This window comes from Chanodichthys erythropterus, chromosome 20 (assembly GCF_024489055.1).
Source record: "Chanodichthys erythropterus isolate Z2021 chromosome 20, ASM2448905v1, whole genome shotgun sequence".
In the NCBI taxonomy this organism is placed as follows: Eukaryota; Metazoa; Chordata; class Actinopteri; order Cypriniformes; family Xenocyprididae; genus Chanodichthys; species Chanodichthys erythropterus.
In genome coordinates, this window is record NC_090240.1 from 35,778,133 (window position 1) to 35,850,221 (window position 72,089).

The 72,089-nt window shown below is 36.4% G+C and overlaps 2 protein-coding genes across 2 annotated transcripts in view; one reads left to right on the plus strand and one right to left on the minus strand.

Moving 5' to 3' along the window:
* LOC137009776 (CD48 antigen-like) overlaps positions 1 to 23 on the minus strand; it is a 5,595-nt gene extending 5,572 nt beyond the window's left edge. The window contains exon 1 of the mRNA XM_067372277.1: positions 1 to 23. This exon is cut by the window's left edge and continues 96 nt beyond it. The gene's annotated coding sequence lies outside the window, so the exon portion shown is untranslated.
* Positions 24 to 15,261: 15,238 nt separating this feature from the next.
* Positions 15,262 to 33,357, plus strand: LOC137008812 (zinc finger MYM-type protein 1-like). The gene is made up of 3 exons (XM_067370527.1): positions 15,262 to 15,805; positions 16,325 to 17,055; positions 33,271 to 33,357. The coding sequence occupies exons 1-3, from the start codon at positions 15,547 to 15,549 to the stop codon at positions 33,355 to 33,357; spliced, it is 1,077 nt and encodes a 358-aa protein (XP_067226628.1). The 5' UTR covers positions 15,262 to 15,546.
* The last annotated feature ends 38,732 nt before the right edge of the window (positions 33,358 to 72,089 follow it).

The window sequence follows — 72,089 nt, forward strand, 5'->3', positions numbered from 1 at the left end:
GCAGTATGAACATGTGACTTCTTCTCAGTGAAGATATTGAGTTTCATCAGGAAGTGATCAAGAAATCACTTACACCAACTTGCAGTAAAAGACCATTTATTTGAAATGATGACACTTGCTATTTAAAAAAAGTCATGTAAAAGTAAAACACAGAGTCTACAGGGTTCCCTAAATTAATTTTCACTTTTGGTTATTCCTTAGTATGCAACTAATACTTTGGAACCAAAACTATAAAACTGGATTTTCTCTAGAAATTATGACTTCATAAAGTTTTTACTAATTTCCATGACTTTTCCAGGCCTATATCATAAGCCAAGGAAGCAACATCAGTGCAGGTTAATAAAAAAATCAGGAATTTAGACTTTAAATTTAAACTCTATTCTCAAAGAAGTAATGCTCATATCTCACTTGATACTTCCCACTCATAAATCACATGACGCTTCGAAAATTTAGCAGTTGTGCATGTTTATTCATCATGGGAAGTCCTCTCAAATCCTCTCTTCACAGGTGTTGGGTCAGCTGAAGTCTTCGTAAGAGGCTGGATCCAAACTGGAGCTGACATGAATTCGCTCACGAGGAAAAATCTAAGATAACGTAAATAAATTATGGAGTGCCTCAAGGATCTGTATTAGGCCCTCTGTTATTTTCAATATATATATGCTGCCACTTTTATTAAATATTATTAGAAAACATGGAGTTAGTTTCCACTGTTATGCTGATGATACTGATGTTATATAAATTATCCAAGCTGGCAGAGTGTGTTAAAGATATAAAACAATGGCTGACCATTAATTTTCTTCTATTAAATTCAGATAAGACTGAGATTACCTATTGGACCAAAAACCTGTAAACAGAATCTCTTAGAATACAATTTGCATTTAGAAGGATGTGTTACTCCATCCAGTCAAAGATGTAAACAGGGTAAAAATGTTACTGTAAATGTTATGACTTTCACCAAAATGACTGCATTTTTTTTGAAGACCTCTTGTGGCGACATTAAGTAATTAGTGGATCATTTGCCTTGCCTGTGAAATAACGCCCCCAACCCCCAGCAGAGAAGTTTATCCGATGCTGAGAGGTGGTAGGTAAAATGTGCTCCGGCGAAATTAGTTTTCTTTGTAACTTAATACTTGTTAATTTCCCAAATAATATTAAGATTAGGCTAATGTTCAGTGATGCTGTGTTACAATATGTTAAGTGACAGTGATTGTATTTGATGAGCTTTGTGCAATTTGCTCACCATGTGCGTTGCATGGCTGACACCATCTTTTTTAATCAAACACATGCGAATTTCTTATTTCTGTTTGCACTTTTAGATGCATATGTGTGTAGGCCCACTGTTGCCAGAGGATATATGTTTCTCCTTGTGTTACAATAAACAACGCACGAAACGCAGTTGCTGTCGGCTGAGAAGCGTTTCAAAGACATGTGTGTCATATATTAGGGTGCTTTCACACCTGCCTCGGTTGAATTGCACTAGAGTTCGTTATCCCCTTTGGTGCGGTTCGTTTGGGCAGGTGTGAAAGCAGAAATCGCACTCGGGTGCGCTCCTTGAAGAGGTGATCTCGGTACTCTTTCAAACGAACTCTGGTGGGGTTCGCTTGAGATGTAACCGACCAAACGAAATCATAATTCATAACGGGAAATGTGCTAGCTTATATCCTCCTGAGACCCAGAAAAAAAAGTTTTTTGAATTTGTTATTTTTTCACGTCATTACATTGTTTAGAGCATAAGAAACAAATGATTTTTTATTTTATTTTTTTAATTACATTTTATTCATGTTATGATATGTCCTCTGTGGTGGACACCAAGACTAAATTGTTTAAAAAAATAAAATGACATGAAATTACATGTATAGGCTAGGCAAACACAATTTATTTATTTTTTTTTTAAATCACCAATCAATTTTTAGGCTTAAGATTTTTTTTTTAACCAATCTTTGTATAAAGATGATTCTCAACTATGTTATGAAAGATATAATTGAATTAATTGATATACCATCTTACTTTAGGCAATATGTCGGTAAAATAGTAATACATTTTCCCATACAATGCATCTATACACTGTATCTAATTTGCATATTAATGTGTTCTTGGAGCAACATGCAATGAAAAAGAAGTGTAATAATGGGAGTAATAATTGGCAACATTTTCATAATATCTAATAATTAATAGGAATATTTATATATAATTTATTTTGCTATTCTCTTGTATCTCCTAAAATGCCTGATAAACAAAATTTAAGTCCTGGGGCCCGTTTCAGAAAGGAGGTTAAGTGAAAACTCTTTGTATGTTAACCCTGAAATGAGGGAAACTCTGGGTTTTCTGTTTCAGAATGGGAGGTATGTCAAACCTGAGAAAGCAGGGTAAGTCAAGCCCGTTTCTGAAAGAGAGGTAACTTCTACTCAGAGTCAGTTACCATGGTAACTTACTCTGTGAACCTAACCTGGGTTGAGTTTCCCGAAAGCATCGTTGGTGAACCATGGTCGTAAGTCCCATTGAACTCTATTGGTAGCGACGGAACTTGCGACCATAGTTCGCTTTGGGAAACGCACCCCTGGTCGGGAGCAGGTTTTCTTCGGTAAACCCAGAGTTTCCTTCGATCTCCTCCCCCTTTTTAAAGTGCAAGTGATATTTAAATAGTTAACTCATTCATTCACACTGCAAAAATGCTTTTCGTACTGAGTATTTTTCATCCTATTTCAAGTACAAATATCTAAAAATTCTTAAATCAAGATGGATTTTTTATATAAGAAAATAATATAAGATATTTAGTCTATCAATATCTGCCAATGTGGTAATAAAAATAAATGCAAATGGAAAGTGTCGGAGTCTCTACCCAGGTGAAAATACACTTTATTTTAGTACTCTTCCATAATGTACTTAAAGTGCTCTTTTCCATGCACTTATTATTTTAATATACTAAAAGCTCTTCTTTGGTACTTCTTAAGATCATCTTATGAACATCTAAGTGTACTCAACTTTGCTATTCTGAGATACCATGAATTTGATCTAAAGTGTGCTTTTAATATACTAATATCTCTGTATTTAAAAAAAAAAAATTGTATTTAGTTACCACTTGTGGTACACTTGAACCCATCTTTCAAACACTTTTAAAATAGACTTATGATGTATTTCAAATATAAGACTAATATATAATGAATATATATACAAAATGTATCTATAATTTATTGCCTACAACATTATGAATACGTTTTGTATATATTTATCATATATTATTCTTATATTTTAAGTACTTCATAAGTGTATTTCCTATGTCTGATGAGTATATTTAAAGGTGTATGAAAGGTGGGTTCAAGTGTACTACAAGTGGCAACTAAATACATTTTTTTTTTAATACAGAGATAGTATATTAAAAGCACATTTTAGTTCAAATTCATGGTGTCTCAGAATAGCACAGTTGAGTACACTTAGATGTTCTTAAGATTATATTAAGAAGTACTAAAGATGAGCTTTTAGTATATTAAAAAATAAGTGCATGGAAATAGAGCACTTTAAGTATAGAAGTGTACTGTGTACTAAAATAAAGTGTATTCTCCTGCACTTTTTTCACCTGGGGGAAAATGTACTTATAACTAGTATATTAGTTATATATTTGTAAGAAAATCAATGTCATTTCAATTTAGGATTACTATATAAAAGTCTATTAAGATTGAACTAATTTTAAAGCAATGAAAGCATATTTTTAACTAATACACTAATAAAACACAAAAACTGCAGTGAAGTATTTAGTATACTTTTTCAAGTGCAGTGAAGTACTACTGAAGTACAAATATACATTGAATTAGTGTATATTAGTATATTAGTGTATAACTTTGACACTTTTATTTAGCACCAAAATAAATAATGTACTACAAATGTACTTGCTTGTATTTAAATATTTTTTTTAATGCACTCAAGTATACTTTGTTTTCACCTGGGTATTACTAAGTGCAAATTTACAGTAGCTCCACCCACCAGTGTCACACCAGGTTAAAATTGCCACATGTTCTAGTGGCTGCAGTGGTGTAGACAATAGTGTATTGAGTGCGGAAAATTAACTTGTGATGTGATTGACTGGGTTCAAATCTGCCTTTTGCCGAGCTCACTATTCTTCACTATTCTCTCTATTCTAAAAGTGGAAGTAAATTGCCTAACGAGTGTTTAATAATGATACAATCATTTACACTCTTATTATTGCATCCTGCATTATTTTTTTCTTCTTCTTTTTTTGCATGTGGGATACCATGAACATTAATATTATTTCAATAACTTACAGTTCTTCCAGTTTTCACCTTTGCTATTATAACAGTGATAAGAACTAAACTTGCATTGACTCAGAAGTATGCGGACGTCCTTTTGTCACGTGCTGTTGCCATGGTGAATCGTAATATCGGAGCTCCATTGATGATGGCTTTTCATAGTCGTGGTGCACGCGCTTAACTCTGAGTCAACCTACTCAGAGTCGACTGAACTAACTCAATTCAGCTGTTCTGAAACAGAAAACCCAGAGTTTCCCATCTCAGAGTAAGTCAACTCAGAGTTCAAGTTTAAATTCAGAGTTGGTTGAACCTCCTTATTGAAACAGGCCCCTGGTGTCCTCTAAAGTGGTCATGAATGAAATCAATGTCTTGTTTCATAACAGAAAGTCATATTTTGATTAGAAACCCCATAACATTTTCCTGAGATGTTGATTTATAACAAACAATTTGAAAATGTATCCGATTTAAATAATTACAAAATATTATAATTTTCCATTAGAGCTAATTTTGATTTTCAATCATATTTAAAGACCAAAGAGGAGTTGTCATTGGGAAACCTCTAAAAACTGCAAAGCCCAGAATGCTCTTTACAGGACATCCAGACTTAAAACTGTCAGAGAAAATCACTAAAATGTCCACTACAGAGGACAAGATTCTATTGCTGGGGGTCCCAGGAGGATATAAAAGGCAATAGACAGTTTACATGTGACTTACATAAACGCATTTTGGTAGGCTACGCATTGAAATGTTGATGTGAAAACGAACCAAGAACAAAATGCAACATTGTAACAAATTTAGTCCCTGTTTCGGAACAAAACAAACGATCCATAGGTGTGAAAACACCCTTAGACAGAAAATTGTCCTTTGAAAATCATATTTCATATGTTACAAAAACAGCCTCCTCCGAACGAAACATTGCTACGCTACGGAGTACGCTATCTGTTTCTGATGCAGACTGTTAATGCATTATTTGCTGGTTGTCCTACTTTCTCAATAAACAAGCTACGTAATGCAGCGTTAAGAAAATATGATCATACAACACCAATGTTATCATCTCTACACTGGTTACCTATTAAGTTCTGTATCGCTTATAAAGTATTGCTAGAGTTTATTTAACTCCTGTGTATTTAAATGATCTTCAATCGCCCTACAACATTATTTATTTTCATATTAAGCAACCCTGATTGTCAGCAACAGCGCATGAGTGTGAATCCTGCGATATTCGCCTTTAATTCGGTATGTGTCTGCATTTTTTCCCATTCCTTTTTTTCTTCACTCCTCCCCTCACTACAGCCGCATATGCTGTTTGACAACTCCGGAAACCATGCATGTCAATGAAAACGATCGAGCCAATCCATAGAGCCAGAGTAAGCAGACACGCCGATCCAGCCAACCAGCAAGGTTCTTCTCATTTGGTCTAAAGCTACGGATCTCTCTGGTTTGAAGTCCGCCATTTCGCAAGAATTAACATGTTTTTCGCCTTCATGTCTTCGCCGTCACAAGTAAGTAAAAGATATTTACATCCGAAAGTATGAATCTGTTGTTTAAATATAACCTAAATATGTCAGTATATGGTGAACTAACGTACATTTAACAAATATTAAACACATTGCTTTGTATAACAAAAAGTATCAAATATATCATATCGTTGTAAAGTAATATAAGAAAGCACTTTTTTACAAGTTGGAATAGACTTTATTATAATAATAAATATGTCGGCAGAATTAGTTATATTTGGTTTTTGTTTCTCTTTTTTTTTTTTTTTTTTTTTTTTAAACTGAAACGTATTGTGGGTGTGGTTTATGCTTCAGCTAGTCCTTTTTTATTGGCCGCCACGTCCTGTTTGTCAAACGGCAAAAGAGTCTACATCATGTTGACTGACGTCGTTTAAAAAACAAAAACAAACCGTGATTGGTTCGCTTCTTCCTCCCTACACGACGACATGGCCAATCGGTGTCTGACTTATGGGTAGATCCAAAGCCACTGGAAGGCAAGCCTGCAACCTTTAGCCAAAAAAACATAACAGCTAAAGCTAACGCTCCGCCCCCGGCCGTACGCAGGGAAGGACACCAGAGGCTGTTTTTGAATGAAAGTCAATGGATGAGAAGTTTCACAATGCTGATTAAACAGCTTTTGTGGTGAAATAGCTAATCATTTAAATAATCGACAGCCTGTTTACCAATCTTCAGCATGTTTTACACTAAACAATACTTTCGTTGGGAGCTATATGTAGGTTTTAGCTGGATAGAAATTTATTTTTTTAAGAGAAGGCAGACTAGGAAATGTTGCGACTGACGTCACTGCCATTACACGACACGATAGGCTGAGAGGTGCCGCACGTGATTAAGATAGCTGTTACGCTTTCTCCAATGGTAAGAGATGCAGACCCTCTAAGGTCCACCCATTAACGTCATGCCCTGTTAAAATATTTTGATTTTGCAGACCGGAAGAGGCCTGCACTCATACGCGTCGCTAGCCGTTGCGCTAACACTGTATATACTGGTCTTTGAAGCTTTTTTTTTTTCTTTTACGAATGATGATCACCGTAGTCTGGCCCTTTATCGCTATCGTTACAGGTAGGTGGACAGACCGTAGTATCTATAATGTCACTCACCCCTTCACTGTTAAATGCTCGTGTGATGTTATGTTTCATGCTTCAGAATCTTCGTTATGGGAACATGGTGAGCATTGATGCTCCCTAGTTTTCACGGTGCACGGTTTTTGTTTGCTAAAGTGACAGAAAACTACTAAACTGACCCGCGTGAGAGCATTAACACAGATGGAGTAAACACGGAGTTCTGAAGTGTACGCGTTAAACCTTTATAAACTTAATGATAATTTGGTGACAGAAAATGCTGTACAACAAGATGCTGTTACTTTACTGCATTTTGTATAGATTTTGTATGATTCTGCTACTCCATTACACACTGCTCTGTAAACTGTGCTAATATAAACATACAAAATTAGGGTAAGTATTCTATTTTCTTAGATATTGACATGGTTTATTAGAAAAATAATTTGTTAAAATGCAAGATTTGTCTCTTATTTGAAAATGTATTAATTACTTGTACATTTTAGTCAGAAGTTTGGCATGGGCTTAATTGGTGCTTTTGGCACCATTTAAGCCTGCATATGTTCCAAATAAGCCCACATCCTGATTGATTTACAAAATATAAAAATCTATTGATTTTGAAGTAGTAAAACATCAATATATTTCTTCAGTGAGAGGGAAGTAGGGGAGAGCTGGGCACAACCTAACGCTTTTTTTATTTTCTCAGTTTGTGTAAATGTACTTGGGGCTCAGAGAATTTCTTTTGTTCCAATTAATGTCTGGTACAAATATGTGGCTTTGTTTCATTAATACAATGTATACGTTTTTCTTTATTTACCCCGTAAGAAGGGAAGGGAAATGTGACAACATGCCTCATAGGTGGGGCACATTGTAACATGAACATATGACAACTAAAAATGTTATCTGATTTAATTTAAAAAATATACATGACAAACAAAGATATTTTGTCAAAGACAATTATTATTTTGTTCATATAAAATAATTTTTTTTTTTTAATTAATTTTGTGGTTTGACAGTGAATACTCTCACAGAACACGAGATAAATAGACGAGACCGTACAAATGCTGTAAATTTCTTGACATAATATTTTCTGAATGTTTAAGTTCTTCCTCTCAGTCTTTTCACCTTTTGTCCATGGTTTCTCAACAGACATTCATAAAAGTTGATTGTTCCAGTATCGTATCATATAGAATATTACACACATTGTAACGCAGTGTTACAACGGACCCTCTCTGTGCAACTGGAATTTAAACCTGATTAGTGTCTTCTGATAGTTAGTGAAGCATTAAAGAACAATCTAAACTGATAAACAACAGATTGGAGATTGAAATGATATCAGAGTTGTCTAATTTTAAATAAACACAAAAAATATAGATGAAAAATTAGCTTAAGTATGACATTTACTTTTGCTATTATTGAATAAATGTTCATTGATATGTTCCAAATATTTCTGAATTTTGGCGCATTTTTTTCTCTATATATTGTTGATATGGCAACTAGTAAATATGCTAAGTTTATTCATGCTAGCTTGTGTGGAAGTATTCAAACCATGCGTGTTACAACTAACCCCGCGTTAGTTTGTGCCCCGCGCTCCCCAATTGTAAAAAATCCTTTTAAGTTTGATTAGAAGCCTGGGTGGGATGGTTAGGTGTTTGTGTCTGGGGGTCCAGGCCAGTGGTCTGGAGCCTTAAGTCGGCTTGACTCTGGAGTTGTAGCTGCAGTCGAGCTGAAAGTTTGACCAGGTGTATTCCAGGAGCCAAGCTAAGTTGGGGCTAGGGGTGGGCACAATACTGGTTGAAAGTAACTATTATGTTGTGCCATGATACAGACTTTGCTATACCGTGGATACCGATAATAATAAATTGATACGTTTAATTAAAAATACAGTAAAAAACAGTAATATTGTGAAATATTATTACAATTTAAAATAACTGTGTACTATTTGAATATATTTGACAAAGTAATTTATTCCTGTGATGCAAAGCTGAATTTTCAGCATCATTACTCCAGTCTTCAGTGTCACATGATCCTTCAGAAATCATTCTAATATGCTGATCTGCTGCTCAAGAAACATTTAATGTGTACAATTGTACAAAATATTTGTGTACAATATTTTTTTTTCAGGATTATTTGATGAATAGAAAGTTCAAAAGAACAGTGTTTATCTGAAATCTAATCTTTTGTAACATTATAAATTCTTTACTGCCACTTTTGATTGATTTAATGCATCCTTGCTGAATAAAAGTATTCATTTCTTTAATTTCTTTTCAAAAAAATAAAAATTCTTACTGACCCCAAACTTTTGAACGGTAGTGTATAATGCTACAGAAGCTTTGTATTTCAGATAAACACTGTTCTTTTGAACTTTCTATTCATCAAGGAATCCTGGAAAAAAAAAAGTACACAACTGTTTTCAACATTGAAAATAATCATAAATGTTTCAGCAGCAGATCAGCATATTAGAATGATTTCTGATGGATCATGTGACACTGAAGACTGTAGTAATGATGCTGAAAATTCAGCTTTGCATCACAGGAATAAATTACTTTGTGAAATATATTCAAATAGAAAACAGTTATTTTAAATTGTAATAATTTTTCACAATTTTACTGTTTTTTACTGTATTTTTAATTAAATAAATGTAGCCTTGGTGAGCAGACGAAACTTCTTTTAAAAACATTAAAAATCTTAGTGGTTCCAAACTTTTGGACTGTACTGTATGTTAAAATATCAAATTTGAACCCTTTAATACATTCAGTTCCTTGGGGGAGTACAATCAGGTTTGGAAAGCATTATGGGATTTCTACCTGACTGATGGAGCTGTTGGAATACACAAAACTTGGGAATCTGTTCTAAAGTGAAGTAAATTCTTTCTTTCTTTCCAAACAGTCTCTGTGCAAGTGGTTGGGTCGAAGTATGAGGCATTGGATGGAGAAAATATTACCATGCCCTTTGAAAGCAAACTGGAGAGGGTCGATGAAGTGAAAGTCGTCTTTGAAAGAGAAAACAAGGGAAAAATTTTGTTTGCGCATTACTGTTTACGTGAAACTGATCCCGTCTGTGACATCAAATCGGATCATCTGCAAGTTAAAGGCAGAAATGTGTCGTTGATCCTTCTGAAAGTTAACAGCTCCAGCACAGGCCTGTATAGCGTACGAGCCTTTTTTGGAAAGGAAGTGGATGATGAGGTGACTGCCACTCTAGTCGTCAAAAGTGAGTGTGTTACTATTATATATCTGTTTGCCTGTAATGTACCAGAATCAAGATTATGAGAGAGATTATATTAATCTTATAGCTGTGCTCATTAATTCTCACTAAAATTCTGGAATGACATGACATTGCAAAGCATTTTATCATATATAATGCTTTATAAATCATATTGTATTTAACGAAATTAAGGTTCACAGTAACATTATCTTAAACTCAGAGACTGAATCCAAACAGGCAAATGCTTCTCACGAAATCCTCAGCTGAAAATGATTGTAATAACAATTTTAGGCAGTCTTAATGATGCATAGAAGACTCAGGTGTGGAAAAGGAGAATAATATTGCTTGCCTCTCGCTATTTCTTACATAGTTTGCATTTGAATCTGTTCAAACAGATCCTCATTTGACTTTGATTAGAAAAAAGCAAAAGCTTGCCTGATAATTTTGCATATGGGGACATTTGGTGACATCTAAGGTGATAGTTAAGGCTAATTTGATTTGCAGTTTATAATCCTCTATTTGTTTCTGTTCCTGTTTTATCTTACAGAAAGACCGTTTTCATCCAGTCCAGCGCCACCACAAACCTCCAGCCCAAAATCTCCCAACTCCTCTGAGTATCAAGGACTATTAATAACTGGAGTCATCATCAGCTGCGGCATCATTATCATCATCTTGGCATCTCGGTACTTCTGGAAACACAGGAGGGCAAGTATTACTTTAATTTATTCTTTTATAGATGGATATGAGCAGCACTGCAGTTATCTGAGCTGTGCTAAGAGCGATTCAGGCATTTTAACACTAAGGTCCTGTTAACACCTGGTATTAAAGGGTTAGTTCACCTAAAAATTAAAATAATGTAATTATTTACTCACCCTCATGTCGTTCCACACCCGTAAGACCTTCATTCATCTTCAGAACACAAATTAAGATATTTTTGATAAAATCCAATGGCTCACTGAGGCCTCTATAGACAGCAATGCCATTGAAAATCTCAAGATCCATAAAGGTACTAAAACATTTTAATTCAGGTCATGTGACTACAGTGGTTCTACCTTAATGTTATGAAGCGACGAGAATGCTTTTTGTGTGGCAAAAAAACAAAATAACTTTTCAACAATATCTAGTGATGGCCGAATTCAAAACACTGCTTCATGAAGCTTCTGAGCTTTATGAATCTTTTGTTTCGAATCAGTGATTTGGATCTCATATCAAACGGCTAAACTGCTGAAATTACTTGATTTTGGTGCTCTGATTCACTGATTCAATTCAAAAATATCTTAATTTGTGTTCAGAAGATTAATGAAGGTCTTAAAGGTGTAGAACAACATGAGGGTGAGTAATAAATGACATTATTTTCATTTTTGGGTGAACTAACCCTTCAAGATGCGTTTTGGCTGATCACTAAAGACCTAATGCGTAAACATTATGAGAAGTGCGCTAGCCAGATAAGATTTTTAAAGGGGGATATCATTAGGGCTGGGCGATATGGCAAAAAAAATAAAAACCCTTGCTAACATTTTTATTCAAAATAGCAATTTCTCGATTTAAAAACAATAAAATCGAATTAATAAAAAAAAATCAGGAACATCGCCCAGCCCTAGGAATCACACACAGTTTCTGTCAATCTCATGTGAATCTTGACCACCTATAGACTAGTAGTGCATCCTTCATATCTCCAAAAAGTCTTTAGTTTTATCATATTTATAAAAGACACATACGCTGTACCGAGTCTTTCCGAAAACAGCCGAGTGCCTGGAGGCGTGCCGTGTGAGCGGAGCTAAAGAGTCACCGGCACGCGCAGCTTTTGCGTAGCGATCGTCTGCAAGATATCAATGGTCAGCTAAACATGTATTTAAACACGCAATACACCATCGCATTATTCCTGGATAACTTCTGAATCACTAATGAATATAGCGTATGAATAATGAATTATGAATTCACTACGTTCACTAGTATTTTTGGTAGAGAAATACTCCCTCATACGTCCAACTCGTGTTTTGAAACTTTGGCCATGTTTAGCATGATAATCCAACTCTTTAACAGTGTAAATAAGTCTTCATGGAATAGCATTAATACCCCCCATTTAAACTTTGTGCTTGGTATGTTTTTCATCTTCAAACCAAACTTGCGTCTCCATCCGACATTCTTCTCTCACCATTCCTGATTTCTAACACACACTCACAGCGTTCGGGCCGGTCTTGCAGTTTTAGAGCAGAAATGAAAGCTAATGCTCCCTGTATGTTTTTCCATCTTTTCGAGTCATGTTCATATGTAAATTGTGCGAGCTTAATTCATCCATTAGATTGAAAGATCTGAAAAAGTCCATATATTTACCCACCCATAGACCCTCCCCTTGATGAAATCAGGACAGAAGTGGTTGAAAGTGGACAAGAGACGGATTAAAACACCAGGTGTAAACTGGAACGTGTTTCCCTTGACTACTTGTGATCCGATTGACCAAAACTCATCTTAATACCAGGTGGAAACAGGGTCTAAAATTAGCTGCTAATACCAGGACAGTTTAAAGGGGTAGTTCACCCAAAAATTAAAATAATGTCATTAATTACTCACCCTCATGTTGTTCCACACCCGTAAGACCTCCGTTCATCTTCAGAACACAAATTAAGATATTTTAGTTGAAATCCGATGGCTCAGTGAGGCCTGCATAGCCAGCAATGACACTTCCTCTCTCAAGATCCATTAATGTACTAAAAAAACGATGTATATAGTGATGGCCGATTTCAAAACACTGCTTCAAGAAGCTTTGGAGGGTTATGAGAGAGGAAATGTCATTGCTGGCTATGCAGGCCTCACTGAGCCATCGGATTTCAACTAAAATATCTTAATTTGTGTTCTGAAGATGAACGGAGGTCTTACGGGTGTGGAACGACATGAGGGTGAGTAATTAATGACATTATTTTCATTTTTGGGTGAACTAACCCTTTAAGTGTCCTCCTGAGCACTTGTAGATCACTAAGAGTGACTCAAATACAATCTGAAGCATGGCTGCTGTTGTCAATCTGTCAAATAAATATATAGGAACTTTACAGTGACACTGATTTTTTAATAAGGTATCATCTGAATCACTAATGTGTTTTCTTGTAAAGTGAGCTATGAGTTTGCATCTCCCACAAATAAAAAACAAAACAAAAAACATTTACTGAACTCTATGTAATTAATGAGATCTACAAGTGATATTAAGTGAGGCATTTATATTTCTCAGGGGGGCCGGGGTATAGAGGGTATGCATTGATTAAGAAAACAGATCCTAGACCAGCAGTTATGGATAGCTTTTCCCTCTAAATCAGAAGCAGCAGCAGGCTGTGGTTAATTTGAGTGAGAAAATTACACGATACTATCAAGTCTATAGGGGGACACACGGCCTTATAAATTAAGCTTCAACTTAAGCACTTTTTACTTGATTTGGTTTTCATGACGTCTTTTAATTGTGTTCTTCACTAATCTCAGTTTTTTCTTTTTTTTTTTCTTTACAGATCCTGTCTTTTCATATAAAAAAAAGGATTGGAAACCCCTCCCCACAGTGAAAGTGTAACAGTCTCCCTGAACGATTGTGGAGAAAATCTCAAAGCTCTTCTCCCAGATACCGAGTGTCTTAAAACATTAGATAACGTTACAAACACGTGTTCAAACTGTCAGTCTGAATCCGTAGTAAGTGTCAATGGCAAAAAATCCATTTCAAGCAACTTTATTGTGGTTTAAAATCCTATTCCAGTTCTCATCTCTAGAAAACCATTTGTCTGACTGCTCTATTTCATGAAGCTTTTTTGCCCAAATATCACTTTCTCACAGCATGTAAATCTTAAACATCTAATGTCTTTGTCAGGACATCACCTGTATTTGAAAACTACTCCATGAAGCTGGTGTTGTCTTTGAGCCCCTTACACCAATGCAGGTATTCCAGAAAATGAAAGGCAATCATTAGATCAATGACTACTCAATCACGTAAATTGAATGAAATGTAAGCTTTAATCTATGCAAACCAAACGGTCACTTTACTTTTTGCATTCACTAATAAAGATTTAACTCTAGCATTAGCTGCAACTGTCACACACTCACCTCTGACCTGTTTCCATCGCCTCTCATACCAGCATCTTTCCTCTTTAATGATCCAAAGTGCCTGTTGTGTTCTTATCAAACACCAGCTCCATCTTCTGTTTGTATTCGGCTGTTTGTAGTGTTGCGATCTGCAAATTGCTCACATCTTGAACTGGGCAGAGTACTATCCATTAACGGATTGTGTTTGAAATGACTGTTTCTTATTATTGTCAAGCGTCCTTGAACTTTCTCAGTATTTTTTGTTTCTAATTCTGTTATGTTTTCCACTACTTGTTCAGCTTCACTTGCAGTTTATTAATAGCTTCTGCTTAATAACTGCCAAAATATGTCTCAGGTATAAATAAAGTTTGTTATATTGTTATCCTGTGCCATTCTTTGATTGTTTTGCTCAGTTTAAGGCAGCTTGTAATCACAAAATTAAATGTTTTGTTGAAACTATATATGTGAAAAGAAATCTTTGATCATGTGATACTGTGTGAAACAGATGAAAATCATTTTCATACACTGATGACGCATTACAATCAAATGTTGTGAAATCAGTAACCCTGCAGTACTTTCACAATGTTTTAGTTCTATTCTATAAATGTGTACCAGATATAAATAAAAGAAACATGTTTACATTTTAATATAAAGTGGTTAAAAAACACCGTAATTTTAAAGGTCGAATATAAGTTACTTATGGCGGCATGATTTGCTGAATTAAGTGAGAAACTGATTCTGTTTTTAAGATTAATTCACAAATGTGAAGGAATGACGTTTACAACCAAGGGCGGTTCTAGGGGGGGGCCAGGGGGGGCCAGTGCCCCTGTGACAACAAGCTTGGACCCCCTTGTGGCCCCCCTAAATCTGGAGTGTGAAATAATTTTTACAAAACTGCTTTTTTTTTTGTTTTTTTGTTTTTGTTTTTTTGCGATCGTTGTTTTTTACATCCGTTATTAGACACAGTCTATGATTAGACAGTAGCAACGCGGAACAGAAATGTAACCCACACATTTTCTAGAGGGAGGGACTGATTAAAGCGGAACACAACAGTATCGTAGAACATGCATCTGCAAGTTTTTTTCTACTCAGAAGTTGGTGGAAGATTTGCGCGAATATTATAGTTGAATACTTCAAGCAAAGAAGGAAATATAGAGGTGAGTAAAGTTGTTTATATTTTTTATTTGTATTAAATGCAATACAGAAGTAATGCATATGTAAATGCATAAAGTTAGATCAGCTAATTTTTTGCCGTTTGTTAGCTTGTGGCAGTTTGAAAAGGGATAAAATATATGATCAACAAACTCATGGTTCTGAGTGTTTTTACTCGGTAAACGAGTTGTAACATTAAATGTTTAGACATAGTTACCTGGCAAGTCAGTTATTTTCAGTAAATTAATTCATAAGTTTCTTGGTCCCCATTGCTTTTGCTCTATAGTTCTCACCAAAATGAAGAGAAAGAAAGACATCATGTCGTTCTTCCAAAGAAAAGATAAGGTAGGCAGTGAGACAGAGCCAGATGGTTCAGGTGTGGAGAGAGCAAGAGAGAGCAGAGAGTCTGCAGAGAGAGAGCAGGAGGAGTTGTCCATTGGAGAGACTGAGAGTGAAGGAATAGTAGAGGAGGAAAGTGAGACAGATGGAGAGACTGAGGCTGAGAGTGATACACCAACAGAGGAGCCTTGTGTGTCCACTAGCAGTGGACCATCAGGTTTGTGCTGTTAAATACATCTGTAAAGCAGTGCAATAAGTCAGTTTATATGGTGTATAGAAATTAATCGGTTTGTGATTGAAATTAAATCTTATTTAACATGCTATGAGCTTGTGATATCAGATGGATTTCAGAAGTTGCCTGATGGTAATTATATATCTAAAACTAACCAAATACATACTTTTTATGATTTATGATTTTATCATACATTCAAGGTAAAAAAAAAAAAGAAAAAAGAAAAGAGAAGAAAAAACAGTAAACAAACAAATAAACAGGCATAAGTAATCACAACAGTAGTAAAAACAACAAAAAGACATGACAAAGAGTAAAAATGAAGGTGGTAAAATATATAAATACATTCTCATCAGCAAATAATGGAAAACTAAAAAATACCAAGATAGACAGATGAAGTAGTAAGTGCACTTAAAACTGAATTTTCAACATTTATGAATATAAAAACTATTTGCTGTAACGAAACGGGTATACTTTTATTATTTATATATATATTTTCTTTGGCAGATATCAGCAAATCCCGGGAAGAACCACCTGTGCAGCCAATGATGAATATATACCCAAGAACTCTGATGGGGGACCGGAGGAGGAGCTTCAAGGCAGCCTGGTACCATATCCACCCCTGGCTTGAATATTCCAAACAATCAGACTCTGTGTTTTGTTATGCCTGCAGGCATTTTAGCCCTCCCAAAGTCTCAGAGACAGTATTTGATTCAAAATTGGGTTTTAACAATTGGAAGAAGGCAACTTACAAACAGGGGGGATTTGCAATTCATGCAAGGTCTGAGCGGCACAAACAAGCAATGATTACATGGAGAGACTATCAGAAAGCTGTAAAAAGTAATGCAACACTGGTAAATGCCCTAAACAAGGAACACAACAAACAGGTTCAAGAAAATCGGGACTATATTAAAACAATAGGAGAAATACTACTACTTACAGCCACACAAAACATTGCACAAAGAGGACACGGTGAGTCTACAGAGTCAGATAATAAAGGGAACTTCATGGCAATCTTAGAAACAATAGCTAAGCATGACAAAACTGTGCAAAAAAGGCTGACTTCCATTCATAATGCAAAATATACCAGCAAAGGGATTCAGAATGAGGTTCTGAGTTGTTTGGCAGACATGGTTCGAACAAAAATTATAGAAGAAGTGAAAGACAGTGAGGTCTATAGCATAATGGCAGATGAAACAAAAGATGTAAAAAAAGGAGCAGATATCTCTAGTACTCAGGTACTATTTCAGTGGAGCTGTCCATGAGAGCTTTCTCCACTTTGAATCGGCTGATCGACTAGATGCAGCGGGGCTTACTGACAGAATCATACACATATTAGAAAGTCATGGTCTTGAATACAAAAACAACCTAGTAGGTCAAGCATATGACGGTGCTTCAGTTATGAGTGGGAAGCATTCAGGTGTCCAGGCACGCATTAAAGAACAAGCAAAGCATGCCTTTTACATCCACTGCAATGCACACTGTCTGAATTTAGTTTTAGTGGACACAGTCAAAGCTATCCCTGAGGTAGGAGAGTTCTTCTCCTTACTAGAAAGACTGTATGTCTTCACATCTGGGTCATATGTGCATCAAAAATGGCTGAGCATACAGAAAGAGATGTACCCAGGTGCACCAGCTAGAGAGCTTCAGAGACTAAGTGACACTCGCTGGGCATGTCGATATATGGCTCTACATACTATTATGGATAGATTGCCTGCCATTAAGCGAGTCCTGCAAGATATAGTCCAAGAACACAGTGGTGACAGATCTGTTGAGGCTAGAGGTCTGCTTGCACAGATAGATTTACAGTTCATTGTGTGCCTTGTTACCCTCCATAAAGTGTTTGGAGAAGCAAAATTTCTGTCAGATATGCTACAGTCTTCATCACTTGATCTGTCAAAGGCTGTTGATTTAGTTGAAGCCTTAGTTCAGACTTTGAATGACTACAGGGATGAGTCATTTTTTGATGACCTATGGAGTGAAGTGTTGAACACAGCTGAGCAATGTGATACTGCAGTACAGCCCCCTGCAAAACGACCAAAAAAGCTAAGCTCTCAATTTAATGCAGACTGTGTACTCAGTACAGTGGGTCAGAGGTCAGATTCAGAACGAGAAAAAGATAGTTTTCGTACAACCCTTTTCTACCCTGTTTTAGATCAGATGCTTAATGAGCTTAACAGAAGGTTTTCTAGCAAAAACTGTGAAATAATGACTGGCATCCAAACTCTAAACCCCACAAGTGATGTGTTTCTCAAAGAAAAGTCCCTGTTTCCATTTGCTAGAATGTATGAATCAAATATTGAGGACTTGGGGTATGAACTACATCAGTTCAGAAGAATTTTAGAAAGGAAAATACAGAGTGGCATGCAGAAACCCTCCAGTGTAGTAGAGCTGGCATTATTCATTGAACCTTATAAAGAAGTTTTCTTTGAGCTTTTTAAACTATGCAAGATAGCTGTTTCAATCCCTGTTAGTACCGCTTCTTGTGAACGGAGTTTTTCTGCACTAAAGCTGGTGAAAACCTATCTCAGGTCCACAATGTCAGATGACAGATTAAGCAATTTAGGTGTTCTAAGTATTGAGTCAAGGAGGGCAAAGGCCTTAAATCTAGATGAATTTGCTGATCTTTTTGCAAAAAAACACAAAAATCGTAGAATACAGTTACTGTGAATGATACTGAATCTGTAATGCAAATGTAAAAATATAATAGAAATGCAATTACAGTTAATGTGAATGATACTGAATATGTAATGCAAATGTAAAAATATAATTAAATCAAATAGTTACTGTGACTAATACTGAATATGTAATGCAAATGTAAAAATATAATTAAAATCAAATCGTTACTGTGACTAATACTGAATCTGTAATGCAAATGTAAAAATATAATAGAAATGCAATTACAGTTAATGTGAATGATACTGAATCTGTAATGCAAATGTAAAAATATAATAGAAATGCAATTACAGTTAATGTGAATGATACTGAATATGTAATGCAAATGTAAAAATATAATTAAAATCAAATCGTTACTGTGACTAATACTGAATATGTAATGCAAATGTAAAAAATAAAATTGAAATGCAAATACATTTTTGAATGATTATAAACATTGTATTTTGCCTGTTAATGCCTGCAGTGCAGTGAAGAAAATGATATGACAACAATAAGGTTTAAATATAACTGGCCCCTCTAACAGTACAACTGGCCCCAGCTTGGCCCCCCCAGTTGAAATGGTCTAGAACCGCCACTGTTTACAACACATGAATATAAACTTGCAAATTTAAAATAGTCATGTAAAAAAAAAAAAACTCATGCTTTATGTATATGCTTGATGGTATAGTTCACCTAATAATGAAAATTCTGTCATAATTTACTCTTATGACGTTCCAAATATGATTTTCTTCTGTTGAACATAAAAATATATTTTAAGAAAAAAATGTTCATCCATGCTATGGAAGTCAATGGACACCTGAAAGAGTTTGGTTATTAACATTCTTCAAAACATCTAGTTTTATGTTCAGAAAAAAGGAAATTTGTACAGGTTTGGAACAACATGGCAGAATTTTAACCTTAACCCTTTAATATTTTCAGGATTTTTGAAATCATTTTACTGGGTCATGTATCTATGGAGGAACAAATTACTCAAAATGAAATAATTCAATAAAACAAAAATTTAATTAAGTAAAACAGCAAAAAAAAAAAAAAAGCACCGCACACTGCCTGTTGATTGGCATTTGTGAAATGTATTTATTTTTTTTTATTTATTTTTTTTATAATTATGAAAAGAATCTGTTGGAAAACCATGCTTTGGAAATACATGATTCGTCAAAATGGTGTCATTTGTAAATTGAGCATATTATTATGAAAAACGGCTTTTTGAAAAGGCACATTTAATTATGAAAAGAAGAAGAAAAGATATGTAAACAATATGTTAAACACAAGATGGCGATATAAATAACTTTTTGAAATCTCTTCCTGAACTGGGGACTAAAATTACATGCTTTTGAGTAGTGATACGTTCTGCTGACTGGTTCAGGATGTGGTTCGAATTTTGACAGATATATAAGCGACCCATGATGGGATCCCCTCAAAATGTGTGGTTTTAGAATAATGATATCGTCCCTCCTGTCTTTTATGTCCAAATAATTTATTTAAAGACATTTAATATTAATTTACACAATGTTAATTTCATTTGAGGCCAATACGTTTATTACAGTTATGTTATGAGTCATTCGGGTGCCATTTCCATTTTTCAAAATTTTCATTATGAACAAACTTTTTTAAACCTTCAAATCGAAGTATATGTTAACCCCCAAAAAAACATATTTTCCCACCTCAGGCACAAAATCTGTATTCATATTATCCTTTTTATTCAGGCAAAGAAGCCATTCTTGTACCACCCCGTCACGGACAATATGTATGCCACTGGAGTAAAACAAGAAATACATTTTTAAAATCTAATGTTTTCCTAATAGTAAAGTGTCCCTTTTTTGGAAACCATCAATAGAAAGTCTGTAATTTTATTTTTTTTTTTAATTCTTAGATTTTTAATCTTGAAATATGAATTTAACATTTCAATGGCCTCATTGTGTAACGAAGCGGGACTGAGACAGTGATCCATTTGCAGCTTTTATTTACAGTGAGCGTAGTCGTACAGGCTGGGTCGATCAGGAGTAAACAGGAACAGCAAGGAACAGGCAGAGTCGTAATCAGAGTACAGGCAGTAAATCGAGGACAGGCGGATATCATTCACAGAACAGTATAACAGGCAAGGGACAGGAATATAAATGCTCGGAAATGATACAGGAGTAAACAAGACTTCGCGATTGGATGGTGTGAGTGAGAGTCCTTTTATAGTCCAGGTAACAAGCTGCAGCTGGGTGTAGTGATTAGTGAGGAGTGTGTGCATGGCTGTATGTGGCGACAGGTGATTGGTGTAGAGTGAACATGTGACTGGCAGGGAGGATTGTGGGAAGTGTAGTCCGGGAACTGACAGGAACAGATGGTGATCGTGACACATTGTTTGTACTGAAAAAATTAATTCACTTAAAAATACAAATAAAGTTATTTAAAGTCATTTATCTGATCAGTCCACACAACAATCATTCAACGTTAATTTGTAATATTTCATTTTCTTTCCATAAACATTTAACAAAATTACCTTGTGACGGGGCGGTAAATGTGACGGGGTGGTACCGGGTGTGTCTCATACGTTCTGAAAAGTGAAGCCACGGGCTCTTTGATCGCCCCCTGGAGGCTGGATGCAGTACAGGTCATAAACCCCGCCCTCTCAATGCAGTCGAATGAGACTTCAGTGAAAACTTAAAAATAAATTCTGCTTCAAATAAAACTTTCTGAAAGATGGTTTTGGTCATTTAAGGTAGTTGTTATCACACTGATATATATTCAATTGTTCGTTTTTGTGATGATTTAGATTTTAGCTAGCAATTTGATTCTATAAAAAGGAGAGCAGGGCGTGTTGTATGGTGTTGATATTGCCTAAAAAAGTAAAATAAAGAGAGAGAGATTTGTATTTAACAACACTTTCACACAGTACTTATCTAATGCATCCATGCATCAGGAATTACAGCTGCACTGATCTGAGGTGAATCTCACAAAATGAAAACATTCTGAAAGTGTTACTTACTTTTTTTATTGTTACTTAATCTTTAATATTAAATTTAATAGATTTATTAATAGACCCATTCAATTGTTTACAAGAAAATAATTAAAAAAGTGTATGCTTACCTTCATTGCTAGTTTTCATAGGAACACCCACCTGGAGGGTAAAACAAGGCCAAAATCAATATACAACTTATTGATGATGAATATTATACAGGCGGGCGAGCAGATGAGCCTAGAACAAACAGAACGCACAGTTTGTCATTAGGCATTGCATTTATGTTCTAGGCTCATCTGCTCACCTGTATCTAGTATGCAACATCAATAAGCTGTATAAATAATTTGATCTCTTAATCTCACTGTTTTATTTACTTTAAGGTAGCCTACTTATAGTGAATACTCTACAGTTCAGTGATTGAAATACTGCTGCAGATGCTGTACATGGATAACAAGTGCCCAAAACGTGCATTTTACACTCATATTTTGTTTACCTTTTTTTGGGACGCAATGTAATATTTGTTGTTTGAAACAGATGGAAAATTAACAGGCCTGTCCTGCAGTTCTGTGGGTGTTTTACCCTCCAGGTCTCTGCTCCAGTCACCTGACTGAAAGATATGAGTTAAGAACATAGCCTGTTGAGTAAAGAAATAAAAGAAAATCAATATAAGAATATTTGTTTTTTCAACCTTAGCAAAGATTTACATGCATAACATACACTACCATTCAGAAGTTTGGGTCTGTAAGATTCAAAGACATTTGACTCACTTACTTTCCAAGAGTACATTCATTGTATTTTATCAAAAATACAATATAAACAGTAATATTTCAATTATTATAATTTAAAATCTAGTATTACAATTTGTAATTTATTCCTGTGATCACAGCTGAATTTTCAGCATCATTACTCCAGTCTTCAGTGTCACATGATCCTTCAGAAATCATTCTAATATGCTGATTTGCTGCTCAAGAAACATTTATGATTATTATCAATGTTGAAAACAGTTGTGCTGCTTCATATTTACGTGGATTACATATCTTAACTGTCACATTTGATCAATTTAATGTGTCCCTCCTTGGATTCGTGTATTTATTAATACACATTACGTATAAATTCATGCATTGATTTATTAAAAAAAATAATCTTACTGACCCCAAGCTTTTGATGGGTAATGTGACATGCTACACTACAGAACAGCTTCTGTAGTAATAAACAAGGTAAACAATACCGTGTTTCTAGCCTAACTTTAAACTAGCCTAACTAGCCTAGCGTTAAACATATAAAGTGTCTGTTCATAATGTGTTAAAATGTCAACCATCACTCAAGTAATTTTCTCTTCACTATGGCTAATAACTTTTGGCGTTATGTTGAAATATTTTTCATTTACCTGACCAGAAGAGGTTTTAACGTTCTGATCTGCGTAAGACAACGTCAGCAATTACACTGGTAAATTTTGCATTAGATCGCAAACACTTTAGTCCAGTTTTTAGACAACAAATAAATGTAACATTTAGGCTGTTTTTGAATATTTGCATATCTTATTTATAGAGATAAAATAAAAGCAATACTCACGTATCCTGGCTCGATGAAGAGACGGTTCAACGGTCATTTGTAATTTAAAATGCGCGCTCCAGAGGAACAGGAGCAGTCAGCAGTGACGAGTAGACGTCGTCCAGTGGTAGTCCAGACCATAGACATATAATAAACACTAGACGCCCTATTGGCCTCTTTGGAACGTTGCTGCGATACGTCAACGAGTCCGCCATATTGTGCGGGGCAAGACTGCGCTGTAAACAAAGGCAAGTAAACTGGCGAGCTGCGGTTTTTCTGGATTAAAAAAAAAAAACCTTTACATTTATCAACCGATTTCACTGGTTTATAATGTACGTTTATAATGTCTTGTATTTGGCTGCTTTAAGACGCCCATTCTGAGGTATAATTTAATTTTCACATTTAAAAAAATAAAGTTTTTTGTTTATTGAGAAAAAGGCATTTCTGTCTTTAACCCAATTTTAGATTTTATTGAGCTTAGAATTGACCACCATTGAGAAAATGAAACAAATCGTCCAACTGAAATCAAACAGGCTGCTTTCTGTATTTTTATAGCACTAAAATCATACAGATATTTACAGATACTCCACAACATACAACAACAATGATCCTTTATATTACATATAATATGTGGCTGAAAACACTGCATAGCTGTGATATATGACAAGAGCGCGCGCGTCTGTCCAACGCTATCTCACGACCAATTCGTACTTATTCTATGAGGTGGCTATTTCGTATAAATTCATACGGCATCACTCGTGCGAATTCGTACGATTTGTCTAAACCCCAGTGACGGTTAGGTTTAGGGGCGGGGTTTGGGGTAGGTAATTCGTATGAATTCATACGAATTTGTCAACTCGTAAAATAGGCCTACATACGATTTAGCAAAAAACGTATGAATTAGTACGAGTGAGGTCGTATGAATTCATACGATTTAGCCACGTCGTAAAATACGTACGAATTGCCGTGAGATCAGGTTGGTCTGTCTCACAGCCAGGGCGCGAAAGCACAGTTTGAATCTGGCAGTTATGTGACGTCGCTGAACGTTCGAAATCCCATGTGTGGTACCGTACGCCCAGGGGCACTGAAATAAAAATCCCATATGTGGGACCGTACCGCTCAAATGGTTAAAGGGAGAGTTTACCCAAAAAAAATGAAAATTTGTTGTTTATCTGCTTACCTCCAGGGCATCCAAGATGTAGATGACTTTGTTTCTTCAGTAGAACACAAATTATGATTTTTAACTGCAACCGTTGCCATCTGTCAGTCTTATAATGCATTTCAATGGGAACTCCATCTATAAGAGTAAAAAAAAAGACACGAAGTGATCAGTTTGTGCTAGAAACCGAACAGTATTTATATAATTTTTTTTTACCTCTAATACACCACTATGTCCAGCTGCCTTGAGCATTCGGTGTGTGAGGTCTGATCGTGCTCTGATGACGGAAGTGATCACTCACTGAGAGTGAGTAAATGATGACAGAATTTTCATTTTTGGGTGAACTATCCTTTTAATCTTAACCCTGTGATTCTGTGTTAAATGTTATTTTGAGATTACAAAATTGTCTAATAAACCTTCAAATTTCACAAGCAGATACTGCACTACTGGAAAATGAAAATCACATCTAATGGAATAATAGAACATTACAGTAAATAGGAAAACTTTAACAAGAGTGTATGAGAAAAAGTTTTATATGTTGTTGATTTGATAGATGTATTCACTATAATTCATGATAAAATGTTTCTTTAGTTAATTTAATTGAGTGTGTAGAGCAATCCCTCTTTCATTAAAACAACTATTACTAAACTAATACTAAACTCTTATATTCAGAGGTATTTGTTAAATAACCAGAGATGCATTCATGTAAATTATTTTACAATTTTACAATTTTTGTTAATGATGCATTTAGAAACAAATACTGTGATTAAGTTAAATGGCCAATTGTACCTAAAATGAAGGACATTCAGTTTAGAATCATTAATAATCATTGATGATAAACATTATCATTGTCATGGGCAAATATCATATAAATAAAAGCAAATGGAATAACAGTAAACTCTCTTTATACTTGTTTAAAAATAAGAATGCAAATGATTTATCATGCATAAAATATGTATAAGATTATCAATCCCATGGTGAATTATGTAGTCATATATGAGACTCTTTCCTTCTAAGATTTTGTACATGCTTCATTTTTTTCTCTTTCCAAATGAATGAAGGATATGCTTTTGTTGATTGTACTGAATGCTATTATTTAATTTACACATATGAAACTGAACGTGAACTATAAACAGCTCATCCTCGTAGATATCACTGCTTTATGTCACATGAAAATCAAACTTGAAGTGGCCTAAAAGCATGATGACGGTGAGGTTTTAGTGAGTAATACATAATGTAGGTATCTTCATGTCTGTGACCAGCAGCAGTGTGAACAAACTTGATGAAAATAAGTTGACTATTAAAAAGAAAAGCTGAACATCAGTTCACAATATTTTATTTATATTGTTACTGCCTTTTTTAGTTATTATACTGGAATGTAAAAAAAAAAAAAAAAATTATATTTGGTTTTAATAAACAGAACATTACAGGGATAGTAAGAGTAAAAATACAAAAGAAAAATGTATTTGGGCTCTCTTTTTTATATAATGTTTATTTAACCAGGAAAATTAAGTGTAACAGAGACTAAGTAACAACATCCTCTCAGAGGTTTGGGGTAGACTGAGACTGAGGGTAGCACTGGCAGGAAGAAGCACTACATGCTTAGGAAGTGATGATTCACACACTTAGAAATGAGAACTCACATGAAAATACTGTGTCTTAACTTTGAAATGAGTGTGGGCATGAGTATCCGCTGGTTAGAGTAATTGGTGGACGGAAGTTAGTGGCGTAGAGAAAGGTCACACACACACACACACACACACACACACACACACACACACACACATACATTATTTATATATATATATATATATATATATATATATATATATAAACATGAAGTTAGATACACTATATTGCCAAAAGTATTGGGACGCCCCTCCAAATGGCCACAGGTGTATAAATCAAGCACCTAGGCATGCAGACGCTTCTACAAACATTTGTGAAGGAATGGGTCGCTCTCAGGAGCTCAGTGAACTCAAGCGTGGTACCGTGATAGGTTGCCACCTGTGCAAAAAGTCCATTTGTGAAATTTCCTCACTACTAAATATTCCATGGTCAACTGTCAGTGGTATTATAACAAAGTAGAAGCAATTGGGAACAACAGCAACTCAGCCATGAAGTGGTAGGCCACGTAAAATCACAGAGTGCGGTCAGCACATGCTGAGGCACACAGTGCACAAAAGTCGCCAACTTCTGCAGAGTCAATAGCTACAGACCTCCAAACTTCGTGTGGCCTTCAGATTAGCTCAAGAACAGTGCCTAGAGAGCTTCATGGAATGAGTTTCCATGGCTGAGCAGCTGATCCAAGCCTTACATCACCAAGTGCAATGCGAAGCGTCGGATGCAGTGGTGTAAAGCACACCGCCACTGGACAGCATTGTGTCAAGTGTAAAGTTTGGTGGAGGGGGATTATGGTGTGGGGTTGTTTTTCAGGGGTTGGGCTTGAACCCTTAGTTCCAGTGAAAGGAACTCTTAATGCTTCACCATACCAAAACATTTTGGACAATTTCATGCTTCCAACTTTGTGGGAAAATAGCTGCAAAGGGTGGGCCAACTCCATATTAAACCCTACGGATTAAGAATTAGATGTCATTAAAGTTCATGTGCACGTAAAGGCAGGCGTCACAAAACTTTTGGCAATATAGTGTATATATTACATGTGGCTAGTTCTTCATAAATCACAGTGTGTTGCAAAAAACACCATAATGGATCATGAAATATGAGAAAAAATAAATATGGATTGTTGTTAATGTAGTTTATCTTACTGACAGAGTATAAAGTGTGTACAGTATTATTATGTTTATGGAGACAACTCATGAAACACAAAAACTAAAAAGTGTGTGTGTACATGTAGAGTGTGTGTGTGTGTGTGTGTTTAAAGTGGAATAATGCAACATCTCTTGAATGGAGAATGTCACACTTTCACATGAGGTGTGCATATATGGGAGAATAACTAATTCAGTAATACACATGCAAGACTAACAAATGCATTTGACAGTAACTGTCATTCCAGTAGCCTACAATAAAATAAATGACAAAAAGAGTGTGCTTTTTGTGTGCTTTTGCAAAAGATCTATAAAACAATGACTACTGACTTTTTTTTTTTTCATTGGAAGTCAGCAGGGTTTGGAACAACAAAGGGATGAGTAAATTTGTCTGGGTTTGTTCTGTGGCTGCCATCTGGCGGTCGCTTTTGGAGGCTGCAGGTGTAGATAGCAGGAGGTGAGCAGCTAGACACATGGCTGGTGTCAGGGTTGGGCAAAAATACATCAAAATGTATTTTAAAAAAAAAACAAAAAACTTCATTTTAAGTGTATCAAAATAAAGTAAAATTAAATAAAATACTTTTACAAGGAGGCATGAAATTTCTTCACAAAACTTCTGTCAATTCTCTTGACAGAACTCTTCATCAACTCTTCATCATTACACTGATTCAGTTGATTAAATAAATAATGTTTGATAGCAACAGCTTTTCTATGTCCAAGTCATGCAATAAATCTGACATATGCAACCAGTTAAAGGCACAATATATATATAGTAGGATTTTTGGATTAAAAAATGTTCGACTTGTGTACTTACATTATCCCAGATGTTTCCAAGAATGTTTAAATCTAGAGAAAAAAGCAATTTTAACCAGGACATGTGTTTTATTTGACAAGGGAGCAACTGTTTGGATTCATTCATCAACAGAAATCTAATCATTGTTATATAGCTTCTTGTTTAAATCTCATTTTCTTGATGTTTTACCATGCATGCCTAATATCGATCTAGCTTACTGCAGTGCAACAAGTGCATTAAAACAACTTTCAGTACACAAATGCATCTAATATGATAAACAGCGCCACATTACCCCACATGCGCTAGACCAAAAAAAGCAGTTGCGGCAACTGTGGCATAATAAAAGTTCCTCTGCTCTCCAGGCATGTGTCGCACTCGTCTCTCATTATCAATCTCTCCATCGTTCTCGTTCAGCTCCAACATCACTCGGTCCTGCTCTGCTTCATATTACAGTAACATTAATAATCTCATCCATGAACATGATTTCTGCCCGAATCCCGTCGGATTCTTTTCCTCGGCTGTAGACATAAAGACAACAACTCCCATGATTCCATGAAATCGAGGACAAGCAACTAAATAAGCGACCTCTAGCGGTGAAAATTTACATATTGTGTCTTTAACAGATCCTATAGTCACATATCCCTTATAATTGTATCCTAATTTAGTTACTTGGTGTTTGGTAACTAAGGGCCTGCTTTGCCTCAGCAACACTGACTCAATGACAAACAAGTCATTCATAAGAAGACAGCTGATGGCTCCTGTATTCATAGCAACTAATTGATCATTTGATTATTAATTATAAATATAGGCTGCTGCTCAGTTTAATAGTTTTCAAGAACATGATTGGTAAACTATTTAGCCTAGGCTACTAAAATGAACACAAAAACTTAACATGAACTGTTAAAAATTATAGCAGTTTATGCAAAAAATTGATTTTGTACCTTGACTGCCTTCTTCCATATGGATCAATTTTCAATTCTGATCTCAACAAATCTGGGCAAACTACTGAGTAAGCACCAATCTATGGAAGCCCGTTTCCGCCACAAAAAAAAAAAAAAAAAAAAAAAAAAGCCACTAAAAAAAAAAAAGATTAATTGTGACTTTTTATCTCAGAATTGCGAGTTATAAAGTCAGAATTCTGAGATAAAAAGTCGCAATTGCGAGTTATAAAGTCAGAATTCTGAGATAAAAAGTCGCAATTGCGAGTTATAAAGTCAGAATTCTGAGATAAAAAGTCGCAATTGCGAGTTATAAAGTCAGAATTCTGAGATATAAAGTCGCAATTGCGAGTTATAAAGTCAGAATTCTGAGATAAAAAGTCGCAATTGCGTGATATAAAGTCAGAATTCTGAGATATAAAGTCGCAATTGCGAGTTATAAAGTCAGAATTCTGAGATATAAAGTCGCAATTGCGTGATAAAAAGTCAGAATTCTGAGATATAAAGTCGCAATTGCGTGATAAAAAGTCAGAATTCTGAGATATAAAGTCGCAATTGCTTGATAAAAAGTCAGAATTCTGAGATATAAAGTCGCAATTGCGAGTTATAAAGTCAGAATTCTGAGATATAAAGTCGCAATTGCGAGTTATAAAGTCAGAATTCTGAGATATAAAGTCGCAATTGCGTGATATAAAGTCAGAATTCTGAGATATAAAGTCGCAATTGCGTGATATAAAGTCAGAATTCTGAGATATAAAGTCGCAATTGCGAGTTATAAAGTCAGAATTCTGAGATATAAAGTCGCAATTGCGTGATATAAAGTCAGAATTCTGACTTTATTTCTCGCAATTGCGACTTTATATCTCAGAATTCTGACTTTTTCTCACTACTGTGAAACGTTATTTCTCACAGTTCTTACTTTGCTTGCGTTTCCTTTCATTGCGACTGACCATCAGGATTACTGCTTTGTTATTATTACACATTAAATAGAGGACATCATAAAGGATTATTTTTAGCGCCGATTTACCAATAAAGAAATATTGAATTTACTGGATGAGACACATATAGATTAGTCTCCGGACATATGCATTACGCAGGAATAAGCATATAGTGTTTCCACGGTAACCTTGTACACAGCGTTTCAAGGAGAAAAAACAGCTTTTACTGCCATCTAGTGGGCTTAATACTAAAACAACCAATACCTATCATGTTTCATTAACTTTGCAACTCAAGGGTAGAATCATGCAATTCTGCAAATTACAGTCGAGGTATTTGGACAATAAAAGTTGTTTTTAACAGAATGGATACACTAATGAATTTTACACGATAATAACAATATCATAATAATCATAAGAAGAAGAAGAATCAGCTGTGGCGGAGGCGCAATAAATCAGACAAAGCTGAAGTGGAACATTTTAATACATCCAACAGCTTCAGACTTCACTGCAGCACGTCTATCGTTGGATGCACTGTTACAGACAGAGATACTGACCATCAGTTAATTGCGAGAAAAAAAAGTCAGAATTCTGACTTTTTATCACGCAATTGCGACTTTATATCTCAGAATTCTGACTTTTTATCACGCAATTGCGACTTTATATCTCAGAATTCTGACTTTTTATCACGCAATTGCGACTTTATATCTCAGAATTCTGACTTTTTATCACGCAATTGCGACTTTATATCTCAGAATTCTGACTTTATAACTCGCAATTGCGACTTTATATCTCAGAATTCTGACTTTATAACTCGCAATTGCGACTTTATATCTCAGAATTCTGACTTTATAACTCGCAATTCTGAGATAAAAAGTCGCAATTCATCTTTTTTTTTTTTTAGTGGCTTTTTTTTTTTTTTTTCTTTTAAGTGGCGTTTTTTTTTTTTTTTTTTTAGTGGCGGAAACGGGCTTCCATACCAATCAGAGGCCGTATTTTTATGATGTCATCAATATTTTAAAACTACAAAAATACAAAACACTAGAATTTTGATACAAAATATGAAGCCATTTTCATCAACCCTATCAAATACAAATTACAAAATACTATTTTATATTTGAAATACGTATTTGAAATACATGTACCATAAATACTGTCCATCCCTGGCTGGTGTATGTTGTTCAGTCTTGGATAATCCTCATCAATCCTTGCTTTTGGAAGCTTTAAAGAGCAATAGCTGTAAGATTTCTTTATCTACTTGCTTTGGGTAACACAGAAGGATATTTTTGACATTAACTTGTTACTTAGTTAAGACAATACTGTCAAAATTAGAAAAAAAATTTGTAATCTAAGCATGTGACATCTTATTTTAAGCTTTTATTATGCAAATGTGTGCATAATATCCAACAGCATTTCTGTAATTTGTATATTATCATTTGAGTTATTTGAACATATGCACTCAAAAAAATAACTTGTTGGTCTTACTTAATTCAATTATGACACCTATTTCCACACAGTTGAACTGATTTATTTGAACTTAAGCTAGGTTAATTGTACTAATGAGTGAAATTCATCCTAATTGAATGAGATCACACCAGTTTCATTTGACGTATTCTGTGTATGTTTCCTGAACATAATTCATTCTTGTTGATCCAACCAGTGCTTTTTTTTTGTTACCATCATGGTGAAGATGTGCGCTTGTGCTTAGTTTTTGAGTAGCTGTTGTACACAGACATAAATGTTTCATGACCATTGAGAGGGGAAGAGCTGATGACCATATGTAGACTGTGTAAAATTTGTGCTGGCCCTCCAAGTAATTTATTTATATTTCTATAAAAACTAAACTAAAATAACACTTATTCATATGCTAAGTAACATTTATAGCATGCAAGTAATGATCAGATAAAGAACTTCTCATTACTGGCTTGAGCACAGTTAATGCTCATTGAGATCAATATAATTTTGTTTTACGTAGCCACCTAGAGCCTAACCACAAGGTCTACACTTCAGCATAATGGTAACCTCAAAAAATCGACATAACATAAACTCTTTTAAATGTCAAATATAACTGAACTTCAAACTTTAAAAGGTATTTCCCTTTACTAAAAAACACATTAAACAGCACTTAAGTTCAACATTTACTGTCCCAATCTTTCCCTATGCAAAGCATGCTGGGAACTAGAAATCCACTGCCCAGGTTCAATCAATGCAACATAAATGATTCATGTCGTCCCAACACAAATGGTTTAGGTTGACCTAACATTTTGCAAATTTAATTTCATTTAACATAATACAATTGAGTGCGAATGCCAATTAAGTAAAAAACTAAAGATTTGTGTTGGTTCAGCTTATTTTATTTAAATAAACTGAACAAGCAGCTAGAATCATTTTTTTGAGTGTATTTGTTGCTTTCGGTGACATGAACAGAGATCTGCATAAATCTGCATGTAGCGCGGGAACTGCAGATCGGATTTGTAGCCGTTTTGCGGAGACACATTTATGTGGCCAAGGGTAAATGCAATCGTTTTTATAAATCAGATATCCGATCAGAGAAAAGGCATGAAGTGACCAGGTGTAAACGGGCCCAAAATTATCACTAAAAAGATTTAAGTTCACAACGCTTCAGTGACTGCACAATGAATCTTTAATAATAATGTCCTCAGCACTTCCTGGAGATCACTTTACTTATTTATTTTATTTTATTTTATTTTTATTAACCAGTTAGAAATATACAAACAACGAGGCATCATTAACAAATCTTTGCATCCTGGAGCTCACATGAACTAACACAGCAATATTTATTTATTGCATGTATCAATCCTTGTCAATATTAATAAACATACAAATGTTAACTTCTAGATGTTTAAAGTAACATGAACTAAGATTAATAAATGCTGCAGCAGTCATCATCGTTTGTTAGTCTATTGTTTTGTAGTTATCAAATCTTATTGTATAGTGTTAACAACATGTCTAAGGTAATTATCACTTGAACTTCTGGATAATATTTGTAATAATTAAAAAGTACAGTAAAAGGTTTGGTGGATATAGTAATGTTGGTAAATCAATGAAATGTTGAGGTCCATCATCATTCTACCAAACTCTATTAATCTCTTAATCATTGATTTTTTTTTAGCTATACATTTATTCAAATTCTCTTTTTTTGTGAAAAGTTTTAGTAAATTCTCAATTGCGTAAACACATTTCTTGAAACTATGCCTTATATTCTCAAAACAGTAAACACAAATCCATAATGTCTCACCCAATTCCCCAAACATCCTATTTTCAGGTCAAAATGAAGTTCTCCCTCTGAAGGAACTTTTCACATGATGAACACATGTGTATACATTTGCACATTTTTTTATTCCTTAATGTACTGTACAGTACAATACACCAAACAACAACAACAAATATTCTGCCCCAGCATCACATCTTTGGTCTGGGACAGGCCAGAGAATCTCGTCAACATCACAGGCTGCACTGGCCCTGTCCAGGCAACAGGGGGAAAATCCTCTTGCATGCCTGATCCAGCCCTGGCAAGCATCAGCTGAAATGTCTCATCAGGTTTCTTCCATTCCATCATCTCTGTGTCCTATAAGTACTGATTACTGTAACTGTAACACCTGCTTTTTACAAAATGAAAAAACTCTATCTGTATGTAAGGCAATTTGATACATGTGTGCTAACAGAGTACAGCACTCAGGTACACCTACCTGTTTCCCTCCCTGAAGGTTCTTATGATCGAGGCGATGGTGAAGCAACCTAAGTTTGGCTGAACTCATTGCCCAGCCTCCCTCATAGTCATACCATGGTCAACTAGTGGCACAAATTTAATCTGAGACTCCTTGTCTCCTTGCAACTCATCCACATCCTCTTCCTCCTCCTTCACCTCTTCCTCCACTCCTTAGCGCTCTTGCTCATCCTCCTCCTCATCCTCTCTGGTGTCCTCGACCTTTTCAATCACGTCTCTCTGGATCCATTGTTCCAAAACTGAATGAACTGACTCTGGGTCTTTTATCTCTCTGTTGAAGGTTCTGATTGGTGTGTGATAAATTTTGATTCTTAGTGTTGCATGTGGGAAAATGTGTCCTAATTGAACTCAAGCTATGCTAACTTGAGTGAACAATATTGAATGCTAGTGCTTTCTAAATGACAGCATGGTGTGGGCAATGAGAAATAAAAGGGATTTGTGTGTAGAGTTTTGACACTCATGTGTCAAAACAGGGGAATAGTGTTTATAGTTTAAGGAAATGGGTGTGCTTTTTGATAAATGGCATTATGATTTAGAAATTTTAGTTCAAAAGCCTGGTTATAGTGTTTACGCAATCAAGAAAAACTAAATATTTGAATTACTGACCTGTATTGAAGCTCTGCATTGCTCGATGTGATGAAACAAATGGAGTGCACTAAAGTCTGTCATATCAGATCAAATAACATCAAGTTTTGAGAGATGAGTAAATACTACAATAGTTTCCAAAAATGCAGGCCTCATTCTGTTGTGATCGGTCAGGAGCGAAACTTGACTAAAGTCGAAACCACACTACAGACTAATGACAGATGCGCTGACTGGCGTTGGGCAAGAACCACAATTTTCGCAGGTAAATAAACTGCATCTGACACCGTTTTAATAAGTGCTTTATTTCGAATGTTTTAGTTGTTTTTAACTTAATTATTTAATTAGTGAAAAGCACTACTTTCAGTTTGGGAAACCCATATCTAGTGAAATTTCAAATGTGTGGAAATGTCGAAAAAAGAATAGGAAAAAAACATTTGTTTTTGTAATCATCCTTTATTTAATAGACTACAAAGTCAATAAAAATATGAATTGTCAGATTGTCAAATTCGTGTGATACTCATACATATACAGTCAAAGCAAAATGAGTAATATCTCATACATGTTAAATAATACATTACTTCATACTGTGTTTACTTTATTTACTGATACAATAGATGTTGTTTAATTTAAAAGTATGTGTGCAAAGAATGGGATTTTTTTTTTTTACCAGTGTTCATTAGAGAAGTTGATATTTCACTGTTAACTTGAAGCTGTGGCTTTACAATAATCAGTGATATGAGCATTAGAACATGATTTGTTAGTTATCTTTATCCTTTTTATCATTGTATTGTATTTTAAGTGTCACTTTTATAATCATTTTGAATTTTCTTTTAAGTCTGCCTTTAACTGGTCAGGGACAGATGAAAATCAGCCTTTATTGTATTTTATGGTATTATTTTCTTGTCATATTAATAAATAAATAAATAAAATCAATAAAAATCATACTTGATTTTTTTAATGAAAATTACAAGTTACAACACAAAAAATTATATTGCTAATATTTAGTTATGTATGCTGGTATTTTTCATCGTTTTAAGATGTAGACTACAATTATACAGTATTAATTTGTTGAGATTGCAGATCTGATGAGCAAATGTTACAGCTCTGATTTTCAATCAGATCAACCCATCTTGATGTACCTCAGGATGTGCATATGTTTGCAGTATTTGTAAAAGAAGGAAAAATTATTGATCTGAATTTGGTTATTTGGCAAAACCAGACCTACTACCTGATGTGTAGCTGACATCAAGAGAGATCACAGTTAAAGCACATCTCTTCAGTCATCATTTACTCACAATCAAGTTTTATCGAGTTTTTTTCTGTTGAACACAAAGATATTTTAAAAATTTATGGGTAACCAAACAGTTGATGGGCCCCATTGATTTCCATAGTATTTTTTTGTTTTTTTTTCATAAAAGTATTTTATTATTGGGGGCCTATATTATTATACTGGTAAAACTTTACAGTAAGGTTCATTAGTTAACATGACTAATAATGAACTGCACCTCTACAGCATTTTTTAATCGTTTTTCATGTTAATTTCAACATTACTAATACATTATTAATCAAGAGTTGTATTTGTTAACATTAGTTAAAGCACTGATATGAACTAACTATGAACAGCTTCATTTCTTATTAACTACCGTTTACAAAAAATAACAAATACAGTAACAAATGTTATTTCATGTTAGTTAATAGTAGCCTATTTACCAACCCGTTCTCACTCGAGGCATGGAAACATGGTCTAGCGCCCCCAGCGTCGCTTGGGATACGCCAGCGGTGCCCCTCGGCGTCACTCTATAGACGAACTCGGAACTCAATTGCTTTCGATAGGAAACCTTTAGCGCCAAACATTTAATCACTTATTTATACCATTCTCCACCATTTAAAATAAATGTAACAAAAGCATAATGAAATGTGCCAATATTGTCTCAATGCCTTAAGTGTTTCCAGGCATTAATTGGCTCTGAGCCAGATCATCTGGAATCCCCGGTTTGTTGCACGGCTCCACCCCTTTTTCTTTTTCACTGATTTCCATACTGTCCGGCACACATCCACCAGAGAACTCCACTACAACAAGTGAGTAATTTCATATATTTTATTCATTTATACCTTCATAAAAACTGTAATTTGTAAAAAAAAAAAAAAAAAAAAAAAAAAAAAAAGTTGATTGCTGACTTCTACAGCATATATTAATCTTATTAATCTTAGTTCATGTTAGTTTTGAAATAGCCTATACTGATTCAGAAATTATAATTTTTTATGTGTATTAACTAACTTTAATAAGGATTAATAAAAGCTGCAAAAATATATGAGCTATTGTTAAATGTTAGTAAATGTTAAATACATTAACCCCTTCAGACCTGAATTTTATATAGGCTATACATATTTTAACCATACAGTTTTTATGAGCTAAAGTTCACACACAATATGTGAACTATAGCATTGAAGATTTTGAAAATAACACTACACTAAAGTACAAAGAGCAATGCAAATAAGAATGTAGAGAAAATGTAAGAGGATATGATGAATTCTCAAAAAAACTTGATTTATTATTTCTGTTGTTTGGGTGGATGGGACTATGTGTGTATGTGTGTGTGTGTTTAAAGTGTAATAATATACTTTCATATGAGGTGCGAATATAGTAATACACATGTAGTAAGAGTAACAAATGCATCTGAGAGTAACTGTAGTAACCTACAGTAAAATAAATGGAACTTCAAAAAGAGGTAATTAGAAGAAGTATACACTTTATTTTGTGTGCTTTTTGCAAATGTTATAAACACATCTATAAAACAATGACTATTGATTTTATTCTATTTTATATTTGATCTTATTTTCATATTATTCTATTTTATTTATTTCATATGGAAGTCAGTGGGGTCCATGCTGTTTAGTTACAAACATTCTTCAAAATATCTTCTTTTCAGTTCCACAGATGAAAGAAAGTCATACAGGTTTGGAACAACATGAGGGTGAGTAACACAGACTGCGTTTTTATATCCGCTAATGTGCAACTCAGATTGGTGACACTCACCGAAAGCACTTTTCTTCCTGTCTGCCACAATATGTTCACAGCTGTGACGTCACGAACACAACTGTTTAACCACTCCTCACCTCCTCTCAGATTCGGAAAAAGAAATTCTTACTTCGTACATCGACCATGCAGAACTCAAGTGAGTAACTTCAAACGTTTCATTCATTAAAACTTTAATACTGTAACGAAGGCGGGACTCAGGTAGGGATCCAAATGCAAAGCTTTATTTACAGTGAGCGTTGTCATACAGGCAGGGTCAAACGGGAGCAAACGGGAACAACAAGGAACAGGCAGAATCGTAGTCAAGGTGCAGGCGATGGTCAGGACAGGCAGCAACGGGTCAACAAACAGGAAACAGGCAGGAACGGTAACACAGGACAGGCAGACAGGAAGTAACGCTTGGAAATGCAACACTTGGGAAAACAAGACCTAGCAGTGAGGTGATGTGTGTAAGAGTCTTTAATAGTCCTGGTAATGAGCTGCAGCTGGGTGTGATGATTAGTGATTAGTGTTAAGTGTGTGCAGGTGAGTGGCAGAGAGGATGATGGGAGATGTAGTCCGGAACTTGACAGGATTCATGACAGAATGTCCCCCTCCCGGAAGGCGCGTCCTCGCGCCGTAGATGGCACAACTGGGGAGGGGGGGTGGGTGCCCTGGAGACCTACAGGCAGGAGATACTAGATGTGCAGGCGGGTACGGAGGTCTCCAGGGCAGGTCCAGGAACTCAGACAGCCATAGTGGGCCGGCGGCCACGGCGGGTCAGGTGCCACGGGCGGCCACGGCGGGTCAGGTGCCACGGGCGGCCACGGCGGGTCAGGTGCCACGGGCGGCCACGGCAGGTCAGGCGGCTTGGGCAGCCACGGCAGGTTAGGCGGCTTGGGCAGCCACGGCAGGTTAGGCGGCTTGGGCAGCCGCAACAATGAGTCCATAAATGGCCCTAGTAGTTCAAAGTCTGAAAACGGCAGTGTCCAGGCAAGGTCCCCACCCACAAGCTCCCCACCCTCAGGTATACTGCCCCCCCCCAAAAAGTTCTTGGGGATTTCAGCGGGGTCCGTAACGGGCTCGTGGGCAAGGAGTTCGGGTGGCGCCGGCAGCAGGGCAGACGTATTAGGGAGAGCGGGCAGCTCGGTGACGACCTCCGTGTCTGTATCAGGGAGAGCGGGCAGCTCTGGGACGGCAGCGGGCTCGTACTGCTCTGGGACGGCAGCGAGCTCGGGCTGGCATACAGTTTCAAAGTCAATTGCGCTCGAGTGCATCCTCCACGCACGTAGGACAGCCAGAACATAAAAAGTGAAAACAGCCCTCTTGGCCATGGCAGGACTAACAAGGAGAGTGGGCTCTGGAGCGGACTCACTGGCTGCAGCCAACTCAACGGCTGGAACGACCCCTACGTCCACAGACACCGAAGGGGCGGCCATCTTGCCCGTGGGCACTGGCAAAGCAGCCATTTTGTCCATCGCGTCCAGGGCGCTTGAGTGCGTTGCAACCGGCGAGCTTGAGAGCGTAGCAACCGGCGAGCTTGAGAGCGTAGCAACCGGCGAGCTTGAGAGCGTAGCAACCGGCGAGCTTGAGAGCGTAGCAACCGGCAGGCTTGAGAGCGTAGCAACCGGCAGGCTTGAGAGCGTAGCAACCGGCAGGCTTGAGTGCGTTGCAACCGGCGAGCTTGAGAGCGTAGCAACCGGCGAGCTTGAGAGCGTAGCAACCGGCGAGCTTGAGAGCGTAGCAACCGGCAGGCTTGAGTGCGTTGCAACCGGCGAGCTTGAGAGCGTAGCAACCGGCGAGCTTGAGAGCGTAGCAACCGGCGAGCTTGAGAGCGTAGCAACCGGCGAGCTTGAGAGCGTAGCAACCGGCGAGCTTGAGAGCGTAGCAACCGGCAGGCTTGAGAGCGTAGCAACCGGCAGGCTTGAGAGCGAAGCGGCCGGCTGGCTTGAGAGCGAAGCGGCCGGCTGGCTTGAGAGCGAAGCGGCCGGCTGGCTTGAGAGCGAAGCGGCCGGCTGGCTTGAGAGCGAAGCGGCCGGCTGGCTTGAGAGCGAAGCGGCCGGCTGGCTTGAGAGCGAAGCGGCCGGCGGGATTGAGAATGAGACGGCCGGCTGGCTTGAGAGCGAAGCGGCCGGCTGGCTTGAGAGCGAAGCGGCCGGCGGGATTGAGAATGAGACGGCCGGCTGGCTTGAGAGCGAAGCGGCCGGCTGGCTTGAGAGCGAAGCGGCCGGCGGGATTGAGAATGAGACGGCCGGCTGGCTTGAGAGCGAAGCGGCCGGCTGGCTTGAGAGCGAAGCGGCCGGCTGGCTTGAGAGCGAAGCGGCCGGCTGGCTTGAGAGCGAAGCGGCCGGCTGGCTTGAGAGCGAAGCGGCCGGCGGGATTGAGAATGAGACGGCTGGTGTATGCTTGGGAATACCAGCCGCCCGTGCTGAAATCAGCGGTGGGTCAACCACACTGGAACGTAATCCTTGCCGTTCTCTGACTGATCTAGAGACGTGACGTGGCTCTGGGCGATCAGTGGCGACGTGACATTGCTCTGGGCGATCAGCGAAGGCGTGACGTTGCTCTGGGCGATCAGCGGCGACGTGACATTGCTCTGGGCGATCAACGAAGGCGTGACGTTGCTCTGGGCGATCAGCGGCGACGTGACATTGCTCTGGGCGATCAACGAAGGCGTGACGTTGCTCTGGGCGATCAGCGGCGACGTGACATTGCTCTGGGCGATCAACGAAGGCGTGACGTTGCTCTGGGCGATCTGCGAAGGCATGACAGTGCTCTGGGCGATCAGCGGCGACGTGACATTGCTCTAGTTGATCAGCGAAGACGTGACTTGACTCTGGGCGATCAGCGGGGGTATGAACTGGCGTTGTTGTTGTTGTAGACGCCATCTTGTGAATGTCCTCTTTAGCGGCAGCCATTATGTGATGCAACGTGGTGTCGTGTTCCTCCGCGACACCCACGGTAAAACTAGAGCCACTCAGCTGCAATGCGAGGACAATATATTGCTCCAACGACCCCTCAGGCTGATGCAATGGCATGACGGAACTGAGCAGGTCAGATAGTCCACCGCGGAAGAATATCATGAGGCACACCTCATTAAAACAAGTTAACGGTGCCAGTTCTATAAAGTCCATGACATACTCCTCAATGGTTCTCTCTCCCTGACGGAGACACATTAATTGAGCAGACGGATTCATGATAGCTGAGACTGGAACACTCACCAAGCTGCTGGATCTGAGGATGGCTAGGTCTTCTGTAACGAAGGCGGGACTCAGGTAGGGATCCAAATGCAAAGCTTTATTTACAGTGAGCGTTGTCATACAGGCAGGGTCAAACGGGAGCAAACGGGAACAACAAGGAACAGGCAGAATCGTAGTCAAGGTGCAGGCGATGGTCAGGACAGGCAGCAACGGGTCAACAAACAGGAAACAGGCAGGAACGGTAACACAGGACAGGCAGACAGGAAGTAACGCTTGGAAATGCAACACTTGGGAAAACAAGACCTAGCAGTGAGGTGATGTGTGTAAGAGTCTTTAATAGTCCTGGTAATGAGCTGCAGCTGGGTGTGATGATTAGTGATTAGTGTTAAGTGTGTGCAGGTGAGTGGCAGAGAGGATGATGGGAGATGTAGTCCGGAACTTGACAGGATTCATGACAGATACAAATGGTAATTTGTAAATTATAATGAGCGGTTTAAAGTATTCTGTGCAAAATATATTTTGATAATTGCAAAATATACTGTAGGTGAACTGTTAAACAACCCTAAACAAATATTGCTGTGTTAGTTCATGTGAGCTCCAGGATGTTAAAATAATGAAGGTTTTATTCTAAAATGATTATAACAGGTTTATTATTTTCCACCCCTGATAGTTTGACTTTCAGTCTTTCTCTTTTCACCAGTTGTCAATGGCGTCATCAGTCATGTTTTTGCATGTCACCTCCAGTGTTAAAAAAAATCCATGAATATTTTAGCATGGCTCTTTGTATTCATATACTTGTTGAAGATTAACATAAAGAAAGTCATAACTAAAATATTTACGAACGAAGACTGAGATTCTTTCAATTTTCACATCACAGTCTACACAAAATACCAAACAGTAAGTAAGTTAAAGAGGAGAATTAAAGGAAGAATGAAAAAAGTAAATGAATAAAAGGAAAAGGAATAGTAGGGAGGATGTTTTTATATTATTAAACCAAAAGCCTCCAATAAAGAATACAAATACTTTGCTTTGGGTCTTTTCATCCCTCTCAGTGTCTCCAAATATCTTATCTATTTTATTGAATTTTCAAATGGTCCTTTTACTAATTTAATCATCATTGGAATTGATAATTCATCGCAGGAGCAACTTAGATTGTATTTACCACAAAAAAGCATTATGGTTTAATATATTCCCTAGAACATGTTAGTGAACGTATGTCTTTCTGCCTCATCAATAAACAGAGATTTATGTTCACTGTTACGCATCTGTTATTCAGACTGACATGTTATGAGGAATAAAATTATGTTTGAAAATTTCCAGTACAAAAAGATTTATAGGGAGTTTAGAAACCAAAACTCAAAGTCACAGTGCAACAAACAAACGTATGAACATTTTCTGAATCCTGAATCAGAAAGAGGACTCATCATTAATGAAACACTGATGACTCCATTCATAATGTCAAAGTCAATCGTTTTAAGATCACCTTCTTCATAATCTTTAATCATATCACTTTTTACATATATAATGACTCTTCATTTTCCATAAATTTAAAATTTAACTAAAAAATAACTCATGTAGTCTCTGTCACAGATTCAGGGTCTGCAGTCAGGTGTGTTTGTTCATCAGTGTTCAGCTGTCTGTCTGCTGTGTGGAGGATGATGACTTCTGTTTGTTCCTCTGAGGGTATGATTATTCTTTAAAGAACATATTATTCATTTAACAGTCAAAACATGAGTTTTGTATTAATTTCCCGACCCGACCAGAACCGGCCCAGAGTTCAGTGCGGCCATGCAGTGATGGAGAAAGTTACTTTTAAAAGTAATGCATTACAATACAATATATCCCTTAAAAAGTTTTTATTTGTATTATTTATTTACTTTTTGTGGAAAGTGTTACAGTACTTTTGTGTTACTTTTCCTCATCTAAGCAGGGCTTACTTGTTTTTTTTTTTTTTTTTTTTTTTTTGGCAGATAAAGGCTCTTTCACACCAGAAATTCACAGCTGTACAGTAGAGGGCGCTGCTCAAACAAACCTGCTGCTGCTGAAGAAAGATCTACACTCTTATTTCATAAAAAAATTATAAAAAAAATAATATTTAATATTTATTAAAAAAAAGATACACAAATATGATGTTTGTCTAAAATCATTTTTGCTTATTATGGTTGAATTGGATGATCGAAGGTCAGCAGCAAAGACACTGGTTTATAAAGTGAGATTAAATACATAAAGTATATTTGTGTAATTTTATTTATATTTAATTATTGCAGGTTCATATAATATTCAGAGTTTGCATTTGACTGTTTATTATGGGGTATACAACTCAGACTTGAATTTATTTCATGACACCTTCACAACACAAAAATTCGATTTTTAACATTTACTTTTGTATGGTAATTATGCCAACAACTGATCTTTTTAATCGTTTAAAGAAATAGGCTACAATTATACAATAATAATTTGTTGAGATTGCAGGTCTGATGTATCAGAGATGAAAAAATGTTTCAACAGCTCTGATCTTCAAACCGATCAACACATTATGATTTAACTCAGGATATGCATATATTTGCAGTTTTTTAAAAACAGAAAATAATTGATCTGAATTTGGTTATTTGGCAAAAACAGACCTGCTACCTGATGTGTAGTTGACAAATCAAGAGAGATCAAAGAGTTAAAGCACAGTTTATTTGTTCTGCTGAACATAAAAGAAGATCATTTGAAGAATATTTGTAACTAGGGATGTCCAGATCCGATCACGTGATCGGAAATCGGGCCCGATCATGTGGTTTCAGACTCGATCGGAATCGGACATTACCTCCCGATCAGGACTCGGATAATGTATTAGGGGTGCAACGGTTCTCGGTAAAAAAAATCAAACCGGTTCTCCACTTACGCACTTGCACTGCGGTCCATCTCGAATGACGACGCATCTATTGGTTAATATGGTTTGTTTAAAATAGCAACGGGGAAAACAGACAGAGTTCAGATAATGTATGTTTCAGTCGATGGATGCACAAAACGTTACAACAACGATAATCAGAAAGCGTGGACAAAACAGTCACTCTTTGTAAACTGTTAACTGCGAGTGCCGTCTGCTCTAATGTCCAGTCATTTACGCCGTCATCACCCGGGTGTTGATAGTGCGCGAGCGCAGGTGAGACCAGAAAAGCACACGTTGCTGTCTGTGTTTAACAGATAAAACTCATTTAAGCCTTGCTGATTTAAACCTTAAAGAACAAGACGCGAAAGAGAAACAAGCACACACACACACACACACACACACACACACACACACACACACACACACACACACACACACACACAAACACACACACACACACACACACACACACACACACACACACACATATATAAACATGAAGTTAGATATATCTGTTATTGATCTTTATGTAGTTCATCATAAATCACAACATGTGAGAAGTGTTGCAGCAAATCAAGATTGTGATAGATCATAACACTAAAAACACTGTAATGGATCATAAAATATGAGAAAAAATAAACATGTATTGTTGTTCATGTAGTTTATCTTAGTGGCAGAGTATAAAATTTGTACAGTAAAAGTATCATGTTTATGGAGATGACTCATGAAACACAAAAACTCAAAGTGTGTGTGTACATGTATAGAAATATAATGTTGTAAAAACTCATACAGTATTCTAAAATGTAGAAAAAAAAAAAAAACACATTTTAGCATTGTACCGGTTTTGTAATGATAGGACAGTAAAATGGCTTCATATGACGTGCATATAGTATGAAATGATGTTTTTATAGGCCTCTGAAGTGGAGAATGTCATATACTTACAAAACGCTGCAGTATACTTTGGGATGCCCCATATAAAAACAACCACACATATGTGTGTGTGTGTGTGTGTGTGTGTGTTTAATAATGCAACATCTCTTGAATGGAGAATGTCATACTTTTTATATATGAGGTGTGCATATATATGGGAGAATAACTCAGTAGTCAGTAATAAACATGTAAGAGTAACAAATGCATTCCAGTAACTGTCATTCCAGTAGCCTACAATAAAATAAATGACAAAAAGTGTGTGCTTTTGCAAAAGATCTATAAAACAATGACTATTGATTTATTTTTTCATTGGAAGTCAGTGGGGTCCATAAACTATTCAGTTACAAACATTCTTCAAAATATCTTCAGTTTAGCAGAAGAAAGAAACTCAAACAGGTTTGGAACAACAAAGGGGTGAGTAAATGATGACAGAATTTTCATTTCTGCTCTGGTGGAACAGATCATAATGAAACTGAAAGCGTTTTTCTTCCTGTGTTGTCAATGGCAGCGAGCACCCATCTCTAAAATGCCTTCTGACGTCAGAGTTATACACGAGCCGCGTTTTTCAGACTGAATGACTGAAAACTCCAGCGAACATCAAACATGCAGGACTCAAGTGAGTAATTTCATACATTTAATTTATTAAATAGAATTTTTTAATTATATTGAGGGATTTAAAGAATTCTGTGCTAAATATATTTTGATAGTTGTAAATATAATCTAGGTGAACTGTTAAACAAGTCTATCAAAAACAGCAGCACAATAACAGTATTTTCTGAAGGGCTTGTCGTGACTCTGTATCATGTTGTGTGCATGTTTGCTGTTTTATAATAATCAATTCTGAGTGACAGAGATTTGCGGTTGTTTAGTGCAAATTTAACTGATACAAACAGCGTTTGACAGTTATTCACTAAAGCTTTTATTAGTTACTAAACAATAGACTAACAATGACTTCTACAGTATTTATTATCTTAGTTCATGTTAGTTTAATTAACAGTTGTATTTTATTAAATAATAAGGATTAATAAAGATGCAATAGGCTATTGCTCATTGTTAGAACATGTTATCTATAAATTATGTAACTGTAACTCTTAGTATTCGAATATGCCTTTTGCATATAAAGTAGTCAAATGTAAAACAATCAAATTTAAAGTTATGGTATTAGCAGATAATGTTATAATTGTACCTAGATATTGCAAACAATGTATGTAAAAACTAACTTATTGACATTAGCTTTACAGTATCAGATAATAGACATACACAAACCGCTAGTCTTTTTAACTCTGTACAACTGCAAACTCTCTTCAACAGCATTGTAATAGTCACTAAACAATCCCACAAACGCCTTAATAAGCATATGTTACTCAGCTCTTTTTATAAACAACATTGAGCGCATCGTAATTAGAATCTCCGAGGATATCAAGCATTCTGTCACGTCGCAATCCCTCGCCAACGTGATCTCATGAGAATACGTGTGTATTTTTACGTGAAGTGTGGTTCTACCACACGTACATTTACTAACGTTTTCATACACACAAAAACGTACAACATTGACGTATTTATAGCACTAAAGCGTACAAATACTTACGTATTAGCAGCTTAAAAACGTAAAACATCTAACGTAAAGTGTGAATGTATATGAATTACCATGTATTAATATTAAAATCTTGGCTTTAATGATTCAAATATGTTGTGTTCAATTGTCATTAACGTTACATAATGTTAAACGAGACTACACTTTGAAACCTTAAAATGAATAACATTTCTATAATCGTTTTGTAATATTTTGCTGTGCGATTTTTTTCCTATGCAGTGATTGACAATACAACCATAAGATACACCAAAGCACAACATAAATTAACAAATCACACCCATTTTATTTGTTTGCTGTACTCCATATCTTTAGAATCCATGTTTGCGAGGAACAGATTCAAATTCAGCCCTTTATCTGTCAATCTTCACCTTCATTCTCAGCAACAGCGACCGTCACAGTCAAAACCCGCGCACGTTATGATTCAAATTTAAAAAATAGCGCCAGTGCGCCTGCGCCACCCTCGAGAAGCGTTACGACATGGTTTACGGCACTGATATCGAACGCTCATTGGTTCTTACCTGCTTCGTCGCAGATTGCGATATGCCGTGTTTCAGTGGATTGACATTTGAAATGAGTGCGCGCCTTCACGGAGAGAAGACAGATTCATAATTTCACGGATTAATAAATTATATTCTGCTCTGTACCCTATAAAAACTATTACGTTACAGCCAGAGAGGACTGCGACTGGAACTCATCATCATTTTAACTTTTGGTACCACTTTTGACATATTTGCAAAAAATAAATGATTGTGATTAATGTTACGCTTGTTTGTCTGTTTTTCATTTATGTATGTAGTTTTAAGAAATTGTTATGGGTAGGTTTAGGGGAAGGTGTAGGATAAGTGGCTCAAAATATCGTTTTAATGTCATATTTTTACTAAAATTGGCATTTTCCTACACATTTCTGTCAATTATGATTTATTCTTTTAACATTATGTATAAAATGGGTAGGTTTAGGTTCGGGGTGGGGTGGGGTTTAGGGATATTACATTCATCTAAAAATGTTAAAAAGGGAACATTTATATATATTTTATACATATATTTTTATGACATGAAAGATTCGTAAATATTTTACGTTTTATTCGCAGTAAAAACGTAAGTATGTTTACGTTTGGGTGCCATAATTACGTCAGTATTTGTACGTTTTAGCACCATTCAAAACGTACAAATATGTACGTTTTGTGTCTTTTAAAGTTACGTATTAATAACTACGTATTAACAATGAGACCAGGCTGAAAATACGTACGATTTGCCGTGAGATCGGGTTGGCGTGATTGAAAAGTGCGCGGTCTTGCAACCCACCAGTTGAGAAACATTGACGTTAGCTATAGATATATAATGTTCGCCGTTCACTGAGGTGGCCGTATATATTAAATAAATAAATATGTGTGTGTGTGTGTGTGTGTGTGTGTGTGTGTGTGTGTGTTAGGATGTTGGATTTTTCAAAAGTTTGGATACATTTCTATTTTATGTTTTAGCAAGAAGTCTCTTATGCTCATCAAGCTTACATTTATTTGATCAAAAATACATAAAAAAACAGTAATATTGTGGAATATTAGTAAAGTTTAAAATAATGGTTTTCTAGTTCTAAAATATTATTTCCAAAATATAATAATGTTTTAAAGTTAGCAAACTCCAAAATTAAGTAGAACTTTTATTTTGTACTGCACAAACAAGCATTTTCATTGCAATTTATTTTGAAATGTTGTCTTATATTTGATTTCAATATTAACTTAAATCTCTTTCATTTCTCCTTATTCCATTCGAAATAGGAAATGAAATTATTAATATTCCAGGTGATATTTACAAAAATTTAGGTGATATGTTCACTTTTTGTCATGAAACTTGATACGCTTGTACAGTTTGGGGGACAAAATTAAACTTTTCAGAAATGAAGCCATTGCAAAAACGCCTCGTGGCGACCATTTTAATTTCTGCCATAACCAAATTACGTATTTTGTATCTCATCTCCTGAATCAAACATAACACAGAAAATGTGTCTACTATGTTTTGATGGTCAAGGATTACAATATATACAACATCATAAACTTTTCAGATGAATATTAAAGGTGAATTCAGTGACGCTGTTAGAAAGATTACAAATCGCAGTAAGATGCAGAATTAAATTTCTATGGAAGGCCATTTCAGCATAAAAACGTTCCAGCGTTACTCGTCGTAATTATATTTTTACTAGTAACAATTAAATTAAAGAGCTCTATAATTTAATTTGTACTAGTAACAATTACAATTACAGAGCTCTATAATTCAATTTTTACTAGTAACAATTATAATTGTAGAGCTCTCTAATTGAATTCTTACTAGTAACAATTACAATTATAGAGCTCTATAATTAAATTTTTACTAGTAACAATTATGATTATAGAGCTCTATAATTCAATTTTTACTAGTAACAATTATGATTATAGAGCTCTGTAATTCAATTGTTACTAGTAACAATTATGATTATAGAGCTCTCTAATTCAATTGTTACTAGTAACAATTCAATTAGAGAGCTCTCTAATTCAATTTTTACTATAGTAAAAATTGAATTAGAGAGCTCTATAATTGTAATTGTTACTAGTAACAATTCAATTAGAGAGCTCTATAATCCCAATTGTTACTAGTAACAATTGAATTACAGAGCTCTATAATTAAAAATGAATGGAAGTCAATGGAGACATGTGACTAGTAATAAATTAATTGTAGAGCTCTCTAATTGCAATTCTTACTAGTAATAATTAAATTATAGAGCTCTCTAATTCAATTGTTACTAGTAACAATTGAATTAGAGAGCTCTATAATTGAATTACAGAGCTCTCTAATTGAATTGTTACTAGTAAGAATTAAGTTACAGAGCTCTATAATTCAGTTCTTACTAGTAACAATTGCATTACAGAGCTCTGTATTCGGCGACATATCATTATGCTAATCGTGCCTTATGCATATTCAACTGGGGTCAGTGGCGTAACTTTGTTTTACAAAGTGGGTGGGACAAGAATGTGTATGGGGGGGGGATGTATGTTGTATTATTATTACAATAATAATATGATATTAAAATTATAAATGTGTTCAAATATTATAGTTTTCCTACATCTGCTATAATACAATATCGTTAGTCTCGAGAGTATGTACATTAGTTAATAAATACGACGATCCGCACTTAATTATTGAATGTCCTGATGGGCTAGTGGCAGTTTCTCCGTTTAGGATGCAAGAGGTTCCCGGTTCTAATCCAACCATGTGTAAAAAAAAATGTTCTCATTAAAACCAAAGATTTTCATCAGTGATTGTATATCAAGAGCAGGGATACGTTTATATGTATTTTGTTTTTTGTGATTTCAACGTATCGAATAGAGAGTCTCCGCAACAGCGATAGATTGAACTGCTAATCCGTGTGCACGAGCGCTGTGAACCCTGTTGCACGCGCCTCTGATAACAGTGACAACGAGCACTCAACAACATAATTTCAAAAACAACACATCCCAGCGCCAAATCGCCTATTATTAACACAAATTGATAATCAACTAGAGGTGTTTATTTTGTATTAGATATCCGCGATAATCATTCTATTATTGCATAACAATACTAAATATAGGGCATTTCACCCTATATTATGTCCAGTGATATGGAGTGTTCTTGGCTCTTAGCTTTACCAATATACAAAGGTGAATGAATATAACGACTAAATATAAGCTTTCATCTCAGGCATCATCTTAATTTTGCTTTAATGTGAACATGATTAATATGTTACCTAAGTCTGTAAAATATTTCAGGATACTTCAGAACCACGCTACAGGGCTTTTATTTTGAAACGCACCTTTGTAGGCGGGAAATCTGCAATCTGTTTTGCATCTCATGAATAGGAGTTTTTACTAGTAATAATACAATTATAGAGCTCTGTAATTAGAATTGTTACTAGTAAGAATTTAATTAAAGAGCTCTCTAATTCAGTTTTTACTAGTAACAATTACAATTAGAGAGCTCTATAATTCAGTTTTTACTAGTAACAATTGAATTAGAGAGCTCTCTAGTGGAATTGTAGAGCTCTGCAATTGGATTATTACTAGTAACAATTGAATTACAGAGCTCTGCAATTGAATTCTTACTAGTAATAAATGAATTGTAGAGCTCTCTAATGGGAATTGTTACTAGTAAAAACTGAATTATAGAGCTCTACAATTCAGTTGTTACTAGTAAGAATACAATTGCAGAGCTCTATAATTCAATTAGAGAGCTCTACAATCATAATTGTTACTAGTAAAAATTGAATTATAGAGCTCTATAATTGTAATTGTTACTAGTACAAATTAAATTATAGAGCTCTTTAATTTAATTGTTACTAGTAAAAATATAATTACGACGAGTAATGCTGGAACGTTTTTATGCTGAAACGGCCTCCCATAAATTTCAAGCATATTTCATGTACTCTTAGTTTACAATCACTCTCTGGGGCCAGAGTTGTCTATTATGTTAGTGTCCACAAGGGGGAAGCATTTATTTTCAGTTGATATTTCTCAGTTGAGCCTTCTCTGTCGATGAACTGTTACTGTCACCAAGACTGAAGCGGGGAAAGGGGTCAAGAAAAAACAAGTTACCAACCAGCTGGAAGTAGATGAGAGTAGATGAAAACAAAACAGAGCTCTTTCACTTTCTGAAAATATCCATATTTAACAAGTTACAAAGTAAAATATCTTGCTTACGCAAGAACACCTTCTGTATTCAACTTAGGAAGAAGCGTTTTGAACTGCGAGAGTTTTACACTTTCTTCCTAAGTTGAATACAGAAGGCTGTCTGGCGGAAGCAAGATATTTTAATTTATAATGTGTTAATATGGATATTTTTCTTACACAAACGCATGACATTGATGCACTCTGCAGAGGTGAAATGTGGCAAGGGGGTCCCTCAGAGTGACAGCTGCCCCTGATATTCCCTGATTTTATTACATTTTAATGAATGTCTGACGGAACTGACTAAAAGTGGGGACACAACTTTGAAATCTTATAAAACACGCATGTGTTACATTAGCACTCCTAGGAAGGCGAGGAACTTGGATACGAGTAACATAAAGTAGTTTAATAACCAGGAAGACGCAGGATACATATAACACATGTAACATTAACAATACCGGATGCTAGACTGAAGACAGGGAGGAACTTAAATACACAATACTAATGACAAACAGCTGTGAGTGTAATCAGTGTCCATGAATGATAGTGGTGGGAACTGAAAACAAAGGAGCATGCGACAGTCAACAACAAACAGGACGAGACGGTGAATGTAACAGCATGTCACTGAAAAAAACCTTGCTCTGACATGACATATCATGAAGTGTTTCTTTTGATATAACAAGTTTTTTCATCATTAAAAAAGCATTTTTATCCATTTGATTGCATATGAATGATTGAACCCTTCTCTAAGACAATAGAGTGTCATACATTTGATATAATAATGATAAAATTAAATTGAAGGGGATAATTGTGATAAATACATTCTATTATTAATCCCTCATAACATTTGCAATAGAAAATATTATTATTTTTAAACCTAATAGCAGTTACAATTGCTGAACATGATTTGTCCCATGTCTCAAGAATCAGTATTTGTATATTGATACACTGTTTACTATTTGATGAAACTATCATAGTTAACGAAGCCAAAGTGCCACCTACAGGCCTATTATGTGAAATGTTGGCTGGCGAAATGGTGACGTGAAAGGACTTTATTATATGACCATTTTTTGATAATTATGCGATATGCTCATTAAGCATTATGCTCATCGATGAATAAAAAGTTAAAAATAACAGCATTTATTCAAAATAGATTTTTTTTCTAACAATATAAATCTTTACTATTCCTTTTTATGATATTGACACATCCTTGCTGAATAAAAGTACTAATTTCTTTCGAAAAAGAAAGAAAAAATACTGGCCTCAAACTTTTGAACAGTATTACACCCACTGCTATTCCTGTGTTATCTGTAAAAGCACACCACCAGGAGGACGTTATAGGGACGTTGATTATCCCGTTTATTCAAATATGTTGACGGAACGAACGCGGCTCCAGTTTCGTTTTTTTCCGTAAGTAGAATAGGAAAGGCCTATGACATTAAGCGTAAGCGTTTTGAATAATGCGAAACCGGAAGTATGTTCAAGGCGATATTTTGTGTTTATAAAGCATAAACAATTTTTTTTTTTTTCAAAAATGACCGATCGTTTCGCTAGATAAGACCCTTATTCCTCTTCTGGGATCGTTTAAAGCTCTTTGAAGTTGCACTGAAACTGTAATTTTGACTTTCAACCGTTTGGAGGTCATGGAAGTCCACTATAAGGAGAATAATCCTGGAATGTTTTCATCAAAAACCTTAATTTCTTTTCGACTGAAGAAAGAAAGACATGAACATCTTGGATGACATGGGGGTGAGTAAATTATCAGGAAAAGTTTATTTAAAAGTGAACTAATCCTTCAAAGCACCATTCTAAAACCTCAATAGAAGCTTCGAATGTAAATTATGTACATTTAGTACAGTCTATAGTATGGACATCAGAATGACGCTGTATGGCCATTCTAGTAGTTAGAATTCCGGCAAGTTCTGTAAATTTCCCAGAGGTGTAAAGAGTACACTTTAAAAAATAAAAAATAAAAAAATCCTCGTAAGAAAAACGGCAGCTGTGGTTGCCAGAACTTTACCGTGAAAAATATGGCAACAACGTTTTAGCTTAAAGCTGCGGTCGCTAATGCTAATAACTCTTGAGATCAGAGGAGTGAGGTTTACTCACTAGTTCGAGATTCATCTGCGCTGCGCAGGCCGATCGGCGCATGACATACCATAAGAGCGATTCCGCGAGAGTGATTCAAAAGCATAAGGAGTCATATGCTCTCCATATATAGCTACTCACACATAGTACACAATATATTTAGGTTAGTATACATTCAAGTTTGTGTGCATTTTATGTAACCTATATGCAAAGCATACTACATATCATTTTAGCCGATACCTTTATTTTTTTTACGCCTCTTTACCATGCAAACCTCCTTCGATGTCAAAGTTTACATGAAAGTATCATCACCATACAGCAGCAGCAGCTCTTCTCTGAGATGAGGAGATCCTCACATGATCAACCAGAAATAAAACAGTGGCGATTCCCAGCAGACCAGACAAAACCAGTCGAATCAGAGCTTCAGTGAAGCCACAATGATCCAGACAATCTGAAAGAGGAGAGACTTATTCATAAACATCTGTGTCATTAAATGTGGACAAACAGAAGCTGCACAGCGGTCACTGTGGCAGGAAGAGTGTTTTGTGTTAAATGTAGCTCTCGTACCTTCATGTCGTGGGCAGATCTTGTTCATGTGAAGACTGACACTCTTGTTGCTCACTGGATTTGCAGCCGTACAGCTGTAGATCTTTGTATCATTATAATGAAGCTCTAATGGTAAACTGAGTTTGATGCTGAGATCTGGACTGCTGGTCTGATTCACCATTTCATTCCCTTTATACCACGAGATGAACACGTCTCGGTCATTTCTCACAGAGCAAAACACAGAGCATATTTCCTCCACTTCTCCTGGCTGCTTTGAAGTACCTGGTAGAATAGATATTTGTTGTGTATAAGTTACATTTACATTTTACATTTAGCAGACAGTTTATCCAAAGTGACTTACAAAAGAGGAACAAAGCATTCATCAAAGAGCCAACAATCGTTGTAGTACACAATGTTAGGTTTATTATTAGGAAACCAGCTAGTAAAGAAAAGAAATGCAGAGGAGACTGCAGCTATTTGCACTGTGAAAGTAGTGATATATTATTATTAGATACGATGTAAAAGTAGCAGCTCCTCCCAATAAGTGTAAATAGTAATTAGATGCTATCTGTGGGCTACTTTATATTGGCAGATACTACTTGCATCTCAGTATTTTTGTACAATAGGATGCAATAATATCAGTGGAAATAAAATATTGGGCAAATGAAACCCCTCTCTAAACCTGCCCAATAAATACTTTTATTACTATTTAAAAAATCGTTAGGCAGTTTATTTCCACTTTTAGAACTTTTCATTTTTATTTCAAAATAAATGCCTTTCTGATGTGATATGTGATTGGAAAATGGCAAAGAGCGAGTTCGGCAAAAGACGGATCGTGTTAAAAAACAGTTCGGCGAGTCTTACTCGCTACTGCTGCGCCGCTGAAGATGTTGAATTCTGTGCATCTTTTTTTAAACTTGAGTGACACATCCAGACATTGGTGGGCAGAGTTAGAGTAAATAGCACTTGCCAAAAAGGGATGCTATTTGCATTTAGTGATGGACACTCTGATAAGAGCATGGGGTGGTTAAATGTTTGCAGAAGAGGTTTCTCTTTAGCTGCTTCTTGAAAGATGTGATGTTCTTAGCAGGTGGAGGTTGGCAGCTCATTTCACCACCAGAGAGGAACAGAGAGAGTGAAGGTTTTGGAGAGTGTCTTTTTGCCTCATTGTGAGGGAACAACATAACTTTGCTCATCCAGTGACCTGAGCTGGCAGGAGGGAGCATACATTTGTAGTAATGGGTTGAGGCTGGGAGGAGCTGTTCCAGTGCTAGTCCTGAACGCCAGCATTAGAATTCTGAAATTGATTCTGGCTCATTAGTAGAGACTGCAAGACCTGAAATGGGTGTGTCAGATACAGGGAGACTTACAAAATGTGCAGGGCTGGGGGTCCTCCAGGACACGTTTGAGAACCACTCATTTAGAGGTCAGGAAAAGGACACTACAGGACAAGATAGCAACTGAATGAACTGATGTAAAGACTCACCTGAAGATTGGTGCGCAGTAACCAATGAGTTCTTCTCAATAGCAGGTACAGAGACAGGTGCTTTAGGACAAGAGGAAATAAATACACATCTTTTAATAAGCCCATTTGGCATAATTATTTATAAAGTGATATCCTGTATATACAACATTATGATGCTAACGTAAGTAATTGACAATTGGTCATTGAATTATCAGAAAAAATTAGGTGTTAATGCGGCCATGATGCAAAGCATCGGGTGTGCATCATTTTTTAATAATTCAACAACCCATTGTCAATTATTCTGCTTACGGTTACCACACCTCAAAACCTTGTTCAGATATTGTATTTCAAGACATTTGTCTGTTTTAAGTACTTAATGCAGTCAAGACCTGCCTGGTTCTTCAAACAATCAGACTCAAGCATTCAACAGCCCTGTAGTATAACATATAATAATGTGCAGAAGCTGTGACTTACCATATACATTAACTTTGAACTTCTTCTCAGAGACGAGTAACCTGATGGTGAATGATACTTTATAAAGTCCAGAATCACTGGTACTGATATTCCGAATGGTCAATGATCCACTCTCTTGATCTAGATGCAATCTGCCTGTAAGTCTCTCTTCAAAATGGGTCAAAAGATTTCCATTATTTATCTGTGCTATGCGGGTGGTAAGACGGCCACTTTTAAAAAACCACATTGTCTCAGTGTTTCTCTTCAGCTGAGCTCCTGTATGTAGAGTCAGAACGTCTCCCTCCATCACTGTCTTTACCTCATCCTGATTACCATTCACGAAATCTGAAACAATATGGAAATGCATTGATTGGATTGAGTTTGTAATCATTCATCTTACTCTTCAGGAGACATAAATGACAGAGACAGTTACAAAGTTATACTTTCATGACCAGAGCAGATGAGATTTATTTGCAATACGGTTCAGACGTTCAGGTGAGAATGAACAGACACATCGCAAGAGGAAGAAACATTAGTACAATGCTTGTCTAGATAATAATGGAATTAAAGTGACAACATTCACACACTTTTATACCAGGCAGGAATGGAACCCACAATCTTTAGATCACATGCTTGTTGGTCATCGTTGTGTGCGACTCAGACAACATGCTTTCAGTGAGCTGCTGAGTTTCAGTAGTTCAAATGATAATGAACTCAAAATGAAGATTTTGTATATATAAAAGCACTGCATGTTATATTTCACAAATTCAGATTACATTATTCTCAAAATTGCTCAGTCTATAACAGAAGCAACTTTTGCACCACTTCTTGCCTTAGTACCACTTACGGTCTTGGCATGTGCCACAGAGGATTCGAACCCACAACTTGAAAGGTTTGGGGCTTGTGGCATTACTGATTGTCTGTCAAGGAGAGCCTTCAGTGTGAGAATGAGCACACAAAAGCAATACTTAATATTTTAACCAGATTAGCATGCTAAGCTAAATTGATGCTAACATAATTTATGGTTAACCTGATGGCTGAAGAGCCACATTAGAAAGAATGGCAACTCATTAGCATGCTAACCAATTAGCATGCTAAGCTAACTAACATAAGGCAACAAACACATGCAGGGTCTACTTTGGAGAAATGTTTATCAGAAATGGCGGTAGTGTAACATCTGAACCAATCAGACACACCAATATTTATTATATTTAATGAATAATCCAGAAAACTCACTCTCCCAACAAAGTTCTGTGAACCCATACAAAAATCCATCATTCCTGCACAGCTCAGTCCAAAGATCATCTGAGCCAATTTTGGACAAAATTAGGCAAAATTTGTAGGAGTAATAGCAAAATAAATAAATAAATAAATTATTTGATTCAATATGGCAGACAGTCACATTGTTGGAAAATGACAAATTAGATATCATTGGAATCTGAATAAGTTAAAGGTTAAAAGTTTCAAAAGTTAAAAGCATTTTTGCAATAAAACATATATCTTTGGAACACTACATTGTGCTGTGTTCAAACTTCTCAGATACCTTTAGGACATGCTGATGATGATACCTACCAAATTTTGTGCCAATATGACAAATCATTTAAAAGATATTGCAATTTTGTCTGATCCTGGCAAAATCAGTATCCGGAATTGACACAACTAATCCATAGACACCAGGATTATGATTTTCTGACAAACTGTTCAAAAGTTATTAGTAAATATAACTATTTTTTAGATCTCACAACCTGTAAGTGGCGCTGTTCACACAAATTTGGCATGGACCTACAGATCATGGTTACAATGAAACGTACCAATTTTTGTTTCGAATGATCAATGTTTGGCAAAGATACAGCCTCTGAACTAAAATTTGGGTTGACCTCATTAAGGTCACAACATTGTAACTTATGAACATAGATGAATACAAAAAATCTGTAGAGTCATTTCTGTGCAGCTCAGTCCAAAGATCAAAGATCCTTCAAAATTTGAAGGAGTTACGAAAAAACAGAAAATGGTGCTTTGGAATCAGGTATACTACGTTTCTATAACAAAGGGTTCAAAAGTTATAACCTTTAGAAAAGTTAATATATGACCTGGTGGTGGCGCTATAGAGTTGGTCCTAGAGACTCCAAAATTGGTCAAATCACTATTCATTACCGTCTCAACAATTGTGCCAAATGTCATCATTTTCCTATGTTTGCCACAGACGCACCAGAAGAATAGTAAGAACACTTATGGATATGGGCTACAGCCCCTAATGAAGCACTTTTAACAACTCTCTGCTGCAGAAATACAGATATAGTCAGTTTAAATAGCAAGTAATTTGATATGTATTTGAGACTGTATGGAGGATACATATGTTTTTGTTGTTAAATGCTTTCATGCTTTCAAAACTATAAGCTCTCATCTGTATATCTAATCTTTTGACTTGTACCACCAATACAGGCAAATCTGCATGTATATGTGTGCTACAAGGGTTAACAGTTTGCAGTGTTTTTGTGATTTTTCGGTCTTAAGATTTACTTTACAGCTTAAATCAAAGGTACTGAACATATCACACAATATATTCACCTGTCTTTTCACACTAACCTTCATGATTAAGGGAGCATTTCTAGATTTACTCTATGAAGCTCTGGAATAGTGGTTGTTTTTGATGTGAACTGCAAGTTTTATTACAGTTTTTTCCAATTGCTAACACACTAAAATGACATGCACAGCACAATTATTTAAACTGACACACAGAGAGCAAAACTTCTTCTCAAGTCTCCAAAAGTCTAAACACCTTTTCTGTTTTACACACATTTTGCATTTCAAAATAGCACTTTTTAAATTCACTAAATACAGTTCTCTGCATAAGACACAACAATCTGACATAAAGTCACATGTTTGCCATTTCAAAACACTGCCATTCAAAATGACACTACATGAGCTAATTGGCTAATTACATGTGCCACCTGGCCAAACACCTCAGTGGTTAATTGTTAACACTTCAATCAGGATGTAAGCACTATGAAAAGACCACAGGTGAGAACCTTTTTTTTTTTTACAACAACAATGGAAGACATTGCAGAGAGAGGAAGAGGAAGAGGAAGAGGGAGGTTGAGAATAAGAGGGGGAGGAAGAGTGAGAGGTAGGGGTAGAGCAGGTAGAGGAGTTCATGGCCAAAGAAGACCAACACTTTCAAATGAAATCAGAGCAACCTTAGTAGATCATGTCATCAACCATGGGTTGACAATGCGTGAGGCTGGACAGAGAGTGCAGCCAAACTTGAGCCGTTTTACTGTCGCCTCTGTCATCCGGACCTTTAGACTGGAGAACAGGTATGTAACCAAAATTTCATGTAGTACACATGTAGTATACCCCATGTCATAGTGTATCAGTTGGGTGACACCTGTTTACTTCGTGTATGACATCAGCCATTCATGAACTGTACAAGTTTCCTGTACAATGTACTCTACTGTGGGGGAAAATATTTAGGCTGCATTGTCCAAGCCCTATATATATTTTTATTTTATTTTTTCTAAAGGACTGAGAGACGACACCATGGTGGAGGAAGGGGCCAAATGTTCACCGGGGTACAGGAAGCTGCCATTGTAAACTTGGTTTTGGAAAATAATGAAATCCGATTACGAGAAATTCAAAGCCACATCATCCAAGACAACACCTTATTCAACAACATTCAACGAGTTAGTCTGTCCACATTGGCTCGCATTCTCAAGCGAAACCAAATCAGAATGAAACAACTTTATAAGGTGCCGTTTGAGAGAAACTCTCAAAGAAACAAAGAGCATATGTGGATGTAAGTACTATATTGACTGCAGTACACTACACACAACATTGTTTCCCAGTGTACTGGATAACACCATATTGAGTGATTTTTGTTCTTTGTTTTCAGGGAGTAGTGGAAATGGATGCTCATGCAATCCCACATGAGTTCATCTTTATAGATGAGGCTGGGTTCAACCTAGCAAAGACCAGAAGAAGAGGGAGAAACCTCATTGGCCACAGAGCCATTATAGATGTTCCTGGCCAACGTGGTGGGAACATCACAATGTGCGCTGCCATCTCCAATATGCATGGTGTCCTCCACCGTCATGCCAAACTTGGACCATACAACACAGCCCATATTCTCACATTTCTGGACAGACTTCACAACATTCTCATACCACCAGAGCGTATGAATGATGCAGACCATCAAAGAAACCGGTACGTTGTAGTATGGGACAACGTGAGCTTTCATCGTGCAGCCCCAGTCCAAAACTGGTTTGCTGACCACCCAACATTTCTCGTGCAATACCTCCCACCATACTCACCATTTTTGAACCCCATAGAAGAATTCTTTTCGGCATGGCGGTGGAAGGTATACGACCGGCAGCCCTTTGTGCGCATGCCTCTTGTGCAGGCCATGGAAGAGGCATGTGATGAGATTGATGTGGGTGCAATTCAGGGATGGATAAGGCACTCAAGGCGCTTCTTCCCTCGATGTCTGGCAAGGGAAGATATTGCCTGTGATGTTGACGAGGCGTTGTGGCCAGACCCGGCTGTGCGGCAAGATGCTGCCTAATTATTTTTCTTGCCTTTTTTTGTTTTTTGTTTTTTTTACAGTAATATATTTTTTTTCAGAAATTCTTTTTCAGTTTACTTTTTTTGTAAGAATATTTTTGTTCAGTCCCATGTAAATATATCTGCTGTGCTTATGTTGTACTGACTTGTTTACTGTAGTGAAGGAAAAAAAATAAAAAAGTTGCAACAGCATGTGTGTGTATCTGCAAATATTTCTGTGCATGTGAACAATCTGATACATATTTTAGTATTATGGCAAAGCATACTAAAGATGGGGGTGCTTTTCATTATGCCCAACAGTGTGTAGGTGGTTAGGCAAAAATCTGGTAATATGAATGAAGTGTGTGCCATTTCATGCAAAAGTTTGATTTTGATAATGCTCTGTGTAGTTTCGGTTGCAGTGCTTCATTTTGCAGGATATATGAGGTATTTTGCAGTTTGGGTGTGTGGTTTTGTGAATTGTGTTAAGTGTTTTGATAAAACCAGACTAGTTTGAAAAATTGTGTGTTAGCAATTGGAAAAAACTGTAAACACATTTACAATGAAAAAATGTTGTGTTTCACATGCACAAATTATTGGAAAATAATTAGCATTGCTGCAATATCAAATTTCAAGAATAGAAGAATACAAAAAAAGTACAAAATAAGTGCAAAGACTACCAACTACTGAATGTTTCAGTGAGAGCAACCAGAGAGATATCTTACCTTTAACACTGATGAAAAACATGATGAAAATCCACATCGTCAGTTTGTGCCTTCTGTTCTGGAGCTCACTGGAGCAGTGTGAACATGTGACGACATCTCACTGAAGATATTCAGTTTCATCAGGAACTGACCAAGAAATCAGTTACACCAACTTGCAGTAAAATAATATTTAAACTCTTTCAATGTTTGAAAACATGAAAAATGAAATCTGAAATCTTTAATTTACAAAAGTTACACTGCCTTAAAAGGTATTTTTTGCATATAAAATCATCACACATGACTGAATATGTAAGGCCTAAGAACCTGAGAAATGTATGTAAACCATACATATTCATCATTCTAGTTACTGATTTTATAATCAGATCTGCCATCATGTTACATTAACATTAAGTTTTTCCCTCTGCATTGGCAGAAAAAAATAGAACTGCATTACATTTGTTTGCACTGGAATGTCTGTTTCAAACATATGACTGGAAAAGTGCATTGTCAGGTGCCATGATCGTTTATTGCCGTTTCTGCTATAAACTGCACTATTTTCACACTGCAGATGTGACTGGATATGAACCCAATAAGCTAAATTGCACAAGCATATACACACACTCTAAAAATGCTGGGTTAAAAACAACCCAAGTTGGGTTGAAAATGGACAAACTCAACGGTTGGGTTACCAATAATTGGGTAACCCAACCATTATTTAAAAATGACTATATGGCTGAATTAAAATGAACCCAAAATAGGTTGGAAATGACAGTTTTTCTCGATTGCTAATACACTATAACTGATTCATTTGGCCCAATTTCACAAACCATTTATTCAGTTCTCAAAACAAAGACACATTTCTCAAAACTATAAACCAAAGCAACCAATTTTCAAACCAACTTGGGTTGTTTTCAACCCAGAATTTTTATGCAATAATGTCAGTTGCAAAAATAATGCATATGCAATAAGGCTTGCAACTAGGGTGGTTGCAACAAAGCTTGTTTCAAGTTACTGAATGTCTGTTCTTAATGTAAAGCTGAGCACAAGCTTTAAAAATCTTCAGAGCTACAGACTTGTACTTTACACTCTGAAACAGGATTTTTAGGCTATACAGAAGTTGGGACTGATGATGAACTCTTTTCTCTGAACTTGAGGCATCAAGAACTGCCAAAGTCATCACGTTTGCAAACAGCCATAACCTTTTTCTTTTTTTTTTTTTTTTTACATTATTGTTCATCAGGGATTGAGAAACAGTGAATCTGCGATGAAAGGCTCTGCAACAGGTGTCAATGTTGTTGTTTTTAATATCAAAAAGGCACATGCGACAACAACTTAGTGGCTTTAAAACAGAATTTAGGTCTTACTCTGTTCTTTCTCTCAGTGTTACATAGTTGTAATGAGTGAGGCTGAACTCGACCTGCAGGGTGACAGGTCCAAATTATTGTCAGCATTTTCATAAAAATATACAACGTCATTGTTTTTATGAAAGAGGAACTTAGAAGATCCGCTTACATTAAAACAAGGATGAGCATCGTAAATTGTTTACTAAATGTTTTTGAGTATTTTATGATTGTAAAAGATGACTTGCCATTGAATAAAGCAACATTATATTTGTACTATTCGTGCCTATATATACAGATATTTTAGAGTGCATTTTTATTATTAGAATGAAAAACCTTCAAGATCATGTTGACTGACCAAAAACAACCCAGCAAATGAGTTAAAATAACCCAGCATGTGTTCTGTCTAATATTGCTTACAGTTTTTTCCAATTGCTAACACACAATTTTTCAAACTAGTCTGGTTTTATCAAAACACTTAACACAATTCACAAAACCACACACCCAAACTGCAAAATACCTCATATATCCTGCAAAATGAAGCACTGCAACCGAAACTACACAGAGCATTATCAAAATCAAACTTTTGCATGAAATTGCACACACTTCATTCATATTACCAGATTTTTGCCTAACCACCTACACACTGTTGGGCATAATGAAAAGCACCCCCATCTTTAGTATGCTTTGCCATAATACTAAAATATGTATCAGATTGTTCACATGCACAGAAATATTTGCAGATACACACACATGCTGTTGCAACATTTTTATTTTTTTTCCTTCACTACAGTAAACAAGTCAGTACAACATAAGCACAGCAGATATATTTACATGGGACTGAACAAAAATATTCTTACAAAAAAAGTAAACTGAAAAAGAAAATTTCTGAAAAAAAATATATTACAGTAAAATAAACAAACAAAAAAAAAAGGCAAGAAAAATAATTAGGCAGCATCTTGCCGCACAGCCGGGTCTGGCCACAACGCCTCGTCAACATCACAGGCAATATCTTCCCTTGCCAGACATCGAGGGAAGAAGCGCCTTGAGTGCCTTATCCATCCCTGAATTGCACCCACATCAATCTCATCACATGCCTCTTCCATGGCCTGCACAAGAGGCATGCGCACAAAGGGCTGCCGGTCGTATACCTTCCACCGCCATACCGAAAAGAATTCTTCTATGGGGTTCAGAAATGGTGAGTATGGTGGGAGGTATTGCACGAGAAATGTTGGGTGGTCAGCAAACCAGTTTTGGACTGGGGCTGCACGATGAAAGCTCACGTTGTCCCATACTACAACGTACCGGTTTCTTTGATGGTCTGCATCATTCATACGCTCTGGTGGTATGAGAATGTTGTGAAGTCTGTCCAGAAATGTGAGAATATGGGCTGTGTTGTATGGTCCAAGTTTGGCATGACGGTGGAGGACACCATGCATATTGGAGATGGCAGCGCACATTGTGATGTTCCCACCACGTTGGCCAGGAACATCTATAATGGCTCTGTGGCCAATGAGGTTTCTCCCTCTTCTTCTGGTCTTTGCTAGGTTGAACCCAGCCTCATCTATGAAGATGAACTCATGTGGGATTGCATGAGCATCCATTTCCAGTACTCCCTGAAAACAAAGAACAAAAATCACTCAATATGGTGTTATCCAGTACACTGGGAAACAATGTTGTGTGTAGTGTACTGCAGTCAATATAGTACTTACATCCACATATGCTCGTCTGAACTCTTTGTTTCTTTGAGAGTTTCTCTCAAACGGCACCTTATAAAGTTGTTTCATTCTGATTTGGTTTCGCTTGAGAATGCGAGCCAATGTGGACAGACTAACTCGTTGAATGTTGTTGAATAAGGTGTTGTCTTGGATGATGTGGCTTTGAATTTCTCGTAATCTGATTTCATTATTTTCCAAAACCAAGTTTACAATGGCAGCTTCCTGTACCCCGGTGAACATTTGGCCCCTTCCTCCACCATGGTGTCGTCTCTCAGTCCTTTAGAAAAAATAAAATAAAAATATATATAGGGCTTGGACAATGCAGCCTAAATATTTTCCCCCACAGTAGAGTACATTGTACAGGAAACTTGTACAGTTCATGAATGGCTGATGTCATACACTAAGTAAACAGGTGTCACCCAACTGATACACTATGACATGGGGTATACTACATGTGTACTACATGAAATTTTGGTTACATACCTGTTCTCCAGTCTAAAGGTCCGGATGACAGAGGCGACAGTAAAACGGCTCAAGTTTGGCTGCACTCTCTGTCCAGCCTCACGCATTGTCAACCCATGGTTGATGACATGATCTACTAAGGTTGCTCTGATTTCATTTGAAAGTGTTTGTCTTCTTTGGCCATGAACTCCTCTACCTGCTCTACCCCTACCTCTCACTCTTCCTCCCCCTCTTATTCTCAACCCCCTCTTCCTCTTCCTCTTCCTCTTCCTCTTCCTCTTCCTCTCTCTGCAATGTCTTGCATTGTTGTTGTAAAAAAAAAAAGGTTCTCACCTGTGGTCTTTTCATAGTGCTTACATCCTGATTGAAGTGTTTACAATTAACCACTGAGGTGTTTGGCCAGGTGGCACATGTAATTAGCCAATTAGCTCATGTAGTGTCATTTTGAATGGCAGTGTTTTGAAATGGCAAACATGTGACTTTATGTCAGATTGTTGTGTCTTATGCAGAGAACTGTATTTAGTGAATTTAAAAAGTGCTATTTTGAAATGCAAAATGTGTGTAAAACAGAAAAGGTGTTTAGACTTTTGGAGACTTGAGAAGAAGTTTTGCTCTCTGTGTGTCAGTTTAAATAATTGTGCTGTGCATGTCATTTTAGTGTGTTAGCAATTGGAAAAAACTGTAATAAGTCATGTTACAGTTACACACAAAATCCTTACTTGTCACACAATTTCTGAAAGCTGACACTCAAACACCAGAATCACACACCAAATCTGCTAAACCATACGATTATTCTCGGCCTTTGACAGTTTTCATTTTCATAAAACACTTCTTGCAAAGCATAACACACAATTCTCTATGTAACACACAAAAATCTTGATTTCCTTTTTCAAACACAACCATTTTTCTGTCCAACTGCACATGGTTGATGTATTTCTTTTCTTCCGTACTGTGTAATACTGTATTCACAATCATAAATGCTTATTAATAAATAGTTTGGTTTCAATCTTGCTTTCATGTTTACCATGAATTTTTCAACATCTCTCTGCTAATTACTATCAATCTTGTACAGAAATGTACACAGGAGCTCATGAAAGAAGAGCTTTAGGTTTTCAATATCTGTTTATATGATATATCCAAAAATTCTATATTATGGCAAAGGTGTTTGCTTTTGATGTGTGTTTGTGATATTTTGAATGCAGTGCTTCATTTTGCAAGAGATGTGAGGCATTTTGCATTTTTTTGGGTGCAATTCTTGGATTTGTGTGTAAAGGTTTGAAAAAAAGAGACAACGTTTTGAAAATGTGTGTAAGCAGTTGAAAAAAGAAAACTGTTAACTGATGATCAGCTGTTCTTTTTCACCCACTTCACCAGCAGGTGTCACTGTTTGACAGTGTTATTTTATAAAAATATAAATTTTTCAGGCCCTACAGGTTTTGAAACATTAGCTGTCCCACATTTTTTAGATGAATGAAGAACACGAGGGTGGGAAAGCAGAAGCATGATGTCATTGATGTCATCCTAGAATTGTCATCAGTCCCTGATGCTGAGGATGGACAACAGTGTGACAAAAGACATTGAAAGTTGAAAGATTGCAGAGGGAATGTAATGACCTGAGGGAGGAAACCCAAAAGCCCGAAGAGATTTTATTAAATCAGGAACATCTAATGAACTGGCTTTTAAAAAATTCAATGAAAAAGTAAAAGATGCTCCAACCTCAACCTCGGGTTCACTCAAACCCATTACTTTCTCTATGCGGTTTCAATGTTGTTTTTACCAAAAAATCTCTTAACCACACTGGCTTACCACAGAGCTAACTCAACCATGGTTGGCTTCTGATCAAGACTGTATCTCAATACTAGTGTTACTTGATCTCAGTGCTGCGTTTGACACTAAAGAGCATAAAATGCTCTTAGATCGACTACAATATTACACTGGGATTCATGGACAGGCATTAAGTTGGTTTAGATCAGACCATTACCATTTTTTCTATTTAAATGGGGATAACGTCAGTAAATTATGGAGTGCCACAAGGATCTGTGTTAGGCCCTCTGCTATTTTCAATAAACTCTGCAATATTATTAGAAAACATGGAATTAGTTTCCACTTCCAAAAGATGTAATATAAGGCTAAGGTGTCCCCTGAATGTGTCTGTGAAGTTTCAGCTAAAAATACCCCATAGTTTTTTTTTATTCATTTATTTAAAGGATTAGTCCACTTTTAAATAAACTTTTCCTGATAATTTACTCACCCCCGTCAGCTAATTTCCAGATGTGACACAAATAAACAGCTGAGGTGTGCCCCAGATTAGATTGTGTTTGCCGGCCCAGATCTGGCTTACATCTTTCTAGCCAGAACTAAAACAAAAGAGTGCCATAACTCAACCAGTAGTGAGCCAAATAATAAAAACAGATGTTGTCCATATGTGAACCTTATGTTATTCTTGTATGGCTGAGTTCTGTAAAGGGCTGACGGCCCTTATGGCCCACACATGGCTGAACAAACCAAAAGCCATCACTTTTACCCCAAAATATCCATCAAACAGTCTTAAACACAAAAAAATGATTGAATCGTTTTTTATTTTTAATCTTAAACACAAAATGAGTGTGCTGATGTTGATAGTAATGTCTCAGCAATCTTTCTCAGTCACCATCGGTAAGAAAAAGGAAGATAATAAAAAGAACTACATTAGTATAACAGATATTATTTAAAACAAGCAAGGCCTATTACAAATTATTATAAATAAACTTCACGCGAAAACTCATTTTGGCGTATATATTCTACGAGATTACACACTCGTACTGATACGCATTTTCATGTGATCGTGTTGGAGCACGGTTCAGTGAGGAGTTTATGCATTTGAGTATTCATAAATATTGTTATTATTATAGCTTACAAACTGGAGTATTTATGAATGGTTATGGCGACGAATGTTATATTTGCATATTCTATTGTATGAATAGGCCTATGTATGTATGCAAATACATCTATATATGCATTTGCCTATTATATGATTTTAAATTTGAAAGTGAAGTAAATTACAATATTTATGTTATATCTAATCTGTGCGACCCCGTATTTGCCTGTCTTTGATGACATTGCAGCCCTTTTCCATGCAAAGTTGCGTTTTTAACTTATGCACAAATTTTGAATATCGCATAAACATTTGCGAATAAAACAGCGTTTCCATCCAGCGAGTCAAAGAGAACAAAATCGTTTCGATCGTAATTATGCGCATGTTTTCGTATCGCATAAAAAAAATGTATCCTACTCATTTGAGCGCATACGTTTTTTTATACGCTATTGTAAGCCGCTCATTCCAAATAATGGGTCGGCTGCATCCACAGCGTTTTCCTCATGCTGTGCCAGTGCAGAGAGAAACACTTGTGGTTGCAGTAGCAATCGGGGATTAAAGCTATGAAGGTAAGATGTTTTCTTTCTTTCTTTTTTTTTTTTTTTTTTTTTTTTTTTTTGTTGGTGCTGCTGAGTGCCAGGATGTGAGTGACGCACTTGTGATATTTTACTGCGGTCATGCCATCTGCGCTTCGAAGAAACGCTGCATAAGTGCACTGCATAAGTGTTGCACGGTAAGCTAAAAGTGTGCTGCTGTTTTCTGCAAACTCATCAAATCATAGACTATTAACCTCGCAGCTATATATCTGGCCTATATATCTGGTGGAGTTTGCACAAAACATTTTGATTTTATTCTTGTATGAATTTTTAAAATATGTCTGTATATCAAGGTAAATCGTATTGGCCATGAATTTAACATATAATTTTGAAAGAATAAAACCGTTAAACAACTTGAAAATCATCACAGTGGTACATGAGGTGATGAAGAACAATCAGGTTTGCAGAAACATTTTATATTTTTATGAATTTGTTCAATATGCCTGTATAGCGAGGTCAATAGTCCATGACTTTGACATAAAACAGTTAAACAAAATGAAAATCACCACAGTGGTAAGCTACTTGTGAACATGTAGAACAAGAATCAGGTGGAGTTTGCAGAAAAAAAATTGTTTTTACTTATTTGTTTTTATTACTTTTTAACAGGGGCGGTTTCTTCATTAGGGCAATAGGGCGACGCACCACCAAAGTGAGAAAGGGACGGATTTTTTAATCACATTCAACCACAGAGTTACGCTAGCTGTCACTGCTAGGCTGTTTGTTCTGCCTCTGGATATAGTCCAATCAGCGTCGAGTCACGCTCTGTGGAGTACCGCCTCTTTTTGGGCATTTCAGTCTGGAGGAGATTTGCTCCGACTGCTCCCATAGACTCCCATTCAAAGAACTTTTTTTTCGAACTGCAGGCACTGCAATGCAATCTCTATGGGTTCCGGGAGGGCTCGCACTAAGGTGCCTTCGTCATCATACGTAACCTTAACTTGTGCAAGCGATTGGTGGAAACAAACATACCGCTATTAATATTTTTTTTAAGCTGAAGTGACATCCAATAATTTCCACAGTGCATATTTACATTTCATAGGTATATTCTCCATCTGCAAATGTTAGAAAGTCGAGAAAATATTTCCATTTTGCAGCCAGGCGTGGACGAGCCTTCAGCAAGCACAAACTTCCATGCGCGCCAAACAGACGGAGTTCAATCTGAGTCAAATACATTTTGCTAAAAATATTTGTTGTTTAAAATTTGTTTTTGTTGGCGAACATAATTATGCCATATGTAGAATTTCGAAAATACAACTAAGTGTATTTGTAGGATAGCAGTAACTGTGTGAAGTGACTGTTAATATGGTAATCAAAATAATAATAATTAGTCTGTTCTTTTGTTTTTATTTATTTTTTATTTTTTATTTTCATTTTTAGTTTAGTGTATTTAACTTCTGCTTTAAAAACATTTTGTTTTTAGATTGTAAAGTTACAATTTTAGAATGTAGCCTAGGCCTAATGCGATTTGACCCCTTTTTTGCACATAATATAGCATATACTACACAGTTACATTCATGTTTGTTTTTTATAGCCTTCAATATGAACATTGTTTCTAGGACAATATTGGGCAGAATGTGAAATATATATATTTTAATTAAATACAGATATATTCTTTTTAGATCCCAGCCCTATGGCATGCTTTAAATACTGAATTTTCCATTTTTTAGATAAGCAGTAATGATAAATTATTATATCACTTGTTCAATGATTATTTAACAATTAGCCTATTCATTCCAGCATTTCTTAAAATAAATAAATAAATTGCGCCCCACCAACATTTTTTTTGCACCAGCCGCCACTGCTTTTAAAAATATTTCTACCGACACCAAGCGCCCATTGGCATGCAACCTCAAGCAGACACTCAATATGGCTATTTATAAGCGTAGATGATGTTATCTCCAAAGCGCAGATAGCGTGGCGCAGCTGATTTCCCCGAACGCTTAACCCAACGTCCGGTAGCGGATAAGGAAGCCACCAGTTCAGTTTATTTTCATTAATGTATAGATTGTTGATATACATGCTGGTGTATTGCTCTGTTCGCCGGGGAGGCTTTATGTGCTACATTTGCATTTGACTAATACTCTGGTACTTGAGTGTTTTCTTGGTGATTGAGCCCATATAAAGTAGAGAATCTGTTCATAACCCTTATTATTTGTGGGGTTGTTAATAGTTGGATGCAAACAAGCCCACTTCAACTGATATACCGTGCTCAGGGAGTATAGGAGCAGTGAACACTGCGTAGGGACCCTGATCCGGCTGGGGAAATTCTAGGACTCGTTCACACAGAACGCGTTTTTGCTTTGAAAAATGCGAGACGCGGGCAGTGGAACGGGAAAAAAACGCAAGGTCTGGAGACGCATTTTTAAAAAGTTTCAAAGCAGATGAGCCCAAAATATGAACGCAATGCGTTTAATTACACAGTGTTTTCCTCCCATAGAAAACCGTTATAAAGAAAACGCTTAATGTAGCCTACTAAGATCAAATTCTGCACAAACCAATTTTTCTGTATAGGATGTATGCTTTATTAGCATAGTGTAAATTTGGTCTTTTAATGTTAAATGTTCAGTTTTTATGTTTGGATGTAGTTGTCTCTTCCTATAGTCTGTGGGCCTGTATTGATTGCAAAATCTGCACTTCTGTTAATTTCTAAATGATCCGATTCCTTACTCAGTGAAGTCAAGCAGCATAAGTTAAAGGGTTAGTTCACCCAAAAATGAAAATAATGTAATTAATTACTCACCGTCATGTCGTTCCACACCCGTAAGACCTTCGGAACACTAATTAAGATATTGTTGATGAAATGCGATGGATTCCACAGCAATGCCATTCAAACTCTTAAGGTCCATACTAAAAACATGTTTGAATCAGTTCATGTGAGTTCAGTGGTTCTATCTTAATTTTATAAAGCGACAAGAATTTTGCGCGAAAAAAAAAAAAAAAAGAATTTTCAACAATATCTATATGGGCTGATTTCAAAACACTGCTTCATGAAGCTTCTGAGCTTTATGAATCTTTGTTTTGAATCAGTGATTCGGATCTACTATCAAACAGCTAAACTGCTGAAATCACGTAATTTCAATTCATGTATTTTGAAATCGGCCCATATAGATATTATTGAAAAGTCGTTTTTGTTTGTGTTGTTGTTTTTTGGCGCACAAAAAGTATTCTTGATGCTTTATAATATTAAGATTGAACCACTGACCTCACATGAACTGTTTTAAATATGTTTTAGTACCTTTACAGACTTTGAGAGTTTGAATGTCATTGCTGTCTATGGAGGCCTCACTGAACCATCGGATTTCATCAAAAATATCTTAATTTGTGTTCTGAAGATAAATGAAGGTCTTACAGATGTAGAACGGCATGAGGGAGAGTAATAAATGACATCATTTTTATTTTTGGGTGAACTAACCCTTTAAGTGACAATGTGCAAATACTACTGGCCCTCCTTTTTGGGGTGAACTAAGGGTGTTTTAAAAACAAATGGGGGCATAAATCAATCATATACCCACTTCTCCAGGAACAGAGGCACATTTAATCCACAAATTCCTCCTTTCTGGGGTTTCTTTCTTGGACGGGATTCTGTGGATAGCCCAGGCTTGCATCCTCATCCTTTAGTGCAATCCTATTGCACAACAACTGTCCGGTATTTTAGCTAAACAAAAGAAATCACTCACTTTGTGACCTGGCGAGATAGCATTGCCTGTGTCTCAATGTGCATTCTATTCATCCTAAATAGTATGTGACATTAGGGCAGATAGGGTGGATAGTATGCACATTTGGATGCAGGGAATGTTTTGCCCTCCAGGGGGCGTTCCTTCTAAGGGTGTGACCATGATAAAACCCTATAGGGCATGGCAGTTCTAGACCAGGGTAACTGGGGTGACTATACCTTATCTTGAAGGTATAGTTCACCTAAAGAAATGCTGTCATAATTTAATCACCCTTATGTCTTTCCAAATATGACTTTCGTCTGTTGAACATAAAAAAGGATATTTTAAGAAATTTCTTGTCTATGGAAATGACAGAATTTTAACCTTAACCCTATAATATTAGAATTATTGAAGTCATTTTTACTGGATCATGTGTGACTCTGCAGTCTTTACATGTGAAGTAAAATGATTAAGTTCATTTATTTATTTGACAAGTGACCAGTGATGACATAACATGTTAATATCTATAGGCAGTTTTCTGCATCTGTAAACATGACACATTACAAAAAAAAAATTGATAAAAAATCTTCTGCATAATCTTAGGCCTGACTCTAATCAACTTAGAAAAATTTATTTATCTGTAATAATATTTTGATGCATGCTCAATTTATAAAACAAACAAACAAAAAAAAAAGCGTCATGGTTTGAGCTGGTTTATGCTGGTCCTTAGCCAGTCCAGTTTAAACCAGCTCATGACCAGCTGCCATGCTTCAAAATAACCTAACCAGCATATGCAGTTTTTTTCAACAGTGTGTTGACACGGAGGCACTGCCACCCCCCTGGTTGTGGGTTGTGGCTATGCCAGCAGTGACTATAGAAACTAGACACTATATAGTGAGAGAATGAGAAACCTGTCAGACAGACAGTCGACATCTCACTGAGTTAGATATTTTAGATCAAGAGATGCTACACAGTTTTGTTAAAGATGAAATTAATTTCCACTGTCTTCATATTAGTTAACTTCACATTGGTTTCAGGTAGGAGAGTTGGGGGTTAATCGACTAATGCTTGTTTTTATCTAACTGTAATATTGTACTGTCAGATCATCACTTATTCTAAAGCAGTGCTTTTTTTCATCCTAAACACTTTCTTTCTGTTCAAAACAGCCGATGCTTTACATGCTAATTGGTCAAAGATCGAGGCAAACCATGGAGAAGATATTACACTGTCATTCTCAATGGATAAAGCGCAGGAAGCCGGTAGATTATGGATAACTTTTACATCAGAAACTATGAATGAGACTCGTGTGATCGCACAGCGCTGTATCGGTCCTGAAAGATGTGATGCTGTGGAAGATCCTGGAGTCAAACTGCTGCCTGGACACAGACACGTGAATGTAATCATCCAGAGAGTTGACAGCTCCAGATCAGGACTCTATAAAGCACAAGCCTTATTTGGAAAGTACGTGT

Excerpts from the sequence above, each read along its gene's own strand:
- LOC137008812 (XM_067370527.1), top strand. The coding sequence starts at position 15,547 with ATGAAGAGAAAGAAAGACATCATGTCGTTCTTCCAAAGAAAAGATAAG. Across the intron at positions 15,806-16,324 it reads CACTAGCAGTGGACCATCAG|ATATCAGCAAATCCCGGGAA; the intron begins GTTTGTGCTGTT and ends TTTCTTTGGCAG. Across the intron at positions 17,056-33,270 it reads CAGATATCTCTAGTACTCAG|AGTACAGCACTCAGGTACAC; the intron begins GTACTATTTCAG and ends GTGTGCTAACAG.